Source organism: Achroia grisella, unplaced genomic scaffold, assembly GCF_030625045.1.
Source record: "Achroia grisella isolate CSIRO2021 unplaced genomic scaffold, CSIRO_AGI_Agris_v1 utg1186, whole genome shotgun sequence".
Classification (NCBI taxonomy): Eukaryota; Metazoa; Arthropoda; class Insecta; order Lepidoptera; family Pyralidae; genus Achroia; species Achroia grisella.
Genome location: NW_026712592.1, coordinates 1312711 through 1384799, shown reverse-complemented (window position 1 = coordinate 1384799; position 72089 = coordinate 1312711). Strand labels below are relative to the sequence as shown.

Sequence of the window (72089 nt, the reverse complement as noted above, 5' to 3'; positions counted from 1 at the left end):
CATATTTTTAATTATTTATTAAATTAGGCATAAACAGATTATGCATGTTTCGTAAAAAGCAAGTGTAAGAAATAAGATAAAATAAAAATAAAGCGATAACAAAGCTGTATTCAACACCTGGCTGTGTTCCAAATATGAATTGGGCGTTTTAGCCTACAGTAAGGAAATAAGGTGTGCAATATAATTTAAGCCCAAGTGTCATTACGGGTAGAATCGATTTATCGTATATTCGATTAGGTTGTACTCGAGACAAGGAAATATCTTCACGTAAATTGGCTTTTAAATTTATCAACTCCTATCTTACACCATATAAGAAGAAAATTTATATTCATTCCAACCCAAATCTAATTCAGAAGCCTATTATAAAACTCGTAGACACAACCTCACGTAATGCAATTCCTACTTATTTTACAGTAAATAGGTACTGCATGCATGAAGGTGCTAAGTCAGTTTAGCGGATTATAATGGAATGGTTGGCTCGTATTGTGGACTCAGACTGTGCACTAGTGTATTCTAAAAAAAATAAGAGTATAATGAGATCACTTAACCCAGTATCTAATTCATCTGGAGTTAACATGCGTGATGATTTCTAGAGGCACAGGATAAAGGTCTGATATTCCCTCTATTCATTGCTTGACCAATAGTCTCTATTTCTAATAATTTACGCTTAACTTTCATATATCATCTCCAATCGATTTTTGGATAGTGGAGTCATTATAATTTAAAGTTAAATGTAACTGTTTAACTTAGAATTTTGATTGCAAATAAAATTAGAGTATTATTATAAGTAGTATAAAATATTTCATAAATTATTATGAGTAAATCTATTTATAATATAAATGTAATAATAAAACAACACTTTGCAGGATCAAGGAAAAGCCAGATGGTCCGAATAAAATGCGGACATTAACGGTTATAAATAGAAGATTTTCTGGCTCACATTTGAATGTCCCGGGAGAGGCAAGCAGTGATATTTCCGATCCGAATTTCAATAGCTTCATGGACGTGATGTCCTAGAACTTGTATTGTCATCACTTTGCAATGTATATTGGAAATATTTATGTGCATACAACAAATTAAATTCTTTTTAAAATGTGTTCAATATTAATTAAAAAGGCATGACGTCAACATTTTATTTCAGAGAATATATTAAGTAAGTACAATGTTATTACATCAGGCTAATATATATTAAATAATATATAATAAAGTAACAATTGGTTGCAAGTGAAATATATAGTCATATTACACTTGCAACCAATTGTTACTTTATTCCCTCATATATTTGCGGACATTTCATTCTGATGAGTATTTTCAACAGATAAGAAACTGCAGAATTAAGAAGATATTTTTATATACATATACATATTTCAATGAACACATATACTTTATTAATTCCATAAAATTGGAATGATAGATGATAATATATGGGAAATTGGTTTGGATTCGTTTTAAGAATAGGTATTCATTGCCTCATAAAAAACAACAAAAGTTTTTAATACAATATCACTCTAACATAAATGATGACAATATCAAGTTGGGAACCCCATCCTCTTCTAAAATTATTTAAGACTAAACTACAGTATACATATTAAATTGTAATCTATGACCATTACTGACACAGTCCCATAGTGCTTGTAGAAAAATTGTATAAGTTTTTATCAAGAAAAATGACAATATTCCCACAGGAGTGCAGAAAGAGAACAATTTATTTTCGTTACAGCAACGAACCGTTGGTTGAAACAAGTTGAGTACATACTCAACACCTTTCTAAGTTTATAATAATTAAACTAACGACATTGCAATCTTCTACGATACGCTTTTAATGTCAGGCAGGACGAGAATCTAGTCTGTACTGAGATAAGGAAATATTTATTATAAACTTGTAGTTCATTTAGATACTTACTTTACTTAGATTTGCGTGGTATCAGTGGAGGATAATAAGATGAGCATGAGGTTAGGTAGCCTGTCATAGCAAATCACCAGGAATTTACCTCGATTGTTTTCAGGGGAACCATCCTGAAATGACACATTGCTACCAATGGGATCATTAATCCCTGTTACTAGCAATCGCCTTTCCCCATAGATACAGTTGTCAGTATATTCTACGGAACAATGTTGTACCTAAAACTGGCAAGGATAGAAGCCATTAGGTAAACTAATAAACTTTACTGGCTTGAGGTAAGGTGCAAATGTTGTGTACCATAGACCATATTGCTGACAATACATATATGCTCATATAAATTTGTCGTGGAATCACAAGTCATAAACCCGAGGGAGTTTATGGGTTTCCACAAATTATGGCATCAACCTGTATCTATTACAACGGTAATTTGTGAAGAAGCGTTGTACAATGGATTATATTCCTCAGGTTGTTGTGATCTTATGAAGATATTAATTACCAAATATTTAGGTAAATATTATATTTGATATATTGCATTAAAACATAGATACATTTACAATTCCATAGACTAACCAAGGCTATCATAGAATAAGGAATGCTGTGTAAATATACACATGTAATAATTCAAAATTGATCACTCTTAAAGATTTTCATTTCAATTGTGATGTATTTTTCTTAGTAATGTGATTTTTAAATTACTATGAAGCCAATGCAGGATGTATCAATACGGCTTTAAACAGCCATATTGTCATCCTCTTAGCCAATCCTATTTTTTTAATCTTATATTATATATAGGATTGCGGCATCTACTGTATATAAGATTAAAAAAATTGCTTTAAATAGGATTCATAACTTAATTTTCGAGTTTACTCGAAAATATCTATTTGCTCTCCAAAGTTGAGGGAAAAATATGTAAATAGGCTAATTTGGGTCGCCTGCTGTGGCAACACTCCGGCCCGGATGTACCCACAGGGACCCGAGTCTTGGACCTTGCGGTTGCAAGAGCCCGTCTGATCCCAGTGTCGGCTACGCCCTCTGCTACGGATACCGAATGAATTAACATACTTTCCAACTTTAATTTACACGCAAATGACTCTTTTCAAATGACCAAGCGTGAAGTCGGCTTTAATTTTGCGACTACTTATCATGACATTCGTGGAGATAGCGTAGCGAGTAATTCAGAAAGTTACAAATGCATTTTAAGTGTTTTGATATTATTATCATCCTCTATCTATTATCTGATATTACGGCCTCAGTAGGCCGTCATAATAATGTCAAGATAGAGGTCTAGTGGTTCAACACGCCGCGCTGCTTTACTTCCGACGGTCGTATCCTATCTGTGCGTTATCCATGTATATTATGTATACATTTAAAAAAAGAAAAATATCTATATATTTGTATCAGTAGTTGTATTTTTTTTTTCTAAATATATACATATTATACATAGAAAACCCGGACCGACACAAAAATCATACTGATGACTACAAATGTTTGTGCCGTACGAGGAATCGAACCCGCGACCATCGGAAGTAAGGCAGTGTATTAAACCACCGAGGCCGTTATTATTATTTTTAGTAGATATTATAATTTACTCATATGTTGCTTAAGATAAGTAATGTCCTACTGATATAGAAAAACTGAAATGAAATCCTTTCAGTACTTTTAGAAATTGCTCCGTCGCCGCTGTCTCTGTGATCTTTTAAATAAAGCAACGGATTTTAATGCGGTTTACTGGAATAATTAAAATTATTAAAAAAGAAAGTGTATATATAATTCATGAAATATAGGTACGTACATATATAATACAGAAATATGATAATCAAAGGTTTGTAATGTATCCGTGCGAAGTCGAGACAGGCAGCTATTTTATTATAAATGTGAAATAGTAATATTAGAATAATCTGAATTTTGTATAGTTATTGTAATATTTGTTACACAATAACGTTTCAACAATTTTTAATTTGATGTAAATTTGGTAAACAGATTACAATGTTTATCTGAACAAAAAACGATCCATGATGCAATGTTTTACTCTACTTACTTGACTGTATATTTAGGTACTATCTATGTTATGTAGGGATCTAGGATCTTTGTAACTCGTAGAAAATCTGAAGACCAAACTAAATTATAGTCTGTACTTCAGACACATAATATATCTTGTGTTTCCACTTCAGTTTAAGATCAAAATCTTGTCGAAATAACATTCCCGGTTTGCAGCGGGTCGTGTTATGGAATTGGAATAAAGGAAATTCCCAGCGATAGTTTCCAAACTTGTTTTGAAGGGATCGTCATGATGTTTCCCGAATTTCCATATTGTTTAGTTAACAGATATACAGAGCTATATATATATATATATATATATATATTATAAATATTCGCTTGTTTTTAAGACGGTCGGGTACACATAACAAATTGACGTTTGATTGCCAGCGGTAGAAAGCGACGTATGAAATGTAAATAAATAACCCCGAATAACTAGCAAATACTTAGATTTTAAATAAATACTTAGACATGCATAATAAATACCCAGATCGATGCAAAACAATCATATTCATGAATACAAATATTTACACCATGCGAATCAAACCAGCGACCACAGAAAGTAAAGCAATGTGCTAAATCGCTAGATCACCGAAGCGGTCAATATATGTACTATACCTAATTGTCACAATTATAATAACTTATTATAGTAATTTCAAAGCATATAATAGTGTCAGCTGATTAATAGGCCTACTAATCGAAAAATGTGTAAAATTAATTTGTTGGACAAAATTCTAATGAAACACATAACCTAATTGAAAAGTCTGTAAAATTAATTTGTTTGACAAAATTCAGTAGATGGGATTATGAGGTCACAGAAATATTAAATTTAGTTTATGTAACCAATGTAATGGAATCACACTTTCCACAATATTTATACTTGTACATATAACATCGACCCTAATAATGGACAATGTCACAGCTCGAGTTCCGGAGCGGACGGCTAATGGTATGGAGGGCGGCGTAAATAAAATAAATATCCTCATTAACCCGACTACGTAAATAACTAAAGATGTTATAAAAACTCTGTTCCCGACAGTATCTAGTAATTTATTAATGTTTTTTTCCCGGTCTTTTTAAATTAGTACCTACGGTTACTTATAGCGAACCCATTTTTTTCAATAGAAAGAAAATTTTAAAACTTAATTAAAAACCTACCTGAAGATCCTAAGCCGCTATGCCGTTGACAAATAAATATTTATAATTATTTTATAATGCTGATGTGGACCAAGGTGCTAACATCATAAATTCGAAATAGGAGCTGTCTGTCTATTTGTTACAATTTCATTACATACGCAGATTGTATCACAAGGATACAATCTGCGTATGTACCTAATGAAATCTATTTAGATTATATTTTATAATAAAAAGCAGAGGAAGTCACGAGTAATAGGTAGTATAATAGATATATGAAACTTTAACTTCAGTATCTTGTAATTTGTAGTTAATATTTTATTTGGACGAATAACTGTCTATGAGAAGAGACAAAAATAGTTAATTATCTCTGTCTATTCTTTTCTTCTTGTAAGATGCATATATTTATTTCTAATGTTATTAGGTTCATTATTCTAATAATTTAGTATAATTACAACAATTCATAATGAACCTCATATGGAAAGCACTACACAATCAATTATGGATTTTTTTATTTGTTATATTATGCACTAAGTTATTAACTCACATATTTTGATATATTTAAAGTTTATTTATTTAACACCTCAATTATGAAGCAAGCCTCTAAAAGTTTCGCATTAAAAATATCTACTGAATATAGGCAAAAACAATTGCACATATTCATAAATTATTATTTAATATATTTGCCCGCCCGATGTTTTCAATGTTGCCTCATTTCATTGAAATCTAGTAATGTAATATTCATTTCCAGCAATGCACGTCTCTTAAATTAATACAAATAAAACGAGTAGGTACAATGGAAGAGCCCAATTAATTTGGGAAGGAAAAAAATAAATAATCAATACCATGCCCCTGTTCTTAATTAAGAAATTGTATACATCTGAGTTGAATAAATTTCAAGGGAGAGATTTATGAATTAGTAGTTTATTGATTTTAAAGGTCGTGGCTTCAAATCTGACAGACATCTAAAATAAACTTTGTATATCAAATTATATTCCTAATTTAAGAATATTTTGCATTCGAATCCTATGTTCTGCAAAATTTGGGCATATCAAGTGACAATCTGATAACAATGCCTGGCTGGCTACATCATCCTTTTAATATTATTCGTAATATTTAAACAATCCAAGGGTAGTTTTAAATGACAACTAGCCATGGCAGTTCTCGATACAAAACTCTCCGAAAAAATAGCGGAGGAACATATTGTTCAGAAATAGTTACCATGTACACCTAAAAAAATATGCTCGGAAAATATGGGTATTCAGTTTGAATGTAAAAAATATATTGAAAGATGAATTTTGTTGATATCTACATATTTATGGAAAACCATTCTATTTGAAATATTCGTACGATATGCTAACGATATGGTAATTACAATGATAATACATATATAAAAGTCTAAATTATTTCGTTACATAAAATATTTTTGTTATTTATATACCTACTTGTACGTTATCTCAGTAAGATTGAAAAGTTTAGTAATGCTTAGTAATTGAATTTAAAATATAGTATAACAATAAAATCATATAAATTTCTAAAAAATAATATTTAAATGTTAGTTCATATTTATAACAATAGAATATAATTACGATTTTAGAAATGTCTACATTGATTACGTGCAATTACATTCACGATGTAATCTGAATCAAGTCAGTAGGCGTCTAACTCATTTGAAAACGAAATTACTTTAATATAGGTTTAATGTCGAATTTTTATGAGTTTTGGTACTTTGTACTTACATTTTATTGCGGGTGGCATTTTTAATTTGCAAGAGTACGACGTGCCCGCGGAAATTTTCTTTAAAAATCTTCATCGTCACTTGGGGTACACCCCAAAGGCGAAATCGCGATGAAAATTATAATTTCATTAGGGACTTGTTGAGATGAGATTATTATGTAAGTTTATTTTTATGAAACTTGAATGGCAAGTAAGTTGGCGACCGACCTGATGCTGACCGTCCCCTATATACACAAAATCTGGACGTTACTTGACGTACCTACGTGGTAACCGTACCCCTCAAGCGTTACGATTCTAAGCCTCCGTAACCTGTAATTTCAAGGACTTATCTCAGCCATGAATCAAAACGCATCTTACAAAGCAAGTTGCTTTCTAACAAAACGTAGGCTGGTAAAATAGTTAATCACTTCATGAAATAACTGTGTTATATATTAAAAAGCTAAGGTAGAGGTACCTACGTAAACATGACTTCGACTTTGTACAAAGTAAACCTTGGTAAGAGTTGTGAAATAAAAATTATAACACGTGAGCTAGGTATTCCAGAATCAGGCATGACAGTATGCAATGTGACTTAACTACTTTAGCAGGTATTTCGGGGAGTTATAAATTCTGTTATGCGCAGCTGTGAGCTTCTAACTAGCTTACTTACTTCTTCATTGACTTTACGATCCTGTTGTTAGTTTGGTTTATTACATTTGCTTGGTTTAGTTATTGCTAGTTCAAGTAAGATGTGGTTTAACTATTCGCCGGTCACTGGTCAAGGAATTTGACATATTTAATTATGTACAGTAAGTTTTGGGTTGAAGTTTCGGATTACTCTGTGTTATTCGACATTCATTAGATAATTCATATCAATTGTAAGAAAGTCCATCTCGACTTGTATATGAGTGTTAGGTAACATGAGAGATAGGTAGTTTTAGAAGTTTTTTTGCCACTCATATCATTTTAATTTGAATAAATTTTTTACGTCTTTAAACATCTCCTATTATCAGGTTTTAAAACATCAATTCGTTATTCAATTAAAACCTGTTTATAAAATAAATATATAATATAAATTAAATAAATAAATATTTTTATTTTACATGTAGGCTATAAGATTGTTTTTAACTTTCGCTTCCGAAATTACAACGGATATCAATAAATCTATTTGATAATACCTACTAGTGAAAAGTAATGTCGAAATCGAATACCTACATTAATGTTCAAAGGTAGGCTATTAAATTAGGCAAGCGAAGGGACAACCAAATTCTTAGAGTAGCTTCCTTCACCTCTGGTCATATATTTTACTATTCGTACCTGGCTGCTGTCGTAAAGAGAATTAATGAAATCCTGTCCCTCGTTCAATAGGGCAGTCGAGGTAATGGGGCAGACCCTGTCTACATTCAGTTAAGGGGATCCAAAAAGTAATCGAATGTAATGAAAAGTGTTTTATTAGCACAAAATTATTGTTTCTGTAAATGGCTTTATAGTGTAAAGATATTTGATATACGAGTATACGAACTATCGAGCTATTTTCATAACTCGTACGAACAATAGATATAAATCGAAAAAAGTGACAATACAATATCAAACAAACAATGTAAAATTATCTTTATTCATGTAGGTCTATTACAAACATTGTAAGTGAAATATGTTTCAGTCCGGAATGTTGATTGAGAGAAAAAGAAAACACAAGAAGATCTGCAGTCAGTTCAAATTATATTTTAGTTATATAATTAAAAAATACGGTTTACTGTCATAGTAAAAATTAATTTGTAATAAAATTAGTAAAGTTAAAGTATTGAATAAAATTCTTAAAACATATAAGACAATTAGATATATTTACAACAACTTCATAGCTATTAAAGTGCCTACGAATTCTTCATTTTCATACAAACTCAGAAACTTACGATTACCAATATGGGTATATATATACCAATATGGTACCAGTATTACCAATATATACCAATAGGGTGCCGTAGGAAAATTTTATACGCCAAAAACAAATGTTCATAATCAATTAAATCTAATGATATTGATACCATGCAATAGTCGATGTGAGTCTAATAAGATCTAGTGATTGATGTGATAAACTAATCCTTATAATATACAAACTTTTTCACTGTTATAATTTTATTATAGATTTATGGATGATAAACTTCACGAATATTAAAAACATCAAAAGAAAAGATCAAATTTGTATCTCCGTACCTTCAGTTCAATACTGGTTCAATAAGGCTAGATCCATGCCATAAATAAACTGTAATTGGCTACAGTTACTAATAGAAAATCTTCGACAAGTACCTACTATACCAACTTCAGTAAGAATCTTTGGCAAGTTATAATCATAAAGGTAAGCAATCGGGCACATGTAATCCTAAGGTATGTTTCAACGCAAACTTTGTCTTCCCATTCGTTAGAAAGTTCCAACAAACTTCAATATAAATAAGAGGCAGAGACTTGCCTTATTCTCTTTTGATACCTACTTGTTTATTATTCCCGTCACAATTTTCGACAGTTGCCTCTCTCTGACATAATTAACGCAGTGTATAGTAGAATATATGCAGACGGTATTTAAAATACAGTAAGTAGTTACTAAACACCTTATGAGCATCTTCGTGTAATAATGATATTTAAAATGAAATTAGATTCTAATTGAAGAAAATTTTGAACTCCTTTTCTTGCTTATCTAGCCGTTTAAAATACTATTATACACTACATTACTTCTTCGATCCCTGCACTTCGCACAATATAAACGTTTATATGCATCACGCATATCGACTATTCGTCTTTGATGTTGCAAATATATTTAAAATTTCATCATTTCGTTCATTGGACTACCTATAGTAGAAACACTAATTAGTTTGGGTCTAGATGTCGCCATATAAGTTATACAGAAAATAGTAATTAAAATAAAATAAACATACATAAAAACTAGTTATAATAATAACATGCAACTAAATATACTACAATAAATAAAAAATTGATACCAATTTTAAAAGTAGTAGGTACTCAGTTTTACATCTACCGAGTATAAAAATAAAAGGGACTGTTTTGTAGATAAAGGTTCTATCTGTGACAAAAATGGTATGGGTCGGTATTACTAGGAGCGTGGAGGATATCTCCCACCGGCGGATTTCCAAAGATCGTATCTCTAATCCCAGCTAATACACTTTAAGGTGGTCTGATAGAGGGCGAACGCTGAATCTTATTCAGGATTACTCGAGCAAAGAAAATGAATCAACCCCGTAGTCTTAATAGGTAAATAGGTTTTGTAATTTGTTAACAAACTACATAGAAGTACTAATAATTTTCACTATGTTTGAAGTGAGATAAATATATTCTATAATATATTAAATGTATAAAAATAATTATAATATTTCAGGACAATTCACATGTTATGGTTACTAGACAATTGATATAAATACATATATACTTTTTTTTGTAATACATATACCTAATTTATATAGAAAGCACCCAGACAATACAAATACAAACAATGATACTCATGAATATATATGTTTGTACCGTATTAGTAATCGAACACGTGGCCATTGGACGTAAAGCGGTGGGCTAAACCGCTAGACCACCGATGTCGTCAAAATATACCTACGTAATTATAAAAACAAACAATAATGACTCCTGGATAGCTACATTGAATTCACCTACATGGCAAGTGCTGCATTCACCACGACTGTAATCTTAAACTGTGGATACTGTCGAATACAAGTCGTGTTAAAACTCGTGAATACAAACCATTCCTAAAGTTAATACTTGATATGTTTATATTTTACTAGAAATCAGTCTCTTTGAATATAATGTAAAAATAATATTAGCAAAGAAAAATGTATGAGTAACCACTATATCTTCATTATTGATTGTGATGTGATTTTAGTTTGTTTCGGCATTTCCATCATTGTAAAGATATATTACAGTGTGCGTTGCCAGTATCGAGTAGTGTTGGAACTGATACATAGGCAATTTATATTAACTCTTTGAATATAATGTAGCCTGTTTGTATGATAGTGGTCCATCATTGTAAAGATATATTACAGTGTGCGTTGCCAGTAAGTTTATGCTAATAATTGTAAATAAACTTAATATATTTATTTACAATACTCAGCAAGTTAGTTAACTTTATAACTTTTTTTTTTATTCTACTGTACAGACTGGTTGTGAGACGGCCAAGAAGAACTAGCAATATATTTACCCGCTGCTGTTTTAATAACAAATGTTGTTTAACTAATGTATACGTAATATTTATCACGTATTTATAGAGTATAATCTATGGACCGAACTATCCTCAGGGATATATTACACCTTAATAGAATTGGAAACGAGGATAGCCGCAAAGAACTGACGGGACCGACATGGCCTGCTTAAAATACCTAAAAAACATAACTAAAATAGAACACATATATATATCTCTAGTGATAGCAGGTGTCTTCATCAGAGATGAGGATATTGATGTTAATAATATTTAATTATTTAAATTTAAATGTGATGAATTTAGTTTTTTTAGCTTCCTATTCTTATACGCATAATAATTATAATTTCGTGCCATTGCCAAATCTTTCATATAAAAAGTATATATGAAATTTCATTGGAAATTTACTAATTTTCCCCAACATTAAGGATGTGATTACAATCACCATACCTACTGTATATGTTATATCGATTGACCTACTTATTATATCCCGACACGTTTTATGTCCCCAAACGTCTAATCGGCTCTCCGCTGATGACGATTCGATAGATAAGATACTAGCGTACTTTCCAGATTATTTTTTTATTCTTTTACATTAAAATCTTATTTCTTTCATAAGCAGTTCGTAAGATTATCAATTTAGTTAAAGAAATACCTAAATCGTGGTTTTAATTTCTGTAATGTATATTCAACTATAAATAATTAATATGTAATAATTTGTCACATCATGTCTTTTGTAGGCCACGTCACGTAACTACTTTTTTTATGTAATTGGAATTGCTAACGTTTGTTGCCAATTTCTACAGCCCCTTGACAGCTGAGGTGAGACTGAGCTATCTACGCAGTAGACTTTTACAGTCTACCTGTGTCACGAGTATAACACATGAAACAATATTCACCTCTAATTGATTATTGAGAGCTGTTCTGTCAGCTGTAGCTTAATTATTATTTCATCTAAAATAATCATGTGGTGAATGTAATAGATTAAATAAATACAATTAGATACCTACTGTACCTTCTACATACCCAGATAATAAACATTGTTTTTAAGTGCATATAAAATGAAGCAATCCTAAACTTCCGTTCTTTACAACAAAGTACACAGATATAACTTGACGTGACTCTATTGTGTAACAAGCCTTAAATTTTGTATTTCATTTGTCGTAAAAGTCCGACAGTTTTCTCGTTTTCAACCGACATAAAATGGAGGAAGTTGTCAATTCGATTGTATTTACTTTTGTTTATTTTAAGTTACATTATCATTGATTTGTATATTTAATAAATAGTTAAGTACTACTTGCGCAACAATACAAAATGAAAACTCTGACTTTTTCGCTCGTTCGAACTGAAATCATATCGAATAAAATTAAAAATGACCATTCGAAAGTAGTGGTAACAACAGAAACATTGTTAAAAACGTCTCTAACTTAAATAAACTGTATCAAATAAATATTGATAATGTCATATAATTCCAAAGGCTGAATATAGTGTTTATCAACTATTGGATGCGATTTTAATTTGATCCATATTCAATACAAGCAAATCACTATAAAGAAAGAAACATGTCCAATATAACCTGCAACGCTATTATTTTGACTAGTTTGTGAGCCGCGACTTACAATCAAGGTCACTTTGTTTGAAGATAGATATCAGTAAAATAATAGAGCCTAATTCCCGATAAACTTGAATAATCCACATTGAACAGACATTGAAACTTACAATAAGTGCTCTCGAAACAGCTAAATTGAAGCAATAAAACAACAAAGGGTTGTGTTAATAGATATTGAAATTTGTGTAATGGATGTCTGATATAAAATCATCGATACCCGAGTTCACATAGAGTTAAAACATTTTTGTTAATCATTTCTAAATATGGAAGTATAATAAGGTTTATACACCATTAAATTAAACAGTTAGGTACATCAAAGGAATATAACTTGTATAACAAATTGACATTTAATTTCCATTATTAATTGCCGATTACCGGTCTATTATATTCCAGATATAGTAAGCATCATTATCAACCTAATGCTGTCTACTCCAGGATATAGGTCTCTCTCAAGGGACGCTACTGGACAGGATCACTTCTCTTTTAGTTATGTCATATTAATATACAAATTTATTAATTTGGTTACAGAAGCTGCTTGCAAAGATGACAATACATTTTTATTTCCTTAAAAAATACCAATAAAAGAAGGAAAGGCTGTGAACAAATGTTTAAAAACAGACAGCACACAACAGACGAAAAATCTAAATTACAGAAGATAATTAAACTTGTAACAAATGATCCGTGGATCCCAATCTCATCGCTAATACTTATTTATGGAGAAAAAATCCCAAAACACGTTTGAAAACATTTTTTTCTTAAACATTTTGGTAAAAGTCGCAGCGGGGGATTAAACCCAAACTCATAATGGGTTCTTAATGAGGCCAGACAAAAGGCTCTACGTAGAAACAATATTTACGCACATTTATAATGAGGAACAAGAACTCTCACCCTCTAACCTCTTACGATTCAACTTCGCATATTTCATTTTAATGTCCGACCGTTAGGGGGCGCCTCAGCTCTACAAATCACGTGCCTTATAGCGCAAGCTCAAAGGTGAGGAGAGTATTCAAATAGATTTAAAACAAGGTCAGTCTATCTCCACCTAATTACCTCTGATATCTAAAAGGGGATGAATTACCAAGGTGACCGTCTCATAAAAATATTATAATGTCTAAAAACAAAAATAAATTTATGAATGGTCTTCGTTAAGGATATATAGATAACATTATCACACAAATATAGAAAAAAAAAATCGCCGCTCATGCTGAGGTAACAAGGCAAAGGTTCAACAAATACTTACTGAACGCAATTTTCGGAATCATTAAATTAGATGTACACAACCCTGTTTTCCACAGAGATGTCATATTAAATCAAACCTTAAAAAAATATTAGAATACAAAGAATTAGAACTATTAAATTAGGTTCTATGGCCGTCCCTAGTAAAAAACAAAGAACTTGATTGCAAAGATTACTTTTATACCTGTTAAATAATTATTTCCAGGTCTTCTGGAGATTGACGAGCACGTACGAAGATATATAGTTAATAAACCTGTACCTGTAACTGAGTTCTAATCTTGATGAATTGGTTGACGTGATTCAAACCTTTATTTTATTGCAATTACATTACTTATCATTCATAGACATACAATAGTTATATTAATATAGGAATACTAGACTAACACTAATATTAGACTTAACATGCGTTTTAGCTTGGAATAGGCTTCATGACGAGTTCTGCTTCCTGGTTTGTTAACAAAGATGCGCACATTTTAATTATCGATTATTATTATATGTTACATAGAAATAATGTGTGGGTATTTATTTAGAACGCATTAACACTATATTAATAAGATAGATATCTATAGGTACAGAGTTGTTATATGAAAATACACTCTTTTTAATTATAAATTAAATGACGTTATGTTATGTTATATTTCATAAAATATAGATCTATTGAAAAAAAATTGCTATTTGAATAAATAAAATAGTTAATTTGTAGTATTAAACTTCTATATGCACGAAAACCATATATCCTGATGTAGTTTAATTCAAATATCTATAGTAATGCAAACACTAATGGAAGCTATGTAAAAATTATAAACCTTGTTTTGTTTAAACCTAAAAGTTTGTTATTTCAAGAAATCGATATCGTGGGTACAGCAATACATCACTAGAGTTGGAAAAATGATTTGTATTTAACTACACCGACCAAATTGGAGGCATTTCAAAACAGTAACAACTAATTGACATTTACACGGTCAAATTAGTCTCAAAGATAAAAAAATATATAGATATCTATAGGAACCTATTACGAGGTCTGTTAGGTACCTACATATTTTTTATCTCTAACATATTTCATTTCATTATTAATGAAGGACTAAAAAATACAGATTTCTAATTAATTAATGCATCAATTACCTACATGAAAAGGATATAGAAACAGTCAAGAAGCAATACTAAGTCGTGATGTATGTCTTATGCTGCCAGGCCGATTTTAATGATTAGGCAGCACTATTTTGTCCTAATAAGCATTGCTAAAATAAAATATAGGATTTATTTTTAAAACTGAAAATCTTACTCATTTTAATATTTTAAGAACATTTAAAAGGTTTATCCAGCGACGGAGTGCTTTATGCACTATACGAAGCTCGCCGTTTGCGCTCGTTACAGAACAATGCATGTTAAACATTTCAACACTGTTTGTAATGTTATAAAATGTCGCGTCTGACAATATCTACAGTGGCAAGTGCTTTGTCTCAAGAGCTATCGTAGAACGTTCTTATTTATTCTAGTAAAACTGTTTATGCTACGTTTAGTACTGTTAACGTAACAAATAAGGATTGGTAAGTGTTGCATTGGTTATTATGCAATTTATCCAAAGATTTTATTTACCATCACGACTGTTATTCCAAATGGAGTAATAGACGCAACTTACAAGTTGACAATTTCGCTGGGTATATTTGAATCTAACGTAGCATTCCAGTTTCTAAGAAAACCATGTCATGGGGACTGGGCTCTAATTACTATAATTTATTAAAAGATAACTATTCTAATAAAGCACACCGTTTCGTATACCTCGTATGATATAAAATTTATATTTATGTGTATTGGTCTGAGTTTTTTATATTCCTATAAATGTATTTATTTCTACCAGTTGTTTAGTACCCATAACACAAGCTCTGCTGAGCTTGGGACTACATAGCGCTGTGGGATGTAACGTCTAATTTTATTATGATTAATTTAAAAATAAAACACAAAAGTATTTAATTAACATTTATTTGTACATATCTAACTACAAAGAAACTAACTATAAATAATACGACTTTATATTTATATAAATACACTTATATTGGTTAAGCGAAACTTAAACATCAGGCCGGGCACGCATTTTCTGTCTAAATTCTAAATCCAAGTCGAAAATTGATTATTTAAACCAAGCGAGCCTCATAAAACTAAACTGTTACGCATATATTCTGGTATTCAAGTATCAGAATAGCACAGACCTAAACTAATTAAAAAAATATAATGAACTCTTGTTGGCTGTGCTTACAAATACTAGTAGATTTTTTATTACAATATCACAAAGATATAATTAAGAAATATTAATAATTTGAAGATGTAAATTTTACAAAAAGTGTTCAAGTAAGGTAATATACATATATAAATTATATTAAAAATACGTTACTCAAATGCTGTTTTAGACCTTTCATTACTACTAAATGTCATTGTGTCATTTGTTTGGTTGACATAAATTTACATTTTAATGAAAAATCACGACAACCTTAGTTCAAATAGTGATTTTCACTTACACACAACCTAAACATTAACATCATGGAATGTTTACCCGCAAAATATAAGATTGAAAGCATATCAACATATTGCGTGCCTGGCCTAAGATATCGGACGTGATTTTAACAATACAGACTAATATATAACATTAATCTATACAATTTTAAAAATAGATACCTATAAATGAAACAAGACTGTATTATAACTGCATTAAGTTTAAATAACCTTACATAAAAGTAAACCACATTTCGTCGTATATGACCTGAACAACTTTTGCTAAATTGGTGTTTTGTTCCGTTGATACGTCGACGATGCAAATATCTATATATATTTATATTCTATATAGACACTGTACGAGTACATACATCTAGTAATTAACACGACTATAATTATGCATTATACCGTTTATACAAAACAAAAAATATATGGAAATGACATTACATTCTATTGGTACAAAAAAATGTGGGAACACGTTAAACTATATAGATTTAGCATTTGAAATCATATTCATACTAATGATGTAGATACATATTAATTTTAAATATTTTATTAATATTACATCTAGTAATCTATTAATACTATTATTTCAAAGGAACAGATATGAGGAGTATTAGTACAAAAATCTTTTTATACAGGATATAATATTCGTATCATATTTGTGACTATTGTTTTTTTTCTATTCTATGTATCGCACATGTCTACCCGCTATTAAATGAAGTAATTGTATTAATTATACAAAATGTTATATATACCATACTATGTTATAGTCATCATATACTATATGATATTAGAGTCTCGTAATTCATTAGTAAAAAGATAATTAAATACATCACAAAATAATTGGTATCCATATAAGCCAAATAGCCAAGAGCAAACTGTGTGCTCAAGTTTAAGAAATCTTACATATTAATCATACAAATATCATAAATATTTATTATAATATATATAAAGTCAATATGAAAAAACCTCTTCTAATACGTAACTAGTTCAAAGATCGAATACATAGGCGTACTTATAGTAACAACAATGTGGTTTCAATTTTCAAAATATCTAGAAAACATTTAGCACATTCAAAATAATTTAACATCAATTACCATATATACTCTTATCAAAGATATTTCAAGTTATAGTGAAATAAGAAACCTAATTGATAAATTGATGCTTAATCGCTGTATAGATAGAATCTTCTTTAACCGTCATCATGCAAAATTACATTTTAATAAAAAAATAATATCACATTACTCATAACAAAATTAAAAGCATAATAAAAAATATGCAATTCATTAATAAAAAATGTAACAAATACAATGAAAATATACCTTAAGTAATGAAATTAGAAAATAAAGTATGCTCCACTTAACTCTCTATATAAAAAAATCTGTATAAGTAAAATCCCCCGGGGGTTTGTGGACAACCCAAATTCAATGTCAAAAAATTCAATACTGAATGTATTTAAACGAATTGACCTTACAAATATAGTTAGATCAGTATATCTTTAAAAAAAATCAATGCCAAATCATATTAGAGTAATCTTGAAGATGCGAACGAATTTTAGCTAAAATACTAACCTCATTATGTAAATGATGAAAATGATGTAAATGCATAGATATATAATGTATAATACATATAAAAATTATAAAAATAGCATAATATTCTAATAATAAAGTCCTTATTACAATGCTACGATATTTTTATACTTGCGGTTTACTTTATTTTGATGACGCCAGCTAGAAGATCGTCAAAACTAAACAAAATCGTATCCAAATATCAGACTTTTATAATTCGACTTAATCAATAAATGTTTGGAATACATTCACTATTAATTAACTTAAATCTATCACGATGATTACACACAATATTATATTTAAAATTAAATTAAACACCTATCTAAACACGAGAAGACTGATATACAAAAAAATAACTTTTGTTCTTTTTTCTAATTTATTACAGAAAAAACAATTAATATGTGTGTACGACTTAATTAGCAACAACTTAAAAGCACCTTTTAAATAATATTATACCTATTTAATAACACAAGCCATCTTGATATAATATAAATATAAATGCACAATTAAAAAGGCAAAACACTCCTCACACAATGAGGTATCATAACAAATATGTGAAAATGTGAACAAAACAACTCATTCTAACAGGAAGACCTGGCAAAATAAAATTTATAAAGCGAAGCTCAAGGGAAACTATGTTATTCATGCAGGAGCTAATAAAACATCTCTTCGCATATCTGTAGAGGGCGTAAAACTTTTTTAAGGAATAAAGATTTAGTAACATATTTATACGCCTACTAACAAGTAGAGATCATAAGGGCAGGTAAAATAATTAAAACAATGGTAACGCCGCGTTATGGAAGCTCCGGTTTCGATTTACTAGTAATTATAAAACATAAATATAGTAATGAAATCGCGAGAGATCTGTGACACGTCACAGCGTAAACACATCGAAGCAACAAGCGGCCTCGCGTGGTAACAATCTACACTAGGTGCTCGGGACAGGGTAAAAAAAGGCGGACTTACTAAAACGAAGCGATTAACACAACAAACCAAACGTAAAAAGTGCATCACGTCAAAATAGTAAAACATATCTACGTTTTTAGTTTTTTTATACTTTTTATCTTTTTTGTCGTCTAAAAAATGCATTCTATTTTACATGTTATAAAGATGTTCGATCTAGTTCTGGAACGCTCTCACGCCCGCGAGCCGCGGCCGTTGGAGTATTCCAGCGCTGTGGACGCATGCAGCTCGGCTGCATTACGCCCAAATATTCAAATACCAAGTACCAGCTGACATGAATTACGCACTTTCAGCAAAGAAAAATATGTCAAAACACTACTAACATTTTTTTCGACTTGCGACTAGTGAAATCAACTCTACTTGACCATTAATCGATTAGTTGTTTTTTATTCGTTATAAAAACCTCGATTAGTTCGTCCACGAATGCACTATGTTTTAGTATTATACCCCTATCTATCTTCAGACACCTTGGTATCGGTTACTCACAATCCACAACTTTCACGTATTCATATAGCCTGTATATGAGAAGGAAAGTTCGAAGCACTTCCATTGTACGATAGCCAAATTGCATAATAGTCACAATGCACCTATGATATAGCACATAGACAATAGAATTACATGTAACTGACTATGAATTACTTGTACGCAATATTTGTCACAACAAGTGTCGATGTTACTCAATGATCGATCACTTACGTGTAATTTGACTATTGCTTTCTATTATTACGCGTTCTGTCAGCTAAGTTTAGCTCGCGATGTGCTATTGTGACTATCAATGTAATTGTAATGATTATCGCACTGAACAGCGTTAAAATCGATATCAAAGTGTAGCGTAACACATTGTTTTCAATAATCCCTACAAAATTTACCTTAATTTTAGCCAATTCTATAAATTAAATTATTAAATTTGAGTTTCATTATTCGATGACAGGTATCTCCCAAAGAATGCTAATTGTTTTTGCAATTTGATAAGTTTCAATTAACAATGAGACGTGATTATTAATATGACATTCATATTACTAATATTTGTTGCTTATAAAACTTGTGATTAAATAAGAAATTCGTTTACTCTCTTCATATGTAATTATTACAATGCTATGTTTATAGTATTCCGTTACTCGAGTAATTTTATTGTAAAATTTTCCTAATTAATCACAAATAACACCGTAAAACTTAGACGGTGGCAACAAAGATAGTATTGTAAAACCACGTCTCTCATTAAATGTTGTTATGTAATAGTTGTGTTCGCCTGTCTGTTTGGACAATGGTATCTAGAGTTGACATACTGTGAACTGTCATCGCTTGGTGTCAGGGCTTCTATTCCTCTGCGCCAGCGTCCTCACTTATTGTGTCGCCCGTTCTCTCTTGGGATATGTTTTGACCTGCAAATTATTTGTAAGTTAGGTTTTACATTGAAATTTAACATCTACTGAATCGTAATTGATGCATAAATAAGCACCATGCACCATAGGTATAAATACATTACATTGTCAAATCGAATGAAAATACATATTATTAAAACATTTACTTGTAACTTGTTACTTGTGAATTTGTGGACATACCCTTTTTCGCTGATGAAAGTATGCACTTCTTGCAGCTTATGAAGAAAAAGGAGACACGTTAGAATTTGGCGTAGAAGGCATGAGGTCCATAGTTTTACACACCCAGCCTGCTATGTCCACTTTCTCGGCGTCCGCCTTGCGGATCCATTCGTGGTTCTGAAATGATACAACAATTTATTTTGCTAATGTTACTTAAGTTATATATGGTAAAAATTTGTAAGGATTGCATATATGTAAAATTATTTTATTTTATTTTTTGTTTTTAAACTTTATTTTATAGATAAATTAAGATTTCTTAACATCCTACCAGTTATGCTGGCTGAATAAAATGGACTGTTTTGTTTTCATCCATACATAATTTATATGTAAATTAGGTTGTCTTTTTGTAATATTGAGATAACAGTTTTTTACTACATGCATATGAATATAAATAGGGTACATACACCAAAATAACACTTCTTTTGTATACCCAATTACCCATACAACATGTTGTTTTCTTAACCCTTGTTAGTAATAAAAGCACACATTTTATTGTATGTCTGTAGTTATTTGAGGGATTATAAATAATACATTAAACTAGTTATAAAATGTATAATGTAACAGGAAATATTGAAGTGACGATGAATATGTTGGCACCAATCGAAAGATTTTCATTATTTATTACTCACCATTAACGTTTTCAGGTCCGCCCTCTCGTCCGGATTCTTCTTTAGACAACGGTCGACGAAGTCTTTGAACTCGTCCGAAAATATTCCGGATGGCAATTTCGGCGGAGGCTCGTTGACTATGTAGTCCAGGAGCTCGAATATAGCCATAGGGCGTGGGGAGTTTGGAGCCTACACACAAAATTTAATTTCAGTTATTATTATTATGCATAATATCCTCTTTCATTGGGCATGTAACAAATTTGTCATTCCTTAAAACTAACAGTGAAGTAATGGCACCTGTCTAAATAGTTTCTAATTTTCAATGTTTTGGTTCAATTTTTGGTATCCCCATGCAGCCCTCAAGATATAGGACTGACCTAGTTTGGGGACTACAGATAATAGAAATATATAAAAAATTGTATTGTAGTAAATATGTAAATGTAAATCTATATATATCTGTAAATGTTAATATATAAATAAATAAATAAATGTATATCATATACAATAAAAATACATTGTCATCATTGATATTGGGGACTGATTAATACAATTAAATACCTTTTTAATAGTCATGCAATAATAATAAATAAAATATAGTAAGATTCCATAATTTTCTTTACTGTACATAAAATTCTTAGTTGCTACAAAATACAAAGACTGGCAATAGTAACTAGTATAGTAATCTTTATGAATTTTTGATCGAGTATTGTTGGCTTGGCTCTATTTATCAAATTCTGAAGTAAAACATTACACATGTGAAAACACTCTCTGCTTTTTAGTTTTTACTGTCAAATCACTGATATCAATTTTGATTACATTTAAATAATTCAAATTAAATTTGCAAACTCATAACATACTTTTAACATTTTACTAGTTATTAATATTTAAAAAGGAATTATAATACACATACACCTAACATATAGAATTATAACTAACCTGCCCTGGTGAATGATCTTCATTTTGCCCACCAAATATCGCCGCCAACGTCTTAGCGTCCGGCGGAGGGATGGGGTACATACCAATCGCCATCTCAACCAATGATAGACCCAATGACCAGATGTCAGACTGAACCGAATAATGGGTGCCTTGCAGGCGTTCGGGCTGTAAAATAATGTTACAGTGTGTTTAGTAATGTTGTCTTTAGTAGTGATTACTACTTTCAATGTTCACCACATAGAAAGTAGTAATCACCACTTGTTTCATAGGATTATTATAAAAAAGACTATAAGACAGCTGTTAATGCGTTCAATCACATCTTACAAGACTCCAATGACTTGGCTCAGCACGCCACCGTTAATCATGGCTTGTAAGTATATACAAATCACTCACTCACTGAATTATAATGGTACAAATATAGGAATACTATAAATAATAACTAGACATATATAACAGTTGTATGTTAAATATTACTTTGATATATTAATAAATAATATACACATATTTATTAGTTATTATTTTTACTATCTATGTCTATATTGCTTAATGGAGAAACAGTATCTTTTCTGATTTAATTATTCTCCATATTCTGAACTTTTACTGGTCATCCTAATGGTTAAGTTTTACTATATAGAACTACGGGTTGCGTTACATCATTGCATACTACTTCTAAACTTTAATTTTTACAATAGCACTACTTTATATTTCGAATAAATATAGTAGAAATAAATCAATAGTTCCTTCTCCCTTTGCCAATTCTTCAATATTAAAAGAGCAATAAAACTGTTCATTTAACAAATACTTACAGACATGTAACTCCTAGTGCCGACAAATGAGTTGGCCATTGAGTCTATGAGTTGGCCTGATACACCAAAGTCACAGATTTTGATCTCGCCGTTACTGTTGACGAGAATGTTGGACGGCTTCACGTCTCGGTGCATAATTGCGTGCTTGTCACGAAGGTAACTTAGCCCTTTTAGGACCGCCGATGTTATTGTTCCTGAAGCAAGTGAAATAAACGTTTCAGTGGGAGCAATAATTATTTTTCTACTGAAGCAAAATTTCAATATCAATCTAGAATTGTTTTTTATCAAACTTTGTAAACACAAATTCCGACCAATTTCAATATATAAAAAACTCGTTTGAACCTAAACCGAAGCCATCGGTATAATCACAATTAAAGACCTGACTGATATAGTCAGTCCAATTCGAAGTAGTAATTATAAATATTGTAAATAAAAGTAGTATATCCTTTTTTAATTACATACGAAAAAAAGTAATATTCACCTAGAATTGATTCAGGAATCCTGCCTGCCTTCTTCAATATAAGGTCCAGGGAGCCACCATCCATGTACTCCATACAAATCGAAATCTCTCCATCACTATAAAAAGCGCCGTAGAAGCCTACTATGTGAGCAAAATTGCACTCATGAAGCACTTTGAGTTCTCTGATGATTTGTTTCTTTATGGCTGGCTTCACTTCTAGATGGATCAGTTTTCTAGCCATTATTAATCCTGTAGACTTATGCCGGACCTTCATTACGACACCGCCATTACCCTGACCTATATAAATACAATATTATATAATAGATATATCTATCTATACAATCAATTAAAATTGAAGTGTTTCTAATTTCAAATAAACTAGCCTCATTTCTAACAATGTACCATGTCAGGTTAACCTGCTCGTTGTCCCCCCTTGAAACCATCGTAATATGAGTATGAATGAATTCACCAGGACTTTCCTGGTGAATTTACCATGATGACTAACTGAATTGACTTCATGTTCATCCTATCATCCTTCGCTGGTGCCCCGCCAACGTAAACCGTTAGCGCTGGCATATGATCCATACCATTAATTGATAAAAAACATACATTTTTACTAAATGCATATGTAAGAAAATTGATATTGTAGTTTACATCTAAAAAATATATATTAAATTTTTTGACTGTCTGTCTGTTTGTTCTTAAGTATTAATCTCTGAACCGCTCTCTATTTTGACAGGACCTACACCCGTAGGTAGCTAATGTTATAAGGAGTAACTTACTACCATTCTTTGCAGAACTTGCATTTATTTTAAGTCAAATTTCACACAAAATAATTAGGATTTACTACCAAGCGGTATTTCATATAAGATCCTTTTCGGAGCAAATGGCCACTCTACTAGATCTAAATTTTCAATTTATATGTAATTGTGATGTCAAAAATGCTGATGACCATCTTATGGTAAGTGCTATATATGCTATACACATGAACAGCACTACGCACATCACATATCATGGAATGCATAAGATACCACCTATGCATTGCCTTTCCAGAAGACTAAAATGCCATGCCTCTTGTCCTGTAATATCAGGTATATAGCATGATATAAAATTCAAAAAAATTCGTAACTGGAATCTAAATAAAAGGTGCTAAATTATCTCACAAAGGCTCTAACATTCAATATTTTCTGCAATATAAGTTATAATCACTAGGTATTATTAGTTTATTTGTAGAAAGTAATATTATGGAAATTTATAGTAAAATTAGAAAAATCATTTACCTAATTCACCAAGCTTCTCAAAATCATCATCACTGAGTTCCCCAATCTTTTCTTTCTGGCAGAGGAAAACCTCAATTCTGCGTCTCTGGGTGTCATCCATCTCAATTTGCTCTAACCTCTCTGTCAGTGCTTCAATGCTGGTCTTAGATTTGCCAGCCAAGCCCTGCCGCCTAAAAACAAAAAATAATGCTAGACATCCATAAATATTTTTTACTCTTAGGCAATTTGTTTTCACAAACTATGACATTCTAATATAATTTATATTGTCATTCCATATTTAAAGTATTTAAAACTACACCAAGGGTCTCCTATAGTCTAAAAAGATCCTGCATTCATATAAGGGCCTATTTATTATAAAAGTGATTCAATTAAGTTTAGTTGAAGAAAAATAGGTATTATTGTATTTCTAAAATCCTAATACAGAAAACCATCTCTTTGATTTAACAATCTACAATTCCTAATTTACACTTAATAACAAAGCTAGTAGCTAACAACTACCACCATTTTTTCAAACAAAATAACATGTTTGTGCAATCAAGACACCTGTTGTGACTGTGTGAGGGTTTAAATTGACACACTCTACTTTGATTGCATTTTTCATTTAGATTATGCTTCCAGTTCTTGAAGCATAATGTTATATCATTTGTGCCTTCTTCAATAAATGGACTTCCTACTAAAAGAATATTTCAATACCAACCAGACTAACCTGAGATTAGAGCATATGACAACACAGGAGAAAAACAATTTAATATACATAATTATCTAATTTCAGTACATCAAAAATATTAGGATGGTATAATTTCTTTTTATGTAGCATCAAAGTTTACTTTTTACTAGCATATATATATTATTGATGAGTCAGATTAGTAAATACAATCGAATGATTCACATGTAGTTAAAATGTATGAAAAATTATACTAAGTAGCAAGAACAGAAACAAAAAAAGTGAGTCTCTTAAATCACTAATCTACAAATATTCAAACAAATTAACTGATATGAATTGCTGTATCTTGCGACTATATAAATATAATATAACCTATGATTCTGATGACAATACAGCATTTCATAAGTAAATAAATTTTTTTTTGTTTGTCTATTTGTTTATTTGTTCCAAGAAGCAGAAAAGACTATGACATTATATGCCGAGTTGATCGAACAAAGTGTATGTGATGAGCCTGACCCTGTCCACTCCATCTCCGACACACAGAAGCCTTTTGTACAACAGAAGCGAGTAAAGCATTAAAATGAGCATTGATCAAGGTATTTTTCCAGATCTAATGAAAGTGAGTAAAATAATACCGCTATTTAAATCTGGTGACAAAGACAATATATCAAATTTTAGACCTATCTCAATTTTACCAGTATTTAGTAAGATTTTTGAAAAGATACTACTTACACAAATGTTAGCTCATTTTAATACACATGATTTATTTCATAAACAGCAATATTTATGAGTGGACGGTCTACTACTGATGCAGGCATTAACTTAATACAAAGTATTTTCGGTGCCTGGGAAGATTCACAGGATGCCATTGGTGTCTTCTGTGATCTCTCTAAAGCGTTTGATTGCGTTGACCATAGGATATTATTACGCAAACTAGAGCATTATGGAATTAGAGAAAACACAGAACTCATTGGATCATATTTGCGCGATAGAATTCAAGTGGTAGACATTAAAGGAAGCAAGTCCAAGGGGTCATTTATAAAAATGGGTGTACCCCAGGGTTCTATACTTGGCCCATTTCTTTTTCTTGTTTATATAAATGACTTACCATACCAGTTTCAAAACATACTTGACATAGTTTTGTTTGCTGATGACACATCACTTATTTTCAAAGTGAAAAGAAATACAAAGGATTTTAATAATATAAATATTGCTCTTGAGGATGTTCTAAACTGGTTTACATCAAATAATCTAGCGCTTAATTCAATGAAAACAAAATGTGTTAAATTCTCTTTACCAAATGTAAAACAAGTAACGACAACTGTTAGTTTGAATCATTTGGACTTTGTTGATGAGATTTCTTTTTTTGGTATTGTAATAGATAATAAATTGCAGTAGGGACCACATATATTCACACTAGCCTAAAGACTAAAATTATTTTGTTTTTGTATCAGAAAAATTAGACAATTGACTGATACTGCAACAGCGAAACTAGTGTATTTTAGTTACTTCCATAGTATAATGTCGTATGGTATTATATTGTGGGGAAGAAGCTCTAGGCTGATGTAGAATCAATTTTTATATTACAAAAAAGAGCAATTCGTTCAATATATAATTTACATATGTCGCGAATCTCTTAGAGAACGCTTTAAAGAAACAGGTATTCTTACTGTTCCCTCTCAATATATATATGAAAATATTATGTATGTACTCAAAAACTTAAATTTATTTCCAAAAAATAGTCACTTACACGCTTTTAATACAAGGAATAAAAATAAATTAAATATGCCTAGTTATCGTTCAAAAAAAATAAGTACATCTTTATGGGACATTGTATACGTTTTTATAATAAATTGCCAGATAGTGTTTTATATATATAGTGAATATATAAATTTAAGATACATGTAAAAAAAAACTTTGCTCTAAATTATTATAAAATAACTTAAAAACTACTTAAATGACTACAATGTGTGGACTTAATTACAATTTTAACTTTTGTTATGTTTTATAATTTTTCCCATTGACATGGATAATGTAATAACAATAAAGAAACTTATTATAAATTTTGTAATGACATATTGTAAATTAAATAATGTAAATTTTGTAATGGGTGAAAACTGTGATCGGTACAGCCTATGCTGTAAATAATATAATTGACGTAGTGGAGTAACCTGAAACAGTCATGCTCGCTATAAAGTTCAAACTTGTGGCGGCGTGGTGAGCTTCATTTCTGACTCGATGTGCTCCCTCAAATATGGTTGAGTACAATGATGGCTGGCTCATACGTCATACTCGTGAACGGGTGCTGCTTGTGGGGACTGGTCTGTATATATTGTGAACACTGATGAAATTTTTTGTTCTTTGCGATAGCATATGCTGGTGGTCACTCTATTCTCCCAAATTTGAATTTTAATAACTGTATATATCATAAACATGTTCCACTATTATTTGAAAAAATTAAGTCAAAGTTTCTTGTCAGTTCTTCTCATCTCGATATCATTCCGAACTGACGGTAGATTTGACATATCATAAGAGTCTGTAATAGACCTACATGAATAAAGATATTTTGAATTTGAATTTGAAAATTTGAATTTGTCTCCATTTGACACAAAAAAAAACAAATCTTAGCAAATAGGAAATTTTAAATAATAATACATTTGTCATTATTTAAAATTAAGTGGGAATATGAAATTAAACTATTAATAACATATACAATTTAATAAATCAGTGGGTTACTGAGAACTCAAATAATTTCTTCCAATTATCCCTTTAATTTTTTCAAAGAACATATTCTGATTACAATAGATTTTAATAACTGCAGCATTTTATTCCTTGCAACCTTGAGATAAGATGAACAAACAAAAGCTACAAAATTTAAAAATATTTCTACTTTCCCACTTGTGTTGAGAAAAAAAATAGGATATTCCTTATTTTAGAAGTACATCCATTTTGATTATTTATAGACGTAACTCATAATAGTATTAACTACCATACTGTTACACAATATATTATTGTTTGAAAAGAATATCTACTTACTCAGAAGCTGTTGCAGATTTCAGCTGTGGAGTCATATTCGATGGTGTGACTGTCGGGGCCGTGTCGATGGACCCTGGTGGGAGGGTCAGATTCAATTTATTCTTCGACATCTTACTCATCTTGATCTTTTTTTCGTCACGGCATTTATAAAAATCGGATGAGTAAACGACTACATTCACGTGAATACACACAGATTTAGTGAATATATGTACTGAAATCTAATAAAATTCAATGCGATTTAGAGAAAAACACGACAAAAAAGCAATAAACACAGACGAGAAAAGTATAGCAGAAACTTGATAAAATTAAAGCCATAGAATAGATTTTCTTGACAATTTGACATTGACATTTCATCACAGATTATTAAAAATATTCTATCTGTTTTCTGAAATCATACGTCAAAATATGACAGTTAATTGATATTTTAATCAGCATCTCTGTTCCTTTCTTATTGCTCAGTACCTTCTCCCTCTAAAAATGATTTAAGTCATATTGAAATAATTTTTCCTAATTATATTTGTTTACAATTCTGCACTTATCAATATTATTTATTATACTTATTATATAAGCGAATGTTCTATATGGGTTTTATTTATGAAGTCCGCAGGTGTATATAAAATCGAGCCACAAATATACTATTCTTAAATTAGTAAAAAAAAAAAAGAACAATTATAAAATATTCTATTTAATGAATAATTATTATTTATCATACTAACTAATTCAGCTTATGAAAAGAAACATCTGATATTTACACCAATATTATAGATCTATTAAAATAACATGACAAATTATTTTGTTTTTGTGGAACTTTAATATTTTAATTAAAACAGTAATAAGCATACATACATATCCCACAGAAATAAGATTTGTGCCGTGAAATAGAAAGAATAGAATAGTTGACCTTCTTAGATGAAACTAAGCTCTAGGCATACAATATCTAGAAATAACAATCAATTTTTTGTTATTTGATGTTACAAAGTGTCCATTCTGTTCATAGTAAAGTTATACATATGTACCTACATTCAGCGTCAGACAGAATAATATTACTGTCACATTGCCATGCGTACTTTGCATTTGCATTGCATTGCATACTTATCTCTATATCCAAATATATTTTATTGAACTGCTAGAACTCAATCCAACATACATGTTCTTTTTATTGTTCTGTATATAGAAATAAATGCATTATACAAGCGGATAAATATACTTCTTAATCAGAGTTATAATTAAGAGGCTATTAAAAATATACGTATTATATATGTAGGTACCAAAGGAATTTTTGAAATGGTAATGTAATATGTATAAATAAATATATTACTACTTTTATATATCATAGTAGTAATATATAACATTGTCAGTAGAAACTTATGAGACAATAAACTCGCACCATATTTTATAAAATAACTTATAAAAATCTGATAAAATTATTAGGTAGATTTTATTTTTGTTAAAAATGAATTTATACCAGGTTGATTTTTCTTAATTTCTGGTGTGTTTTTCTTTATATCGCCTTTAGGTTTCGTTTCTTTTTCTTTTTTTTCCTTCTTCTTTTTATCACTTTTTGGACTTTGATTTTCTTGCTCCTGTACTTTCTTCTTTTTTACTTTTTTCTTCTCAGATTCGTCTGGTTCATTTGAGGGTTTCAAAAGCGGTGTTGGGTCATTCATAATCATAGATAATTTCCCAAAGTAATTCCACAAAGCATCCACACAGTGTTCGGGTTTTCCACAATCACTTGTTTCCCATAATAAGCCATATAATCTTGGCTTTAATTTTTCTGTTGGTTTCTTCATTTCTGACTCAAATTCATCCTCTAAATGTTTCAGTCTAGCTTGTTGCGCTTCCGGAGACAATGACAATACATCATCTTCATCCATTGTGGCTTCCTGAAAAAGATAACAATTATAATATATATTGCTCTAGATTACATATTAAAAACTAATTAGCTTTCAAGAGTTCATTTGTTATTAGTCATTGCTAAGAACATTGCACTCCTCTTGGTACTTTAAAGCTTTTCTGTTTCATTTTTTAGAACAAATGGAACATATTGTTCATAACTCTGTTTTCTCTGTGTGATATAAGTCAAATCTTCACATTTCAAACTTCTCTATTTTTTAAATCATAAATATGGTAAGAAATGTGAAGACATTGAACTCTAGAGAGAAAAATATCTGCCAATACATAAGAGGTTATAAACTCGTTGATACCAGTCAATGTGTTCACATGGAATTGAACCTTAATTAAAGTAATATAAAAAATTTGTAAATACTATATAACACTTTTATGATAAAAAGTTATAAATGTGAGTGAGGAAAAGGACTATGAAAAGAAATCTAGACAAATACAATTAGTGTCATGCAACAAATTTACATATAGACTAGCGGGATCAACAAATGTCACCCTCATCGAAGCATTTTAGAAGAGTTATGTAACAAGACATATATTTGTAAAACCCTAATAAATGTATAATAATGGGTCTGTATTTTATTTTGTAATTTATGCTAAGTTTTTAAATTGTATAGTTTTTATTCTATGTTGTTTGTATTATATTTACAAAATGACAGCATTTTGTTTTTATCATTGATATTATTATATTTATTATTATGATTAATATTTTCTGTGGTGCTGACTCTCTCTTTTTTATAATGATGTTACTAATAATGAGCAGCATGATTCACATAGAATCATTTCTTTCTTTACATTTACAGAAGTATTACATACATTAAGATAGACAGAACATGAGTGTATACCATACCTCATCACTAAGATATCCATGTGGCACAAAAACTTCATTGTCCACCTCATACTCATCGGCATCTTGTTCATCATCGCTGCCGGCAGCGCTACCATCGATGCTTTCGCCTTCTTGTTCTTCTTCCCATTCCTCGTCACTGTCCACATCATAGTCCAATTGTTTCTGCAATAATTATTTTATATATACTTTAGCACTTACACATAGCTACAATGTTTCTTTAAAGTAATGGATTTTATATTGAGCATTGTGAAAAACATAGAATAGAATAGAATAGAAAATCATTTATTCAAATAAGGGGAATTACGTTCAAGTATTACGTAAGCACTATAGGGGGGCGGGGGGGTTTTTCTTTGCTTATTTTGGATGACATGGGGGTGGGGGAGTCTGTATGATGATTACGTCATCGGTCGTAATTTACTTTTTTACACGAATGGCAACCCTCACATTGTCTTTGCTAAAAAAAAAATACATTAATTGAGAGATGTTTACGTAAGCATGGGTGGAGGGGGTAAGAGCTTTGCTTACTTTTGCTGACAACGGGGGATGGGGGGTAAATAATTGTGATAAATCTGCTTACGTAATACTTGAACAGCCCCTAAACTTAATTTAAGCACTTTCGAATAGTCAACATTTTTTTAAATCTACCGCTTATTCGGAAAGCTGTCTCATCACAAGAAGAATAAGCAAGAAACTTGTGTGTTGCTGTTTTAAACAATCCTTGTAAGTTCACATTTTACAAGTCGAAACGTGTGAATACAAACTACCAACCAGCACTAATTTATTTAGGCTCAAATATAAAAATACAATAAGATTAAATCAGTCTAGTGATAAGAGCAGACCAGTCCCTACAAGCAGCACTCGTTCACGAGTATGACGGATGAGCCAGCCATCACAGCGCTCGACCATATTTTAGGGAGCCCAATGACCCGGCCCACCACGCCGCCACATGTCTGGACATTTTAGTGAGCATGACTACTCCTTCCACTCGACCACATCACAGCTACAAAAATTACTATATGGTAGTTACAGTATTCGCACTTTACATGAGGATACATGCGGCGATCAATACAAAAGCCGCTACGCTATCATATATCAAGAAAGCAGTAAGAAAAATAAATTATAACATTGTCCGCAAATAAACTTATACTTGCTATATATTGCTATCATCTATAAATTCATCTATCCTATAATAGGCTTTTATACATAACATTTGTTTAATATAAAGTTTGAATTGCCTCTCTGTCAGATTTAGCGTAGATTCTGGCAGTTTATTATATAATCTTACGCAATTACCATAAAATGAATTACTAACTTTGTGTAGACGGCATTTAGGTAAAATTAGCTTATTTTTATTGCGTAAGTTTCTACTTGTACAGTCTTTAAGTTTCTTGAAACTATCTAAGTTTTTCCTGGTATACATAATACTTTCATAAATGTACTGTGAGGCAACAATGAGGATATTTGATTCTTTAAAGCATGGACGTAATGACTCTCTAGAACCAATACCATAAATAGAACAACATATACTAATAGATTTAGTATTAAAAGAGACTTATTGCATTTACTATAAACTTTACTAAGCATGCATTATATATTAAAATTTCTTGTTCTTATGATCAACAAACGGTAGATGCAGTTGATGTTCAGCATGTTATTGAAAATAAGTTCACTGTAAGAGATTATATTTAGACAAACCAATTTGAATTGCAATAGCTATTACCTGATCTTGCCCAAAAGGTCTTCTAGGTTTAACAGATGTGCTCTTCTTCCTCCATGTGCCCCAGTATGGTGGGCGTCTGTTCTCATGGAAGCTTAGCAGTTTAGGACGAAGTTTCTCCCGTACAGCATTGTCACATGTAATAACTTCTCCAGTACCACCAAGAGATGGCAACTCATCTTCTACAAAATAAAGTGAAATGGTTAAAATAGCTATTATGAACATCTTGATAAGAACCATAAAGGAAGAGAATATATCCCACATTCGTTATGATAAGTAATAATAAAGTAAGGTAATAAAATTTTCTTAAGAATTTTAAAATAGGTGAATATTTTTGTTATGTAAAAAGTAGGCAATTTAATGCAGGAAAAGACATAAATTGTACTTATATTTTCACATGTATGTTGATTATAAAAGTCCACTAGAAAGAAGCTGAAAAACCGTTACTTACCAATTATCATGACATCATCATCTTTATCATCAAGAGGCCAAGTTTTACCAGTTGAAAGTGGTTTTAAAATGCCATTTTTAATTTCTTTAAGATACAGTGCAATCTGTGCCGTACTTTGTGTTTCCATAATATTGTCTAACTCTTGGCGTTTATCATCATCTAAATAAGTTCTAACAATAGGAGCTAGTCGCATGTCAGCCTTTTTAGTAAAACTCGAAAGCATGCTACTTTTACTTATGGGATCAACAGTTTGATCTTTCTCTACTTTCTGTTTAGGAACAAAGAAATTAACAAAGGCCTCTGCTGTCTTTCTTTTTTTTAACTCTTGTTCTTGTTTCTCTAATTCCAAGGCTTCCTGTTTCTTTCGTTTCTCTTCCTCCTTGGCTTCTTTTTCCTTTCTTCTTCGTTCTTCCTTTTCTTCTTTTTCTTTACGTTTTTGGTCATCTTTTTCTTCCTTCAACTCTAAAATAATATGGATGAATTCAATTATTTGTATGGAAATCACTACATACTAATACGCTATCGCTTCCTGTCCATCCCTATGTATGCTTAAATCTTTAAAACTACGCAACGCTAAACAAAACATGTTTGCATTGGATAATGACAAAAAAGCTGTAAACATTGTTTATAAGGACATTCTGTAGTAGGTAGGTATATTTAGTATCAGCATTGCACCCGTGCGAAGCCGGGGCGGGTCGCTAGCATATATAAACTACTACTACTACTTATGTAGTTTCTATATTTAAAAAGGAAAACTCATTAATTTTACTTACTTCGTTCCAATTCTTTTTGTTTTTCCTTTTCTTCTTTTTCTTTTTTTTTTTGCTCTTCTTTCTCTTCCTTCTCCTTTTTCTTTGCCTCTTCTTTCTCTTCCCTTTCCTTTTTCTTCTGTTCTTCCTTTTCCTGTCTTAATTTAGCTTTCTCATCTTTTTCCTGCTGTCTTTTTTTCTCCCTATCCAGTCTTTCTTTTTCCTTCTCTTCTTTCTTTTTTGCTGATTCCAACCTTTTCTGCAGCTGTAATATAAGATACATACAGATTGGTATACATATTTAATAAGGGACATCATCAGTTAAGAGATATATAACAAATTAGCATTCTTGACATTATCTTTTAATAAAAAATTAATTAATTAATAAAATTTACAACAATAATCGCATTAATATTTGTATTCTTATCTTTATGTTATAATGAGCTCTTTTAAACTTTTTATCATCCTTTATGTTGTATCTTTAGTCACATAAATCGCTATAAGAAGTGACCTCCATCTATATAAGTCAATTATTTCTAAAGTCATCTGCCCATTAAGTACCTGCTTAAGTGTGGCTGAATGACATATATGTCTTAACATCTTTATAATTTTCTTTATTTAACAATTAAATGTGGCAGAAAAGAGGGACTTAATACTATAGTATTTACAACCGTACAACCTATGGCAAGTGCATTAAATTTCGTAACATATCTATAATAATATATATGAAACAATTACAATAATAAAGAAGAAATATACATAAACCTATTCACAATTTACTTTTAAAAACCTATCATAACAATACATATAAATAAACTATGAATTTAAATTTATTATATTTAATTTCCCTTTTGAAATAAAAATTATGTACTTGAAATATCTAATTTCATTTTTTAAAGACAAAAGTTAAAAATATAAATATAAGTATTGAATTATGTTTATTCTGACAATAATAACCGAGACTTTGTAAATGTCATGTCCCACACATGTCATGTACCTATATCTCTACTATTAAATGAAAGGATAAGAGATATGACATCTTACTTCTGCAGATCTATGAGTAATATGTCATATGATAATATGATATACATTGTAATATTGTATATAGGTGTTTATCACTTAACATCAGTTGGACTGCTCGTAAATTATTTACCATTCATATATAATTACATAAAACAACTAATCATTGAAAGAAAGATATTCTAAATAGCTTTGAAAATAAATTTATATATACTATTTTTCAATAAAGATTTTGTTTCTCAGAAACAATATGAATTTATATGCACTATTCTACTTATACAATAAAAATAATTATTTTAAATGTATGTATTAGGGTTCATTCCCGGGAATTCTCGGGTCGAGAATTCCCGGGAAATTCTTGGGTTCTGTTCCCGGGAAATCAAGCTCGAGAAAAGTCGAGAATTCGAGAAATCAAGTACCTATATAGAAATTAAATTGACGTTTGTTGTATTGCGTGGCGGCGCAATAATACAAGATATTAAGGTTTTCTTTCATGTATTTTTTTTTTGTTTTACAGAAACTATTTTTGTTTACAAGTTTAAGGTAGATTTTTTCTAAATAACCAGCCAAAAATGGTGCTGTCATTATAAATATAAGTCTGAATAATATTAGGTCCTAACATATGAAAGTGGTGTTTTTTAAGGGAGTAACCTGAAGTATTTTTTTTTCAAAATATAACATGTTTATTTAATCAAACTATGTACCATTGCTATTTATGCACTTTTGCCATCTCATAGGTACTTCATTGATCCCTTTACTGAAAAAAACATTTGAACGGGAACATTTGGACTTTGGACTGCCTCATCGGATTTGAATTTTTTCCCAATCAGTTATCCAAATTTCGAAAAAAATGGTATTCTGTTGGAGCAAGATCCGGGGAGCAATTGTAAAGTCTTAGACATTACAATTGAATCTCTTCTAATTTGGTAAATGTCAGTTGTGCAGTGTGTGATCTAGCGTTGTCCTGAAGCAGCAGTAGCCTACGGCGATTGACCAGCCTCCGTTGTTTAGCAGCTAGCTTTTCCATTATGGTTTCTCAATTGCTGACAACACACATCTGCCGTAATCATCTGGCCAGATTTAAGAAAGCTGAAGTGAACAACACCGGAACTAGTCCACTAAACGCTCGCAAGTAACTTTTTTTGGGTCAATTTTCGCTTGGGGCAGGATTTGGTTGGTTTGCCAGGGTTCAGCCATTGCGATGAGCGTTTCCAATTATAATACAAGATCCACATCATCACAGGTTCGATTTAAAATCCCTTTATTATTATGCCGGTTGACTAATGTAACGCAGCAGTCTACGCGAGTTTGTCGATCGAAACGCGAATTGTCTACTCAATTCATGAGGGACCCACCTTTTAAGCTTTTTCACCCTCCCAATTTGCTACAAGTGGATTAATACAGTTATTGTCACTAACACCGCAAACTGAAACTAACTCTGACGTGGTTTGCGATGGATCTGCTATCATAATTACCAACCTTGGACTCCAGCCGCCCACGGGGAGTGTTTTGCAGGTGGAAATTTCAAGAACGTAAACGTTGCAACCAACAATGCATTGTGTTTTCTTTTGCGACACCACAACCATACATATCATTAATCCTTCGAGCCATTTCTGCAGCATTAGTGCCATGGCGGAATTAACTACTCGTACTTGTAAATGACGCGATATTTTAAGTTTTCCATTTTGTAAGCTGAGTGACCCAAAGAAAAAACCAAGCATATGTATTACGGTTTTCGTAAAACAAATGCATGAGTGAATAGCTGTATAACTTTGACATTGAAATTTCTAACCAAAGAGGAGATATTTAAGATCAAAGTGGCCAGTACGACAAAACGCTAATTTCATATGTAAGAACCTAATATATTTCAGTATTTAAAAAAAAATGGCTTATTCATAATATTTATAATGTTTTTAAATATACCTACTCAATAAAAGTTTTATAATTAATTTTATAGTTAAATTTTATAATTAATATTTAACAAAAAATGCAGTGGTTTTCGTCTCAAATGAAACCACTGAGTTCTTTGACGTTATTAGAACCAAATAATATGAGAAAACGTACGTAAATGTAAATTTCTCGAAAACCCGAGAAGAACCCGAAAACCCGACATGAACCCTAGTATGTATATATTTCATAGCTTACAGTATGAATTACTTTATTATTTACATTAATATAATATTTATGACAGCCTATTATTTGTAAATATTACATTGAATTATACTAATATAAATTGTTAATAATGATACTTGAATATTAAGGAAATAAAAAATCTATTATAATATATAGTAAGTGTATATACATATAAAAATAATATTTGGATGATAACACAAATTATATTTTATAAAAATGTATTTGTCATCATCATCATCAGTGAGTATGTTTTCTTTTCTCATTTTAATAAAAAACTACAACTTACCTGTTTAGGAGTTAAATTTGTAGTTGATTCGTTCAGAGAGTCATTTTCCTGGGTATTGGTATTTCTATTATGTTTTGGAGTAGTAGGATTTGATGTAACAGACTCATTAAGTTTATTACTTGTCATACTCTGGTTATGTTCATCTGTTTGACCTTTATTTCTAGTACTCCTCTTTGGTGTTAGTTTGTTGACAGTAACTTCCTCTTTTGGAGATTTCTTAGACTGATTTATCTCATCACTGCTATCAACATTTATAACATCTTTTATATAATTTTCATTTTTGTTGACATTGACATTAGAGGTATGTTCATTTTCTAAATCTAAAGATTTCTTTTCTTCTTGTTTCTGGTCTTGTGGAAATTTTGAGTTAATAACATTGATTGTGGAACTTGGTTTAGAATTAGATGTACAGTCAACTTCATTGCCATTTTCTTTCACAGTGTCGGTTTCATTGTCTTCTTGTATATCCACTTCCATAACCTCATCACTATCAGGCTTGTCGCAAGTAATACTATCATCATGTTCTGTGGAGTTATTCACCTCTTTTGACAATCTTTTTTTCCCAGCTTTCTTCTTTTTTGTTTTCTGAAGTTTTTTCTTTTTTAAAACTGTATCAACCAACTTAATATAGGGATTCAAGGACTTCACTTCGGACACTTGTTCATCTTTACATTCGTCGTCGCTAATGACGACCAAGTTATCAGTCGAGTCATTTTCTTTGCTTATTTTACCGATCTTTGTGACAGATTCAGGGTTCGGTGTTGAAAGCTTTCTTTTCCGTGTCAGGGGAGGGACCGGCGACGGTGGACTATCACTTATTAATTTAAAAGGAAGACGAGCTTGCTTCAATTTTTTCTTCGAAGGAGTCACTTCGTTATTTTCTGGAGATTTGCTGGTTTTCATGGTTATATTATGAAATAGTTATTAGATGCAATACTTAAACTAAAAGACTTATTTAAATTTAGTAAAATAACACTAAAACATTAATAAATTAATAATAAAGACATATTTCAACACAGGACATTCAACTTTTGATGTGACAGATACAAAAAACGCGGGAGTTTTGGCACGCGTTCGAAAACTCAAATAAAAATAATCTACGTTGCGTTCAGAATGTTGAGTAATTTATGTTAACAATATTAAACAGTGATTATTATAAATACCTGTTGATAACATAGCTAAACTAAAAAATAAATAGGTACGTAAATTAAATATCTTTGTATTTTTGAATGACTGTAATTGAATTATCTAGAATCGTAGTGATTACTTGCTCAGTGTCTTGCATCATGGAAATGTTTTGATGCTTTAAACACACGCCAGCGACATTTCATTTCAGGCAGATGTTTTTTCTAATTCAATATTGTAAACAAGTAAATAGATCTTAGTCTAGATGGCGCCATCACACTATGATTTTGCCTTTCGCTTTAAATTATAATTTTTCGCATTAAGTAATACCCATGATATATTAGTATCAGCTCAAACAAATTATTTATTTACCTAGTCAAATTGACAACTTCGATTGAAGTCGCCTGACAAATTTGTCAACAATTTGTCTATTTAAGCAAAAAATATAGAGGTTACCGACATTTCAACAAATCATCTTAGTAATATTCATAATTAGCATATTCTAAACTCAATATAAAAGTTGATTACTGGTTGAAAATACCATCATATTAATATGGGAAAACCGAAGTGGAATTTTAGAGACATATCATTAGGCTTACAAATATTGCGGGAATTTTTATTAGGACGAAAACACAATTTGCACGGACGCTTTCCGCCAAAAATGGCACCTAGGACCATACCATCGCCGGACATACCACGTGGACCGGACGACAAATATTCAAATCAGTATTATTTCAAAAGAAATGCATTTAATTCTGTGAAGCCTCCTGTCGTAGCACCAATAGCGGAGGGCCCTTCAATGAATAGAGATCCTACAAAGAAGGCCATGCCTGGTGGCGTGAGACCAGATGCGGTAAGTATAGAAATTTCTGAAGCTCATATTTTAAACTTTTGATTTACATATAAGGTATGTTATTCTATAATCTGCCTAATTATTGTATAATCTAGAAACTATATCTAGTTTCACTGTTATATATTATAGATATAATGTCGTAATGAAAGCTGTGCTTTCATGTTCATAAACAATGATAAAAACAATTACACAGTACACTCGATTGAATTTACTCTCATCTTGTACCTACATTTGTGTGAACGTTCATTTTTAGTTATAGTAATATTTTCATAGGAATAGTATTGTTTACAATATCCCATGTATTGTTTTCTGTTGATCTAATTTTCTGACTATAATATAATTTACTATACCTAACTGCGTCCAGGAAATAAAAATAAAAATTAAGCTAATTGCGTGATGAGAGATTAGAGAAAAAATAATCTTATTTTCCGTTGCTGGGAAGAAGGCATCCCTAATATATTTCTTATGCCTTTACGAAAGCGAATATTTTATAGTCTCATTAGCAACAATTTTTTTTATACAACATTATTACTACATATGTGCATATGTACACGTCGTAGTATATTGTTTTATAGAAATGTAGATATTATCTATTATTATTAAAGTCCTTTGCCTAGCATAGATACACCTACTTTCTAAATAAATAGTAATAATAACAAATTCCACAGGTGTGTTTCAGCTATTTGCCGAGCCCTGGCCCTGCGTGGTGGTGGGACGGGCATTGTTACTACGAGTGTGTTCCAGATCCACCTCCTAGCCCTCCGCCGCCGTGTCCGCCTTGTTCACCCCCTCCTGAACCCAAAGATTGCGCTCCTCCACCGCCACCACCGCCACAACCTCCCTGCTCACCCTGACCCCTGCCAGCCGTCTAATGAACCCCGTTATAAGATACCAAAGCATTAAAGTTGCAATTTTTTGCAAATTCGAGATATTGTGTATTGTATAATACGTTTTCTATTTTATTTACCTACCGTTTTAATACGATGTATCAATTAGTGCTTTATTTTTTTTGTATTATTTTTTATAAATTAATATTGGTGTCTTTAAAAATGCATGTTACTTATCTCCACGGTAAATAAACACTGCAACAATTTCGCTCTCAACCAATTTAAATGCAAATTAAAGGTAATAAATTAGTTTCCCAGACATAGTTTACTGTGAGACTGGAATTTACTATCGTAAAAATAATAATTTTAATTATTTTTAGTTAGCTGTCTAATATCAAATTATTTTAAACTATGCATGTCGACGTCGACGTCTCGTCGTGGAGATAAGTAACCGCTTAGTTCATGAAACTTATGGCGTGATGTATTTAATATATAGTTAGTAGAATTAAATTATTGAAATTAAATAATAATTCTATATTCTGATAATAAAAATTTGGAAAAGAGACAGAAATTCAATTGTTCATTTTGTGCGATACATTTCTTTATGACCGAATAGATATGTAGCCACCACTGTAATAATGTCGATAGTTTAGGTACAGCTGTGATACATTTGTGGTACCTATTAGTTAATTGAAAAATTATATTATACTCTTTCACACAGTATTGACGGTGTGGTGCGTTACGGCCGGTTAGCTCTTTGTTCTCCGGTACCTATATACATACCAAAGAGTAAAGTAAGTATATCAGAGGAATATTAACTCTGGTAGGTATAAACTGATAACAAATGTCTCGTTACCTTCTGCATAGAATAAATATTAAATGTAATGTTAAAATTTATATGTAACCCCCGAATACACTAAAAATCGAATTAACTATAACTAATATTAGCTTTCAAACAAAGAAATCCGTATCATAATCAGTCCCTACGTTTAGAAGAGCCATAGACATGTCACCCTTATAACACCCCTCTTTTTGTGGCGGGGATTGAAAAGTATTATGTATTACCACAGATACCATTACATTTACTTCTTCTGTGGGCTATAGTTATTTTATGTCTATATATATAGGTATATATATATATATATATAGGTATGTTCTTTGTTCTTTCAACTTTACGAAGGCGCCTTTTTAACTGAATCGGCGCAGTTTAGTTTCGTTTTCATTTTTGTACCGAATCTAAAATGAATGAAATCATAACATATGTATGTAATGAAGTCAGATCTGATTGACTTTTATTTTGGATATTTACCAAAATAAAAGCCTTTTACATTATTTGTTCATGTCTACATGACTTCATAAATCGATACATTTTATAAATATTCAAGTAAGCATATACATATAATCATAATTAAAATCGAGAAAATATTTACATAGTAGTAAATTGTAGTGTACTTAGGTTACTTTAAGTACATAAACATTGTGTTTCTGTCACGTATTTCCTGAGAAGTGGCACTTGATTGTTTACTTTCCTACTTAGTAAACTTGGACTGCTGAATCAGTTGTTAAAGATCACCTATAGAATTGCAACTACGTAGGAAGGTAGACAGGCCACCTTCCTAGTTATATTTTGTTTGTAAATATTCCGTTCTAATTAAATAGTAGTAGTAGTACTAATATGATACCATATTATAGGTATCAAGTTTGTACCTATAGTTACTACACTTATCTACGATCTACTATTTTGTATTTAGTTCTTTAACTAAAGGAGACGTGTAAATGCAATAATATTGTTGATAAACTGTTTGATGAGTAACACTCTAACGTCATCAATAATTAGAGAGCGCTGGGTTTTAGTAGTTTACTATCCCGACTGGACCGAATGGCAGTTAATTCGAATATATTCGAAATCAAAAAACTTTGTGTTAATTTAAATTTTTAGCGGCTATTATGGGACTTCTATTACTGATGTATTGTATGTTCGTCTGGTATAGGCAGCAGCAGGAAAAGGGTGGTGATAGCATGAGTCCAGTCGTGGCTTTGTACAAATTTATAGACTCTCTGTAGATTCGCCACAAATTGCCTAAGAACCTTTCATTAATGTAAACACCGTTATTGGTGTTTACATTAATGAATATACGCCATGGTTTAATATTGACGCCACTAGGCTCCTCACCTGCCACGTTGGATTAAAATATATCCAGAAAAATGTGGTGATTCTAAGTAAGTAGATATAGCTGTGGTATAGCAGTAACAAAGACCTCGATAGTTGATTATATCTGGCTAACCAATCTTAAGGCACAGTTGCAAATATCTGAATATTATACATTATTAAATATATTTCTGTAAGATTAGCTTCACAGGCAGTCAGAGATCCGCCAATCCATAGTAAAGTTGATTGTTTAAATATTATATAGTGCAGAATTATTTATTGGAGGTAGGTACGTTTATTCAGGTACTAACAATTTCAGTTGAATCTTTGATTTTCCTAAATTATCTATTTTGAGATAACATGTTATCTGTGGCTTAAGTCGGGATTTTCAGAGTTATTTCATTAGCGCATATCATTATTTAATGAAATTGGAAAATAAAATAGGAAAGGTTTGAAAGAATGTAATCTGTTCTGCGTGCTAATAAATAAGTAAAAAATAAAAAATAAGTAAAAAAATAGTCATTAAGTACCAAGTAGAAACATTACAATTTATGAGATTCTATTACTAGCATAGCAAACAAGCTGATAACTTAGATACCTTATGGAAAGTGACATCCGCTCGTCTCTATGTTCATTTATATCCATACATATATGAATACAAGTACATAAATGAATATAGGTCTTCATGTGACGTTTTTGGTATCACTCGTGAGTTGCCATAGAAATAGTACTGTATATATAATTTATTAAACCCCAAGAACTTAGGTAATTTCTCTAGACCTTGTAACTTCAGTACTATATCTCAAACTTCACTTCGCAACTCAGCTGACAGAGCTAGACACTTGGCGGCAGAAATAACCTACCTACTTTATATAAAATGTATCTTAAATCAACAACGAATATCTACTATACTTATATTTGTAATATAGCGATGTAAGTAATCAGACAATAACGCAAAATAAATGGTCACGTTCATATCCCCCGGAGCGAGAGCCCCATTGTGTCTAGACGACAATCTAATGCGTTTAACTGCGACCTGCTAATTAAATGTGCGTCGTTATAGGGTTGACAAATATGACCTTAGTACCATATATCCAAACAGATGTAATCTATTTGTAAATCAATTTATTTGCCGGTAGGTATTGTGATATAAATATGACGTATACAAGAAGCTGAAAGTCCCATGTTAATAAATCATTTTGACTTCGATTTTATGTTAGTTAACAAAAGTAGAATTACTATTTAAGTTCATTTTGTGTAAGTTTCTAATAAATAGTTGAAAATATAACTATCTCATACTCTTGCTTTTAATTCATTATTAGAAATTGGTTATAGTATGATATAGGCAACCCTGTAAATTTAAATAGGCCCCATGTGGATATTCAGTTTATTGAAATTAAAATTCGTAGCTAAGTGTTGTACTAATTTAGGTACTTACTTCGTAACTCAGGTGTTCTTTCTGTGTGATGATTATTTCATTACTGTTAGATACTATTTTTACTTACCAAAAAATCCCGCTAATTCAACCTTTAAAAAATATGTGTGCATAGGGAACATGATAGGATGAGAATGAAGTTAAATCAGTTAGCTCACATTAGTGAATTCACCAGGGTTTAACCACGATAGTTCACATTATACATTCCTAGAATACGTCCAGTAGTCCTAATTTATTAACCCCACGATAGTTCACATTATACATTCCTAGAATACGTCCAGTAGTCCTAATTTATTAACCCCCTCTTTAACATTACAGTATTATTCTTGAGCACTATAAGTAGAAAATATCTTTAAACAATACTTATAGCAAGCTTCATAATACATAATACATCACTGAAGGTAGGTATTAATTGATTTCCCAAAGGCTTTTAGTCAATGGACGAGGTTGTGTTTAATGAACTGTAAGCCTCGCGGTCCGTACCGAGAGTTAGGAATTAACAAGCTTTTGACCGCGGCTATATTTGCCCTATTATTTAGTTTCATAAATTAAAAAATGTATCTATTATTTGTTTAGAGTACCCATATAAACTTTGAAACACTTTTTAAACTTTGCTTAGTACATTAGTAGATAGTGCTATATTAATTGTCCTGGGTAGTTATTAAACAATTTTGTAATCTAATTTGCTAAAAGTTTTCAAAAGATGCCGGCAACTAATTGAGCTGAGATTTTTTCTTATTTATTCGTAATATTTTCAGCTTAACGTAAACTATAAAGAATATATTTGAACTGAAGTTTTCAGATATTAATGATATAGAACCAGAAAATATTACCGTTCTTTTTGATTTTGACTACCTCCAAGCACATGAAGCTTATATGTACATACATGACAATCGTTTATAAAAAATATGTCTTACGGGAACCTAGGAAATGGGATAACATATGTTTGCATCATTGAGTATATTAATACTTAGAAGTATACAAATAATCTCAACAAGAAAGCAAAACTACAGCGTTGGGTAGGATGAAAGTGAGGCTGATAAGAACTGGAGACTTATTTTCTATGAAAGAGATTTCTGCGTATGTAGCTACGAGTAGGTAGGTAGGTATATCTGTGTATGTTTTTATGAAGTTATAAAGGATTTCTCTGAAGAATAAATATCATTTAATAGCACCAAATAACTTTAATTTGTATTTAATATAACTCAGCAGTATTTTATATAAGTAGTATTCGCTTTTTCTATTTTAATTTGCTGGAAAAAGAAAGCAGTATTAAGCTACTTTTCAATATTTTTCTATCATATATTTATTTAGTACAAATTATACTAATAGTATATAGTATACGTACATGGGTACATAAGCCTGATATTTATTTAAATTAGGTATGGAATCCTTAGGTAAGATGCATGCACACGCAGACCCTGAAATACCTATTAACTGGTAATGGCATTTATACCTTTAGTGGAGACAACGAATTCCAGCGCATATATTATGGTGAATGATACGCCATGAATACTCACACTGTTCAATCACTCCCAACAGTAATATTTCCGAGCTGATATGATATTGATACCTTCAAGAAATGAGGATAGTTTTCTTAAAGGTTTTTCTTTTCGTATTTCTCCTAATGTTGTATTTTCTAATCCAAAGGTTCGTTTATCAGTAATTAAAAGATATTATATATAATTAATTTTGTTCTAATCCATATTAGTCGCCAATTTATGCGTTGTAAATAGAGTTTATCGTAAGATAAATCCTATTTATATCGCGTATAACGTTTAAACCTAGTTATTTGGGCATCGTTACACATTTATGCTAAAATATTAACGTTAATTATAAGGCTTCCGAAAGTCAATAAACTGTAGTGATTTAGTGAGCAGCATATAATTATTGCTCATAATAAAAAAGTAACTTGTCATCTCTATGCAAATGCTTTGTCGATTAAATTTTATGATCTCAAGGCGCAAGCAGTAGAAAAAAAACTCACTTTCGCAGTCATACCTCGTAGGAAAGTATTACTATTAACTAGCTGATGCTAAGATTTCGTATCCATACAACTTTTTTATATGAATGGAATAAAACAAACACAAAATTTTAAATGAAATTTACCATAATACTTTTTAAAACTACTACCACACATCTAAACTCCTAAGTTGTTTCTGAAATTTGCCCGCATAAACAAACAGATAAAAATTCTAACAAACAATCGGTAAAATTCCCTATGTATCTTACATTTATAAACAACGAATACTTACATTTTTATTATATAGATCACAGAACAGTTCTGTGGTATTGATATATACCTAGTATTCGTCGATGAATATTTTTTAAGGCAAGTATTCGAGTATGTATTGAATGAAATTTAAATTTAAACTCCATACTGAATGGAGTCTAAATTTCATATACTTTTATCAATTTCCCCACGTGGTTCCGTAAGAACAAAATGTGACTACTGTTTTTCGTTATACTCTACTAGGAAAACGAAACACAATATTTATAAGCAAGAGAAGGAAAACATGAAGTCAAGCTCTATATCAAGCCTGATGTCCAGTAGTACCAATTATCATTGTTTCATTCACTATACACATTTCTATAGACAATTGTTACGATGGAAAACTACTGAACCTTTTTTTATAAATTGATATAAATTTCAACTCGTTCTAGTAAATACAATATTATTTTATTCAATTACGTTAATTAAGTAGATATTTATTTCACCGTCTCTATGTAAATGTCAGTTAGTAAGTTGAGAAACGTAGTAAATCGACATGTATTTATATCATACCTCACACGTTTTGTCTACACTATTTAAGAAATACGAATACAACTCATCAATTGCTTATTCTTCAAAGGATCATTCAAATATATAATCAGTAATGTATCGATTGTAAATAAGTAGCAGAATTCGAAAATGTCTCGAGGTTCTTCATAGATTATGATTGAATTTAATCTTCGGAGTAAAAACGTACCGTACCTATATGAAGTACCGACGCCGTCATCAGTCGGCGCATGATCGAGCGTCGAGCGTCGAGCGTCGCCCTGCCTTGGCCAGTACCTCCGCCGACTCTACTGCCGACACGCGCATCTCGTTCCATACACTTTCACACAGGGTGTAAAACAATAATGACTGACGTCGCCCCCGAGGCCCATCGAGCACCCCTCGATGTTAAGTGAAGGGAAACGAACTCCCTCTCAGAGTTATGGCCCATGGAAAAATATTAACTTACACACATTTATAGTGATTTTATTATTTTAGTTTTGTGACACAAACGATTTTATAAAACTGTGACATTTTTACACCTATAGTTTTCGATACGGATATTAAATAAAACAAAATGATACAAGACAGTGATGCCTCAGCCTTGGCTGAAAGAATAGCCGCTTTCAAGAGTGATCCAGATAAACTGCGAGAGGCCACTGAGTTTGTTGACCAACTGATTCAGCAAGCAAAAAAAGAGGCAGAACTTAAACAAAAAGAGAAAGACAGAAGTAAATTTGTAAGTATCAATGTATATTTTTCCAAGTAAGGAACAAATGGAATTGATAGGGCGGTAAGTGTTAAAAGTGCTGTACCTAGTACCGCTGTAGAATGCAAATATCGGCTTCTTCAACATAGTTTATGCTGTTCCATCATTGAATATAATAATATCTTCGATACACGACTACATACTAGAAATCAATCTGAATTGCATGCTCTTCATCATTATTCGAATTTCAAATTTATAAGTTACTTTTTATCATTCATGCTCATTTACAGTAGATAAACAGAATCAATACATTCATATGTTTCTTTGTGATTTAGGGAAGATTTTATTATCTGTATAAAACCAGAGACAACAAACTTTTAATGGCTTCTAAATTTGTTTGAGCAATAAATTAGTAGTCAACAAGACTTAATTCGCCTGGTTTTAATTTATTCTCCACTGAGCAAACTTTTATATCTAGATTACTTACATTATCTCCCTATAAATCTATCTATTTGACGCTTTAGTGATGTTAATGATATTGTACATATACATTGTCCAATCAGGTTACATTTATCTGATAAAACATATTTGTTTAATCGATAGGCCTTTATTTGACTCTCTAGACTTCGCTACTTTGGCAAAGTACCAAACACATCTAAATTAATCTATTGATTAGAGGTCATTATTGTGGAAGATTAAATTACTAAACAATAAAATAAATAGTTAACCATAAATATTGTGTGGGTTTAATGGGGATATCCAAGAACCCTTGAGTTCGAGAAATTACTCGATAATCGCAGGAAATTGCTTTGGTATCAATCCAATTTTATCTCAAATGATATTTATATAACACTAGTGTTTATTGTTTGCATCGGATTTGGTTTTAGTGTATACCACTGATTATTGTCCTTGATATACAATCAATGTTTGAAAACTATTTTCTCATGATATCGTAATGACACCAGTCACTGGTGCATTGTAAACATTATCAGCACGATTTCCTATTAAAGACAATTTATCATTTCAAGTAGGTATTGCAGATTTAGAAAAATCATGTTATCACTTTATAGATATATAATTATTATACGACATTTCCTGTCATAGACAATATTTGGAACGCGGCATAATTTATTTTCGTGATTATGAATTGCCTGCTTAAGCCAATACTATGAAAAATGTTTGCATACGTAAAAAAATTTAAAGTGTTGTTAAATTGTTTATTTTCTGTTGTTTCAGGAACAAGACCCAGCTGCGGGTAAGTAGACAGCGATATAAAGTTATAATGAGCTCACAACTTTAGTTAAGCAATTCTCTTCGCTTCTATGTTATCCCTTTGAACAAGTATAATTTATTTAGTACACCTAACGACTCCGCTATATTTACTTACATTTGTTCAACTTTTTTTATTTTAATTCACAGGTAGAACTCCAATTTTTAGAATCATATAGCAATAATTATTGAGGAATAATAAATTAAATAACGCTATTTATTTTATACCTACTATGGTTTATATAGGTACTTCTTATTCCTAGAAATTACTTTGGTACACAAACTAATTGTACAGTAATATTATATGTATTATACAAAAGTAAGCCGGGACATGAATCGATAATACAAATAGAAACCGTTTTTTAGTAATCATGGGTGTTTAACATAAATTACGATACGACCTAAAATTGATAAGCATGATCAACTATCGACTATAGAGCTCTCTCTCTCTATTTATTATTCTTAAGAGCGTATTTATCTATATTGTATATTGCATAATAATTACCTAGAACTCACAAGTACAGATATCATAACAATTACCAGGTTTATCATGAGACCTAATAGTTTCTCTAAGGACATAAAAAATCTATTCTGTGGAATATTTATATTTGATAGGATATTAGAAATTTTGTCATGTGCGTAGGTAAGTACTGGTTCTACTAAGATTCACAGATTTTTCTACATTTTCAAATCGTAATAAATAAAATTTCATACACACAAGTACTTACTATGCAAAAGTGCATCCGTCTGTTTGTTTTTCATTTTTACGGCAACATACAATATCTGAACGAATCTTACTGAAATTGATGTAAGCATGTATTGTATCAAGAAGTCCGATATATCCTAAAAAAATCCAAACGAATTCGCAGGTAACAGGTATTACATCCTTAGTTTATAGGTACAAGGTATTTTTCATATTCAATTATTCAATTAGCGTTTTGTACACACCGGCCTTTAATCAAGGTTCTAATGACTCTATTAAGGAAAGTGCGTCGGGCCGACATTTTGCAAATAATGTCAGACGATTTTATCTTTAACAGAACTTTGTAGCACAAGTTTTTCGATTATCAAAGTTTTAACAGCTACCAAAAAACATGATAGACGAAATAAACTTATGAAAGTATAAACTTCGGGAGTAGAATATGCCGATCATTATTGGGATTATACGACAAATATTGGTACACAAATGATATTATAGTATGATACATGACATTTACATAGTTTGGGTATAGGACAGTTTTAATACGCATTGTTTACTACTAGTAGGTAATTATATAGTTTTAAATAGAAATAATATGTATTCAAATAAATTAATATTTAAGTATTTCTTATTTTCTTAATCTATCGAAAACAATCACAAGAAGAACGAGCAATAAACTGCGTGTTGCTCTTCTACACAAATGTTCTAATTTTACATTTTGTAGCTAAAATTTGAGAAAACAAACTCCCAAATAGCACAAATTCATTATAGTAAAAATATTTTTTACACAACAAACAGGTAGTAACTAAATAAGTAATAGTGATTTGATTTATACACGAAATCTGAATTGTAGCTTTAATTGTTCTTCTTTGAAATATATTGAAGTTTTATGTACATGTATGCATACTCTTATCCAATAAGTATAGCAATATATCACTAAATATATAAAACATACATAGTGTAACCTTCATTTGTTATCTTTTCACATACTCAAGACGCCATACAAGTAGCATAAACCAAAAAATATAAGACTAATTAAGCAATATTCAATAAATCACGTTTAGTAATTGTTTATAAACTGTAGCTATTAATAAAGGCTTTATGTACGTAGTTAAATAAATTAGGATGTACTGACTTCAGTAAATTAAGTTAACGGAACTCCACGGGGATTTGCTACTAATGTTAGTTGTCATTCTTACTTCTTTCTAAGAAAGACGACACCTCTACGCTCTGTTCTAATTTGAAAGATGAGATATGTCAATATAATTATGATTTTTTTTATTGGATGATAATAGTATGGTACCAGTACGGCCAGTTGTGACTGTATATATATACTTTGCTGGCAAAGCATCAGTGGTGGAGCATGGAATAAGAATGAGGTCAGGTCGAGACATCGTGATGAAATCCCAGAAATTAATGACGGATTCCATGATGAAGCGCGTGGAGGTTAACCTGATAGTTAGGAATGAGATTTCTAGACCATCTCCTTCCCCTTTATATAATTACTAAGTACTAAGACACAGTAGAGAGTTAAGACTTTTGTACAGGAACTGTAATAATTATTACATTAGGTTCGAGTCAATACGTTTACCATTTTTTCTCAGATGCCAATTATTCGTCATTTTTACTTACTCACCATTAATGACAAGACAACGATGGCATGATATAGTTTGAACAAATCTTACCCCACTATTGGTAAAAAGTGGAAGTCTTGCTTAAGTACCAACCTACTTATTACTTACACTAATGTTGTCGAACTGATAATGTCAAGTATTTTTATATTGAGTATACTGATTTGAACAAGTAAGTTTTTATCCATACAAATATTATAAAGCCAAAGTGTATCTGCGTGTTTGTTTTTTACCATTTCACCTAAACGCCTGAACGGATCCTAATGTAATTTGACTTAAATATAGATTTTGTCACGGAGAAGGTATATAGGTAGGAGAAGGTATATTTTATTTCAAAAGCTAGAAAAATCGTAGGTTAGATCTTGTATGTCATAAAGATTATCTAAAGTACGAGGAGTACCTATGTACTACTCATGGATTGCAAACCTACGCGAATTGCGGCGGAAACTCCTCATCTATGCCACAATTGTTTCCTCTATGCATCGTAACCTACGAGTACTTGCCCGTTCTGGGCTTTTATTTATATTCATGCTAAATTATTTAATAAAAACTTATTGTTATTTAAATAAATAAAAGAAATGATAATTATTTAATAATAAATTCTATATACATCTTAATAATAAACTAAACTAACTTAAAACAAAACTAGCGTACAAAGTATCCTATGTGAAAACCTAGGATTTAATACTCTCTGCCTACCCCATAAGGAGAAACAGGCGGGAAGATAATATTATTTACTATTAAATTATTAGGTAATTATGTTGAAAACATTGCAGCATTTGTCAGTGAACGTGAAATTAATGCTTGGCTAAAGGCAATGACAGGTTAAAAATAGCATGTCATTATTGTCAACGACAGGACGTTTTGTGACGTGCGATTATTACCTACTCTCGGCTTATTTGAATAAGTAATTATGTGATTATTTTGTTGTGTTTCAAGTAAAAAAGACTACCATTATGAACTTGTAATTATGTCATTTAGGACATAACGTAGCTTAATATTTTGACTAATTGTTGAATTATGTTAATTGTTTATTATGAAGTTAAATTTATTTGAATAAATATTATTTCTATTGTAATTTATGGAAAGTTTAAAACATTATTCATACTATCAGAGACTGCGACTTCATTCCAGTATAACTTATTTGCATGTAAATTGATTGGAATTAAACGAACACAAAATTATAGTTGAAAACCGGTTAATCTATTTCTGAGTTAAGCGTGATAAAATGCACATAGAGATTCTAATAATCATCTTTTTGAGGTCTAATATTTTAATAAAGCCTGTAAATAAATTTTTTTCTATACAACTTTCAAGTACTGACAACAGGTATTTTTAATTAGCTATATTTATATTATAGGTGGTCAGTGGTCTAGCGGTTTTTACATCGCTCAAATTCCGATAGTTAGTTTGGTTTCCTCGCACAATGTACATACTAGTTCGAAACCAAAATATTTGTATTCACGAATATAAGTCTGGGCATTTTGTATGTATGTATATTATTAGGCATTAAAAAAATGTATTTAAGCATTTGTATTAGTTGTCTAGTATACATAACACATGCACTGCTTGATAGGGTATAGATGGCGTTGTATGAATTACCCCGTAGGTATTATTATTATTTACAATTTGTTACGTGGTGAAAGATATAGTTTCATTAGTATTCTACTTACCTGGATATTGGTTTAATATTCCCTTTACGACTAATGTACGCAGCAATTGCAGTGTCCAAAATTAGGTTTCTCTTTTGTTATAAAATATACCTATACTAAGTTTATATGACATGCTGCTGTTAAGGTAGGTTGTTATGATATTCAAAAACACCCTATACTTTACTCTACACTCTTGTCTATGGTAACCCAAGAGCTAGAGTTCAATTATTGATTCTCCGACGTCCAATGTGATACCGTAGCTGATACTCTAGGTATCTTCAACAAATTGCAAATTTTATTCTGTATAATCGAGATAAATATTAGAAGATTATTCAAATATTTACATCGATAACAGAAGCTTTTACGAATAAATTACTGAACTTATAGCCTTTAATCGATATTCAGCAGATATAGAAATAGTACAAGTAGATAACAATATACTTATTCAATTAGAAAGGTAGAGTCACTAGATGTTTTGTTTATTACCAACGTCGATTCGTCTTTCGAATATAAATGTTTTTTTATGCATTTCAATTTACTAAGTAATAACATCTACTCGTAATAATAATATAGTACTAATTGTTTAACAATATATTTCTGAAGCAAAAAAGAGGAATTGTTATAATGCGGTTTAAAAAGAGACCTTGTATACAAGAAATAGAAAAGAAGATCTATTATTATTTTCAAATTATACAGGGTCACTTTTCATAATACTTTTACTGTTTTATTATAACAATAAATGATGGACATCAGTACTAACTTATAGAGAAATAAGAATGTTGAAACCATCTCATAATTATATGCAGACTATATAGTATTTTCTTATCTGTGTTACAAACATACGTATTTCATACGTTCTTTGCAAAATGCTGTTCGGTATCCAAATAGAAGAGGTTCGTTTTATATTTTCAGTACCCCTAAAACGTGTTGTTATTTAATGCACAAAAATACCTTTGATAGGTACAGATATATATAATATATACTATGCACTTACATCATACGACCATAAATGGGATGCTATGAGGAGTAACTACCCTGGAGATGACTATACTAGATCTGTGTTCATAATTTTATGCACATAGGTTTACAGACTTAGGCTTCATGTAACAGACGATTATGTAATTACAGAATAAGAGGCATGACATTTTAGTCCTCTGGAAAGGCAACGCATGAATGGTTATTCGTGTGTCACATGATAACGTGATGTCCATAATTCTGATCATGTAGGTTAGGTAGTCGATGGTTATCAGTTACCATTACGTGAGCTGCAAGAATGTCTGGCATTCCAATTACATAAAAAATATACGTACAAATGATTGTGTTCTATTCAAAATCCTAAAAGAGCAAAATGTGTTACAATTCTATACAAAAAAAATAACAAAAAATGGATGCTAAATTTTACCCAAACCAGATTCAATTGTATTCAGTGAGAATGAATGCCGAGTGTGGGGAGACCTTCAGTTGCTCGTAAAAGTCTCACTATATATTCAAGGACCTCATATGTTCGAGATTTACTGAATTTGTCGTGAATAAAATGGTGCGTGTTCACGGTCTCTTTTATGTGTTGACATCTTCGTTGTTTCTCTTAGAACCAAGTAAAAGAATATACTCCTTATTAACTAATTAGATTTAGGTAGATTTTATGTTGATATATAATATGGATGATATGTACTATTTTACTAATACAAATTATTGCCTATATTCGTCCTAATGACACAAACTATTTATACATTAAATTTCTTTAATATCCCGTTCAGCCGTTTAACTGTGAAAAGTTAACAAATATAGGGACACACTTTCAACTTTTTGATAATATTAGCATATATGCAGATAATAAAAGAAATTAGTATCTATTATATGCCGGCATTCACAGATACCTACCTACCATCAATTGGAAGAATAAAATGAATATTAAATATAATAATACCCTTTAATTACATTTAAAACAGCAAGCATTTTATTGCGCGTTAGATTTATTTATGGATAATGGAGTAGTGTGGACGTCTATAGTAACAATATACCTTCGCTGGCCAGGTACCAATGGAGGATGGTAAGACGAGCATGAGGTCAGGACAATTAGTATAAATAACGATACTTCTTCTAGATTGATCTACATACTATCCTTATCTCTATTGTGACATTCAATATACATATACCTAAACGATTTTGTTGTCTGCCCCGTTATCACATTTGCATACTGCTCTCACTGATAACAATCTTCAATCTTCATCCATGATAAGATGCAAGATGGTCTGACTTCTGAACAGTAGATAATGTAAACAAAACTCTTAATGTATTTTTCTTACATGATATATTTTTGTAGATACTGTTTGCATTAAAAGATTAGGTACATTCTAATGCAAGAAATTAATTATTAGGTATATAAAATTAATGTTATATTATTTTTATTCAAATAACTAGATGTGAGTTTGATAATTTCAAACAGTAAAATCACGCTTTTAAGCAAATAAGACATTCACTTATGGAGAGGTAGTCAGATCAATATGTTAACTTCCCCACCCTATACCAAGGGTATTACAATAAAGGGCTCAACTTAGGGTGATATTCCTACTATTATCAACAAAGTTGCAGCCAAGCATGCTAACCTACATTTAGCCTCGTGGTACTATCATAATGCCTCTGCCGAACTAGATTATGAGCATAACTTATAGAATGTAGGTCACCAGAGTAATATGCATTTATACGAAAATACCTACGTTACCGTTTTATAGCATGAGCTGTTTTATGAATTTTCGTTACTGAATTTAAACCCTGTTTTAAATTCAGTATTCGTCCTATATAACTATAAATTCTTTGGTCAGAAGATATGTTGTTATATATTATGTTATAGCATTCCATTACGTTCTACTGGATGAATTAGGACGAAAGATGCCCCTATAATTTTTACTACCTATTGTAAACTTGCTTCATAATCAACTGGCTACGTCTTTTCAGAACTGGCAGGAACTTCAACGGTTTTTTAATTAGTTTCTAAACTGACTGATTGATTATAAATTCCGGAAACGTGACAACTTAATCCTCTGTCATAGCAAGGCATAAGAGTATCAAAGGCGTCAAATAAAGACGTTATGTTCATGGCAGTACATTCATATAGGCGATGGTTGTCAATAACTAATAGGTTGGCAGTCAGCTTGTGTACCATTGCAGTTTTAATACATGAAAAAAAATTTAAACCTTAATATCTGTACAGCTGGCTGTTTAGAACTGGCTGAAATTTCAACTGGTTTATTAATCAGTTTGTGGACTGCTATAGTAAAACACACTGATATATATATATTTTTTTGCAGGTAACATGAAGCGGCGATTGGGAAGAGCGAGGGGATTCGTTCTTCGCATGTTCGACGCGTTGTGCAACTGTACGCAGACAGCGGCCGCTGCCGCGCGGACCACCGCCCGCAACAACCCCTTCACTAAGCGCTAACCCGGTCACAAGTAGATGATACTGGTCGAGACTATGGTGAATCACTTGGACGCATTTTCATTGACCGATATAGATCGCACTCAGGTTGCGGAAAAATTTTAAAACAAATTACACCTCATTCCTCAATTTTTTCATTGGTATGCGACTAATCTTTTAAGCATTTGGAAAAAAGAATATCTACCCATGTGCCGACTGTAGACTTTATTACCGATGGACGCTTAATTACACTATTCGTCCCTGTCGGTTGGGAGTAGTACTGCTAGACGATTAATTATGGGTACTATTCGTTCCTGCCGGTCCGAGTCCCTGCACGTAGATTTGATCAATAAAAATGCGCCCTAAGTTTCTTGAATCCAACATTATTGTGAATAACCGGAATGTACAGGGTTAGTTGGAAAGGGTATACCAATCCGAAACCCTGTACTAAAATTGAATAGTTTGTAAATGTTCCAAAATATTGTCATATTGTACGTATTGGGACAGTTGTCCCAATACGTACAATAACAACTCATGTATGAATTTCCGCGTTTGTACTCTGTAGGTACCCTTTCCAATTAAGATGACGCCTATTAATTACGTGTATTTCATCTATCTTCCTTCTAGTTGAGATATGGTGTAAATAATGTTATTATAACAAGAGTAAGAAAAAATGTTCAGAATCTCTTTGTACATTTCAAAGATGTAACAGTAATATTTAACTTTATCTTGTATCTTGTACCTAATCTTGTTTATTTGAAATGCTAACCCGTCAACACATGTAAGTCGGTTCATTTTGTATTTATGTTTAATATAGAAGAATTATATAATCCAGATGAATCTTATTTTCATTATGTAATCACTAACTATAAGTTTTATAGATTCTAACGTTTCAAATGTAATTAACAAGTCTTGTAAGTTTTTAAGCAGAATATTGCTAGACTTCACCACCATAACAGAATATAACGCATTTAAATAAGTTCATAAAATTATAAGACTTTTTCCTGAAAACTTGTATTTTGGGTTGTTTTTTATAATTTTGATACAGCCTGTATATTACTACAATAGGTACAATTCTGATAACGTTGTTTAATAAAAGTAAAGTATATAGGTATCACATAAAGATTTGTAGGTAAAATTATCATATAACCAAAGACTATATAATTATAATAAACTAAAATGTGAAACAAATTAATTATCCTAAGGTGAGAAATAAAACTCGAATATATATATGTCATAAGTATATGTTATATAAATCATAATTACTTACTTACATAATAATTATAAGTGAAAAAAATGTAATGTTTGATGCACAGTAGTGCACTGTTATGTTCCAAAAATTAATGTTGTATTCCGACTTGCCCCTTAAGTACCTTGGTGTCTTCCTAACTTTAGTCTCCTTAAAACGGTGTAACACGGTGTTATGTGATCGGTGTGATGACGCTTATAGTAAGTAAGACGATGTATTTAGCAATATTTCGTAGAAGACTATTTGGATACTCCCATCGTTTGTATACCTACTGTCCAATTTTATGCCTTTTCGACTAAAATTTACTCAAATATAGAAAAGTACCTAGCCTAGCGTGGTACTTGGCATTTTTCTACGTTTACGTTTTTTCTACAATCTTCTATAACATTGTATGTATAATTTATTTTCTATCAACTTGTAGATACGCTTTAATAATTACGTGTTTAATATATGTAGGTATATAATATTACGATGTGATTAAAATACCTTTAACGTAAGTATTATATCTTTTATATTTTATCTCTTTTATATTTTTTATTTTTTTCTTGAATACAAATAAAACTGCTACATGCACAAATTGTCATACAAACGGTTAAAGCTCAAATATTCGAATATTTTGTAATATATAACTGCGATATTTTTGTCTAATTTCAGTTTTTCTTATAAATGGTGAAACTTGTTATAAATGTATTAGATATATAAGTAGTTCGTATATTTACTTACTTTGACAAAATGTAAATGTTAAGACAAGTGTATCGATTCGAATAAGTAAAGAGAGAAAAATGCGTAAATAAATTATAAAAGAGCTTCGATAGTTGAGAAAAAAATGTGTGTATGAATACGTATATAACGTAAAAGATTGATGAAATACTTGCTGAATATTTTATATTTAGTTTGAATATTTTAATAAAATTAAAATACGAAGTCTATCTCTGCATTGTATTAATGAGCATGGAACAATAACTTTATTGTATTTGTACGTATCTAAACTATATATTGATTTTTAACTAACCGGCTCTTGAGGTGATGTTTTTTATTGTGTGCATATCGTTGTCAAAATCGAAATGATTGAAGGTGTTTCTGGAGGAATGATTTACTAATATCATAATTATAAAAAAAATAAATGGTAGTCCATTTGTAGTGAAAGAAGGTACATTTGAGTTGATATTTTATTTAAAATATGTGCCCCTCATCTATTTGGACAGTTTATTCCAAAGTGTGTGTGACATCTTTGAATGCGTTTGGAAGTTTACCACCTTGTTGTTTCCAAAATCACGATTGTAATGGATATTTGTGAAACAATAACAATATACTTTTTTCTTTATTATATAAACATATTTTGAAGGAATAAATGCTTGAACCTCGAATAAGTAGGTTGGTCACAAATATAATCTTTAACGAACCTAATGCTGCAGTCTTTTGGGAAAATTGTTAGGAATGAATTAGAATAGTATGCAATGTTTAAGGTTTAAAGTTATGGGTAAAATTTGTGTTCCACCTTAATACTGGTTATATCAATTAGATTAAAAAGAATACACGTGTACCACAAATAAACTGCGGCATCCGATGACGTCGCATTATATAAAATCCACTTTTCTTAATTTAAAATTCTATATAACAAATGCTTTTCTAGACAAAGGGAAATCTTCGGTGTATTTATTCCTCTTAAAATCAACATAATAATATTGCTTATACACTGACGTCTTCAAATACAAAACAAAGAATAAATGTGTTCTTCGTACATTCGCGATTATCATCGCCCCTCGGGTGTGAAGGCTTAAGCAGCTTCACAGTGTAATTAAACGGATACACGAGTCATACATCTATCTTTCCAAGCTCATTATACGCATATGATTAAAATAAACGATTTAAATAAATGTTATATGTGATATCCTGCCTGTAAACTCCACTTCCGGTGCGATTTTAATCTCATCTTCTCCTATGTGAATAAAATCATTTTGTATGTATAGACTTGTATTATTTACGAGTACCTTATGATTTAGAAGTTACTTAATGGAATTAAGTAACTTCTAAAGAAATGCGAAAATATGATCGCTGCTAACTGGAAGTATTACCATCACCTCTATTGGTGACTGAATTAAACCAAACAAACAAATCGCCGAATGGTCAATACTAGCCTTCCAAGCTTCGTTTAGAGGCGAAACACTTATCGCAATAGGCGTGTAGACTCAATAACGGTCGGAATTTAATCATCAAAGGCGATAGTGGTAACGGTTCCAGTACTTGTCATTAGGTTTCCGCACTGAATATTTGAGATCTCATACATGCAAATAGTAGCGAAATGAAACGAAATAATATGATCAAGTAATGGAATGGACTTCCGCAAAATAACCTTTAATTCGATATAAGATTGGAGTTATTGGTTTGCCGTCAGCAGATAGAGCCATATGTTGATGTTTACAAATGCCATTTGTTGAAAACGTAAATTATAAAATAATATATATATATATAGATATCATTATCAAAACAAGCATATTCAAACATTTTTTATGGTGATAACATTAGACTATATTCATGAACATCATAGTCGGTTCAAAATGCTATGATGAAGTCTAAATTGTTATTCCACCGTAGTGTAAAATTTCACTACCATTAACAACCATACCTCACTCTAGAAACTGAAAAAATGGCAAAGTCATCGGCTGACGACAGTTACTTTGTAATGGTGGACACGCTTACATTAACGAGGGACTAGTAAAAGATCATAAGATAAATATGAAGTCAGTTCAGGTAGCGCATCGAGCCCAATTCACTAGGAATGTTGATTACATGGAGGAATCACGTTGAGGTCGACCTAATATGTTACATTATTAGCAGCTAAGAATATTAGTTCCTTTTGGTAACAATCCCCTCCTCAGATAATGTAGAGGTAACCTTGATGACTGCACAAAATATCCGTCTCTTGTTGTATTCTATTTACAAATTTGTATTATACATTATTATAGGGGAATCGAACCCGTAACTATTGCATCAAGATTTCATTGTTGCTACAAATAATGGTTACGTAAAGAGCATCTAGCAGTGAAATTCCTGAGCTGATGGTAAGTGGTATACACATCTATTAAAGACCAAGACATCGAGAGTTTCAGTCTCGTCTTATTTAACGCAGACATTAGCGATCTAGTTTTTAAACAGAGATTTAGAGAGCAAAGTATATGGTGACTATAAAATATTACATAGGAATAAACTGTATGAACGTAATACGTAAACTGGTGATATCGTGAGCTAAATTGTACCTACTTGATGATTAAATTAAAATGAAGTTTTCTCAGATGAATAGTACTGAAGCACAGCAAATGTGGAAATCTAGTTATTTACTTGTACAGAGATATTTTTTTTCCATATTCGTCCATCTCCTTTTCAGTGATGGAACAGGCAAAGATCCTTAGACCGTACAGCCTAGTCTACGTTTATACTTCTTCATATTTGAACAAGTGATGAGGCCAAAGGCCAATTCTTATGTATGTTTATTCATTATGTTTTAATTCGTGTTCAAAATTTAAGTCTTACCCATAGTCCATATCCTTGTATCAATTATTTAAAGTTTTGTCGATATAGAGGTAACGTATAAATACATAGGTATATACATATGTTTCAAAATTAGTTAGCATTAGATTTTTTCCGGTTTCTTGTAAATGTGCAGTAAATTATCAATAAAGACCAAGCGTTGAATATTATAAGCGGAACATTCGAAAAATATGTGATTTAGGGTTTGACTGCTGTTATTGACATCTTATTGTGAACTGACAAATAAGTCCATAGACAAAAGTGAAGTCAAATATTGCACAGTTGGCGTTAATTTATTCCACAAAATATGTGGGTATTTTAGTATTATTATAGCAGTAAAAAAATATTGTATTACTGTATAAGTTTATTCGCTTTTTTAATGTTAAAATTTTCATTAAACTAAAGTATAGAAACTATATAACAGATGGCGCTTTTTACGAAAGTAGACGTAACTATGGTTCAATTTTCACTTTGTTTTGGTATAGTGTATTTTTATAGCAGCCAACATTACCAATTGGCTGAGCTCAAAAGAACTTGTACTTGAACAAAGCCGTAAAACGAAATAAATAAATAAAATATTTATTTTACAGCAGAAGTCGCGATCGTGGTAGTCTAGTTTAGTGTTGCATTGAATTAATTTATTATTAGAGTAAAGTATCGTCTGATTTTATATCTGGTAATTTAATAAAAATAAGTGAATATTATTGATATGCAAAATGAAAAGGACACAAAAATAAGTATTAATATATAAAGTAAATAAAATTACTTAATTCAGATTTAAAATATTGATTTATTTTACCTGTACTTATTTCCTATACTTTTTATAGTTTGGTGAGCGATCTCTATCTCTCTTCTTTTTTTTACCCTTACGTTTCTTATCAATATCTCTTTTTCCCTCATGTTTCTTTTTTCTTTTGTCCTTTTTGTGAGAGGAGTCTGAATCAGAGCTACAGCGTCTTCTATTGTTTTTGTCTTTTCGCCGCATATCAGTATCGGACAAAGAACTTAAAGAATCTGTATCAGTACTACTATACTTTTTATCCTTCTTTTTACGATGTTTATATTTATCTTCACTAGCCGACGAATCTCTTCTATACCTATCTCTACTTTGAACATTCGAAGATTTCTCATAATCCCTATATTTCTTGTAATCTTTATTTTTACTCTCTCTTTTATTATATTCTTTATTTAAATCATTAGATTTTTTACTTGAAGATGCTTCTCTTTCGTTGACTCTTGATGAATCATGTTTGGAAGACTTATCAAACACTTTCTCATTTTTCTTGTATTCCTCAAATGAATCAGCATCTGAAAATATAATTGAACATAACATTGATGTTACACAAAGTGATCATATATTTTGAATTTGTGTCCAAGTGTTGTACCTTGTGTTACAACCCTCTGCATGAGGAGCACATATATAAACATGTCTGGAGGTCATTTGACAGATTCTCGATTGTATCTGTGGAGAAAAACCAACTAACTTTTACTTTTAAAATATTTAAAAAATGCAAGTTGCAATACTTGGACAGTATTCAAATCATTTATGCTGATTGACAAAAAAAAAATACAAATCATATAGATTTCGTTATTGTAGCTTTGTAAAATGTTTTCATGAATAACAATCACTTAACTAATATATGGAAAAGAGTTAAAAAATGTATAACTTACTTATCACTTTAGATTCCTTATCAAATTCTGATTTATTGACAGGATGAAGCATGAATTCACTTAAATTGATGGTTTCTTTTTTTATTGGAATGTCCACCATTACACGACCATTATCCTCGTCTAAACTTACCACCTGAAATTTAAAATGTATATAATGATAATATCTTTAATTTTATAATAATAATATAATATCTCAGGGCAATTCACACAATGCCATCTAGTCCAAAGTAAAGCAAAGCATGTGTTGTAGTCTGGACAAGTGATAAAAATTATATATATTTTTGTAAATACATACAAAGAAAACACCCAAAACAATATTATACTCATAAATGCAAATACACCCACAATCACCTGAAGTAAGGCTACTAAACTGCTGACCATCACGGTTCTCAATAAGTAAATATGACAATGTACTTAAAACTAAAATAGTTAATAGACCAATTTACAAGTCACAAATACAATTGTTAAGTTCTACCTTATCCTATTCATTATATCAAATAGTATACAGGTATTACAAATTCTACATAAAAAAATATTTAAACCCATACAGTGATGTGCTCAATAGAAGTCTCAACAATTAAATGTTTACAAATTCTCTCAAAAATCTAATTTTACTATTGAGGTAGAGGTGATTAATTTATAAGAAATCATTTGAATTTGTATCTTTTTAGTCTCACCTATTTCAGCAGTGAAGCATCTTGCTTTCTAAGGTTGCTTTCAATGAAAGCAGCAAAATTATAGGATATGGAGGCATGACATCCAGTTCTCCAGAATGACCATGAATATGCAGTATTTATAATGTGACATTTGTAGTGGTGTTCATGTGTATAGGTGACAGTTACCACTTACCATCAGCAATTCTAACAAAAACTAGCTTGTAGTATCAAATCATTAATAAAAAGTTTAGATACCTTTCCATAATAACCACTATATTTTCCAGTGGTTATTTTCACATAAGAATTCTTGACTATAGATAATTCTTCTTCCTTGTCTTTGGATGATTTCTTCTTTTGTTTATCGGCAATTACTTTATCAGCTCCCAAACCTAGTCCTTTTGGTCGCAGTGCAGGTTGTTTGTATTTAGATCTGAGAAATATATTTTTTATAAAGATTTATATAATAAAATATAAAGGAATCCAGTTTACAGAAAACAATTAAGGGATATAGTATTAATTTAATAATGATCACTTTTAAAGGCCTGTTAATAAAAATCTTTTTTATTTTATCTTTTGTAAAAAGTTTATTTAGTTCATTTATAAATATGTTAATTTCTACAATAATTATATAGTAAAAATATATATATTTTTATTAAATTAATTTTCATATTAATTGCCTAGTTTAAATTAATGTAAGAACTAACTCACTGATCTTTGTTGGGCTTCCATCCCATTCCACGAAGCATTGCCATTCCAAATTGTTCAATTGGCACACTCTCATAGTCATCTAATGTTGACTGTAATACATTTAATACAATTTTAATTAATTTCCATGTATGGAAGTGAATATTTATGTAGTTGCATTTCTACTCTTACCACATTATAACAATGTATGTGACAATAGAATAACATATGTGATGCTATAATAGCATTCTTTTTATTCACTGAAATTTAAATTAATTGAAATTAAAATGTATTAAGAATTTATGTGTATGATATACATACTATTTAATCTTAATAATCATTCATCTTGTCATACAAAACAATATGAACAATTGTAATTTATAAAGACACATTATACACATTGAAATTACACAAATTTTTTTCTAATCTAAGGACTTTCTGAGGACTATTTATTCTTCTAAGTAATAAGAAAATAAAACTGCAATATTTATTCCTCTCACCTCTTTCTCACCATCAATAACAGGCTTAGCAGGTAATGGCAATGTTAATGTTGGCCCTTCAACATTAGTTTCTTTTTTAGCATCTTCTAGAAGTTCTCTAACAGCCATCTGGTCCAATGTTTCATTTTCTGGTTTATCATTTACAGGATTTTTCTGTTCATCTTCTTGTACTGGCTCGTCGAGTGCACTTTCCACCTCTTCTGCTATTTTCTTTAACTTTTCAGCTGTTATTAGAGTGTTTGGCTTCATGGGTATCACTAATTGGACATTTTCTGGAATGACTTCACCTCTGAAAAATAAAGAAGTAGAATGATTATAAATTGTAATACCCACTAAATAAATGTGTAAATAACTATCACATAGTCATCATTAATACTGATGTTATAAATGAGATACTGTGGCTATCATCTTTTCACTACCTATATAAAGCCATAATAGTCATAATAACGAAGCCTCTCAACCTTGGAAAGGTTGCAATACTTTCTATGTCATAATATGTGTATGCCAAAAGGTACATGTACATGTAAACTACAGAATGTATCACAACTCCTCCAAAATCTACTGTGTAACCTCTTCAGTAATAAATTGTTGAAGTTTTAATTAAATTTGATATGTAGATAGATTGTAACACCAAGACAGATATAGCATATGTTTTATATAAAAAAAGATGTTGCAGGAAACAGGTTTTTAAAAAAAGCTAGATGATGCATACCTAAATAAGCTGTAATCTCATCGTCTTTACTATCGTAATAAATTAATGTAATATATTACGATAGTTACGTTAGTAAAATAAGAAATCGTATTGACATATGTATATATACATATTAGTACAGAATATTGTATAATAATTATTAATAATAATCGCCACTAATATTATAAATGCAAATGTTATACTTAGTATACAAAAGTATCATAAATGCTGATTTCGTTTACGAATAAAGTGAAAAATAAAAGTTAACGAAAACTACTATACCCGACAACTTTTATAGATTTCTCTTCTACACATTCTATAAAATCTTTCTTCTCTTCAACAATGACTTTTTCTGCTTTTTTGGTTTTCATAAAACCAAATGATATTTTTTTAGTTTCCATTGTAATGTATTGTAGGGAATTACCAGTGAACACTCAATATTCACTGAAGATACTAAAGAAATTATTTTATATTAAGTCTTGTAAAAAAATAAACACATTTTAATAAGTTAACAGAAGCAATTGATTTAATAATATTAAAAATACATTGAACGAATCAGAAATATAAACAATACAGATATTGTGGGAAATCATAGAGTAACACATCGATTGACATCGAACCTTGGTGATATAGAGGCAATAGCAGTTTCTATGTTTGTTCTGTCGTACACTGAAATTGATAGACCGGCAAGTACACTTTTATTTATTACATAAAAAATCTTTTGCCGTATTTATATTATTTAATTGGATAATGTACACTATAATCAAAGTGATTTTTTTGTTGAACCGTATATTCTAAACGTTAAGTTAATAATAACACAGTTGATAAAAAAAAAATGAATTCTTCAATGATATAGGTATAAATAAATTGTAGAAACTAGTGAAATCGTTTTTATTTCCAATATTCAGTTTAGCAAGTTAAATAAGGCGTCATGAAATTTCAATGACTAATTTACATTTGGCCTTTTGTACTTCAAAAAAGAAAAATAGGATTTCTGAGCAAGTAATCACTATGCTGCAAGTTGACAGTTAGGTACTAGCAGCCTACATTAATTTGTTGTAAAAAAAAAATTCAAAAAAATATTACAATCAAAGTAAGTATGTAGTATCGTTATCGTTTTATTAATTTATCTCGCCGTCAAAACATATGTATATTATATATATAATTGAAATTCGATTTTCAACAACTACGTTCCGAAGTAATATGGGATGATAGGACGAAAGTGAGAAAAAGCAATGATCACATTATTTATTTATTTATTTATTTAACTTTAATGCACATTGCACATAAACAATGTGTACATATGGCGGACTTAATACCATGCGGCGTTATCTACTAGTCAACCATGAGTGGCGCAGAGAAAGATTGTAGACGGTGCACTAATATACCTAAATGAGATATGTCAAAAAAAGATATAAATATAAAGCAAAATATTTTTAATTATCTGAAACACACACAGTAGTCTTTAGTAGTTCATTTCAGGCAAGCGTTTTTTGTGGTTGGGCATTTAAATTCAATAAAAAGCAAGCAAAAGCAAACAGAACTCAAGCTACTGCATAGGCAGTAGGTAGACAGATGGCAGTCGAGGCTGCCATCTGTATGCCCTGAGCTAAAACAAATTTGTAATTAAGATGTTCCATAAGTGCTTGTGGATTGAATAGATGGCGTTACTTTGGATACGGCCAAAACCCGCCAAGAATTGTTTCAAATGTAACTCGTATTATTTTTGTCAATTTCTGTATTATTTAATAGATTTTTTTTTACTTTTTCTGTTATACCATACATCTAATTACGAACAAAGATATATTCTTTGTTCGTAATTGTTGCCATCAGCAGCCGCCTCGTGATTGGGATTAAGCTTTGTAGTTGCAACTATTTGTTATATGTGATATCTACATGTTAAAAATTACACGATCAAGTTCTAATTTGTACCTAATTCATTTAGGATGTCTAAATTAAAGCGTATACCAATGACGGCACTGAACATTGTCCCTATAATTGCAGACACTGGAAACCGCGATGATGATGCCATGTCATGACTTTTGTTGTGCGTCGTACAAAAGCCAATTAGAACCATTGTTGCACTGCATCTACTGGGCTTGCCTTAATGCTACCTGCCAACACTACGCCACCAAGGAACAGAACATTGTCGACTACGTCAGAACTAAAAGCAACCTGACATTAAGGGTACAGTTGGAGTCAAGTCACAATGAAAGGTTTAAGTGTATAAATTTACAGTGTTATATCACAGAAATTATTGATATATATTTTTATGTCATTACATATATTCTACATATTTGTATGTATATGTTAGTTTTTAAGGTATATATAATATGGGTCAATATTGATATAATATTAAGTTGCCTGAAATAAAACTACATATATAATTATTATTATGAATCTACTCGTACTTACGGTACACAGACAATTCGTTTAACAAAAAAAATGTAATCGATGTACCTAAGTATAAAGCTCTGCAGAATTAAGGGCGCTTTCTGTTAGTGGACGGGGCGGTGCGCGGAGATGTCGCGGGCCGAACAAACAAAATGAAATATTTTCGCGACAATATCGACATGATATTGGGCCCGGAATGTTTTGTGAGCCAGCTGCGATTTATTTGCTATAGAAATGAGACAATAAATTGTTATATTGCTTAAGTATCAACTTTTTCATGTTTTCTTTTATTTCAGGCGCTTAAACTTGCTTTTATTGATATTTAGATATAAAAGGGAACATTTTTATGCTCACATTTATTTATTATATCGTTGTTCGTTATACCTTCGTGATGTATAATATGTACATACCGACTTAGGTATGCCAGCAGCGTGTGCTGGACCATTTTTAGATAGAGTACCTAAGTCGTATACTTAGGTCTTTCCATATACATATATTATTAGTATCTTTATCTCTCAACTAACTCCTTATGGGCACCCATAAATCTGCAAATTTTGCCAAGCTGAAGTGGAAACGCCAATACTTATCCTATGTAGTTGTAGCCCACTCATGCATAAACGAAATATCTCCTTTGGAATGTTTACACTATCCTGAGGAGATAAAAGTTTTTATTTTAGATTGTACAAATTGGGTATAAGTATAATTTGTCCAATCTACAATAAAGACTTGACCATTTTCAATAGGGGCTTTTGCATTAGAAGTCGTAGCATACGACTGCTTTAGTGTACAACGTGGGAAGAATTGAGAATAAGAAAAACCTTAACTTTCATATAGCAATATGGCGATGATAGTGTTATAATTTTATTGTGTAACCCACACACAACAGTTTATTACTTAATAAATCCGGGATGTTCAAAATTATTTATCCATTAAAAACGTTAAAGCCTTACCCGGTACTGTATCTTCATTTCGCATTATATATATAGCAGTTACCTCATAATTTCATCCGATATTCTTTCCACATGCCCGATTCACCGTGGATACATTGTTTGGTGATTTGCCTAATTGTTTTCCAATAATTTAATTATAAATACGTTACATCATACAATAAACTAAATACGAATTAAGAGAATGGGCTCCTTTCATAAAATAAATTAATTAAATTGAAATCGTTATTCCGTTGGGAAGAGCTGTCTCCCGTTTATAATTATAATTTTAATGAGGTTATGTAGGTAAAATGCTTCTCGTCATATCTGGATTGCTATTCATTCTAATAAATCGCTTAGAATTTGGTTAGTTTATGGTAAGTTCGTGGTTTTGGTATAAAGCTAAGAATCGGTAAAATTTCTTAGTAGTATGCAAACAAAATTAAGAAGTTGAATAATATTGGGCGGCTGAATTGTGAAATATTATTATTATTATTATTATCACTATTATGTACACACTATAGTTATTTGTGTATCTAAGAATAAGCTATGATACAGTTAACCTTGCAATAAAAATTTTGTGTACCATGAAAAGGATAGATAGGTGCGTATATCATATTACAATATTGTTTTGTAAATGTTGCACCGCTAATGCAATTGTATTGGTTGCGATTACATCATTAAATTATAAACTCCGCACGTATTGCTTCGCGGCAATAAAGTAAATGCATGTCACATAGTCTCGCATAAAAATCTTTTTGTAAAAAAATTAACACGTTGTCACACAAATTTGATTTTACGTATGAGTGAAATTACATGATATGGACTCACTTTTATCATAATGTAAGGTCAGCATTTTATGTAGAGTGTCCTTGCGTATATGTTGGGTTAATACTAAATAAAATTTCAATAAGCTACTTATATGTTGTTTAACATAATAACCGCTATTTTAGGATCCCCGTAATATGGAAAAGGAGGAATATTTTTATAGTGTATCTGTTATTGTTTTTCTAAATTTTGCATAACGCAAATTACTTTACAAAAAATAAATGTAATTGTTCAAAATTACCTATCACATTTCCAGAAATATTAAAATAGCGAAGTTCAGGTCAAAAATAGACATCGAGGTAACTGCGATTTGCTTTCTGCTTTTCTTGATATGTGATAATTAATGGAATATAATTAAAAGAATATAATTATGAAATGATGATACGAAAACGATACACGAAACAAAATACAGGCAAAGAACGAACCGGCTCGAAAAAATCAAAAACGATTTTTTCAATTGGGTCACCATTACCTTGGTGAATGTGTTTTGGGATAATCATGGATAATCAATTAAGCTAACTCTTAATGGATTATTTTTAAAAATGAAAAACCAGTACAGGACCATACTCGCATCATTACTTGACTAGTCATGAAAATTCCTGTTTCCCCAGGATAACGTGTCGTCTCACATCTCAGCGGTTGCCATGACAAAACTCCAGGAATTACGGTTGACCATCCGCCTTGCTTGTCGGATCTAGCCCCAGCAATTTCTTTTTGTTACCACATCTGAAATCTATGCTCAGAGAAGCGCACAGGACATGAGCGAGCGAACAGAGATTTCCGTAAAATGAGGAGGCCTTTGTGAACCATTATTTTGAAGAGAAAAACGTCGAGTACTATTTACACGTTTTATAAAGATGGGAGCATCGCTGAGACTAGTGTATTGAGACTATGTAGAGAATTGAATAAAAAAAAAATGTAACACATATTTTTAAGTCGGAAACTTCGCAGACCACCCTATGCAGTTACTATATATTAAGTAATGCATGTAATTCATGGGTATCGATACTGGAGGATTACGGTGTTACTGCTCTGTAAGTACTCTGTATTTTGTCTACTACTACTGTCATATCTCATCCTTTAATCGAAATAACTTACAAAACACATTGTTTAGTGATTAAAATAAACGTGATAACAGGTGAGACAGAGGTAAACGACTTGGTACGAAGTTTTGCCTCGATAAAAATAGTAATCACAATTTATTATTATGAATTTAAGACTGTCCCAAGTATACCTTTGTATTTACTTAGAGAAAATTACTCATGAAGACCTGCCGAGTATGTACCTACGGTCTGTAAATTTTAGGAACAAGGTGCAAAATGTTCTTTCCGACAGGGCGCACCCGAAGCAGAGTGCAGACTTAGGACCCGTTCTGGTCCATAGTTTCCCAGACACGAGCAAAACAAAGCGCTACGATGCGGATATGGTCTTTACAACGTTGATAATGCATGCTCGAATAACCTCTACGTACATGCCATTGATACCTTAGTACATTTATGCGTTGAGCTAGAATACTAGTATATGATATTTTCTATATATACATATATATGCTTTAGGTATATGCTGACCATTGTTAGGAGGCAAAATAACCATTAAGCTTCAAATTTCAAAATGTAGGCGAAAGTAATATTAATGCCTTCTAAATTACTATCTATACTATTATTGTAAAAAGGGAGCGGATTTCATTATGAAGAAAGTAAACTCCGGAGCCACTGCACCGATTTGAGAAATTCTTTTAGTTTTTAAAGAGTACATTTACTAGTGTAATATTTTAAACTTATTATACTCACAAAGCAATGAACATCCGGGTGTAGTCGCAACGGGTCCATATTTATATTATAAATTAGTATAATTTTATTCATTACCTACAATTTCAGTTTTATTATTAATTTATCTTGATTTAATTACAATTTTTTTTTCTAAATGTTCGTACGAGCGAAGCAGCAAGCAAAAATTGTAATATGTAATTAATACATATTTTGTATGTAATTACCCATCATTTTATTTTCTACTATAATTCTATAACTTTCAAACAGGCTTATTCTGGTGTCCCCTGGCTATTGTTGGACAGTACCTCAAGTATAATTATGGCTATTGAGTACTTTTATTTATTCTATACTCGTATATATTACAAACTTAGTTTAAATCATTCTGTAGGTACGTCATCGTAGATTAAATGTCATCGCAATAGTTCTCTAATTTCGCATAATTATAAATAGACGGAATCTGGAATTAAAAATACATACCTACTAGTAGATAGACAAATAAAAAAGTTAGAGATTATTACTCTCTGGTCGTACCTTATATTTTGCTTTCTTTAACCTTTTTTGTAGTATTTCTCTAGAGTCATTAAACATGTATAATAATGTTTAATTATATAGTTATAACAAGCATAATGGAATCAGTAGAATATTCGAATACATGGTCACAATTTCATTTCTAAAGATTCCATTATTCTCTCTTCGTCTCCAAATTTCATTTAATCCAGCCATAATTCTGCATTAATTCGAATTGTATATTGCTTTCTTTTGATATTCGCCAAAAGGTCCGAAAATTGCCTTAATTAAAACGGATTCGAAGTCAGTTTGAGAAGAGCTGAAATTTTATACAAAACAATGAAATTATTAATAGTTTATGATCAGTTAAACTCATGGAACGACATCATTTTGTCCAGTCGATATTATCGAGAAATCGAATAAACCTAAAGTACTTATAATATTATGCTAAGAACTGTAGATAGAGGTTAGTAGATCCATTATATACTTAAAAACAACTAGACGTGAAGTTAACATACTAGTGATTCGAAGGATATCTCGATAGAGTTTGAAGAAAAATCATGGATATCGAGTTACATCATTTTTATTATAATGAACATTGAGATTAATCAATAATATTAGAACATTTCTTTATAATTATTAGATATATAAAGTTATCATATTGAGATCACTGCAAATATTAGTGAATTGTAGTTTACTAGAAGGGCCATATGATGGAAAGTAGTAACCGCTGCCAATAGATCTTAATAGTACTAGTAACATTATAACAAAGGTATACTTAACAATGCCGGAAGA

General features: G+C 30.9%; 5 protein-coding genes across 5 annotated transcripts; 2 read left to right on the top strand and 3 right to left on the bottom strand.

The window, feature by feature from the left end:
- Positions 1-17889: 17889 nt before the first annotated feature.
- On the bottom strand, positions 17890-28548 carry LOC131854093 (dual specificity mitogen-activated protein kinase kinase dSOR1). The gene is made up of 8 exons (XM_059205220.1): positions 28255-28548; positions 24555-24724; positions 23296-23571; positions 22815-23008; positions 22009-22173; positions 21094-21261; positions 20426-20581; positions 17890-20245 (listed from the first exon to the last, which is right to left on the bottom strand). The coding sequence occupies exons 1-7, from the start codon at positions 28371-28373 to the stop codon at positions 20462-20464; spliced, it is 1212 nt and encodes a 403-aa protein (XP_059061203.1). The 5' UTR covers positions 28374-28548; the 3' UTR covers positions 17890-20245; positions 20426-20461.
- A 425-nt stretch (positions 28549-28973) lies between these two features.
- LOC131853910 (chromatin assembly factor 1 subunit A-like) lies at positions 28974-38428 on the bottom strand. Its single transcript, XM_059205002.1, has 6 exons — positions 37366-38428; positions 33951-34191; positions 33178-33639; positions 32730-32908; positions 31010-31171; positions 28974-30140 (listed from the first exon to the last, which is right to left on the bottom strand). Exons 1-6 carry the CDS (start codon positions 38266-38268, stop codon positions 29682-29684), a joined length of 2406 nt encoding a protein of 801 aa, XP_059060985.1. The 5' UTR covers positions 38269-38428; the 3' UTR covers positions 28974-29681.
- Positions 38429-38971: 543 nt separating this feature from the next.
- On the top strand, positions 38972-40220 carry LOC131854438 (uncharacterized). The gene is made up of 2 exons (XM_059205553.1): positions 38972-39343; positions 40012-40220. Exons 1-2 carry the CDS (start codon positions 39044-39046, stop codon positions 40195-40197), a joined length of 486 nt encoding a protein of 161 aa, XP_059061536.1. The 5' UTR covers positions 38972-39043; the 3' UTR covers positions 40198-40220.
- Positions 40221-46784: 6564 nt separating this feature from the next.
- LOC131854427 (uncharacterized) lies at positions 46785-56339 on the top strand. The gene is made up of 3 exons (XM_059205544.1): positions 46785-47251; positions 48458-48476; positions 55782-56339. Exons 1-3 carry the CDS (start codon positions 47090-47092, stop codon positions 55913-55915), a joined length of 315 nt encoding a protein of 104 aa, XP_059061527.1. The 5' UTR covers positions 46785-47089; the 3' UTR covers positions 55916-56339.
- A 5099-nt stretch (positions 56340-61438) lies between these two features.
- Positions 61439-65470, bottom strand: LOC131854355 (G-patch domain and KOW motifs-containing protein). The gene is made up of 6 exons (XM_059205465.1): positions 65153-65470; positions 64180-64468; positions 63704-63792; positions 63251-63425; positions 62340-62472; positions 61439-61976 (listed from the first exon to the last, which is right to left on the bottom strand). The coding sequence occupies exons 1-6, from the start codon at positions 65269-65271 to the stop codon at positions 61474-61476; spliced, it is 1308 nt and encodes a 435-aa protein (XP_059061448.1). The 5' UTR covers positions 65272-65470; the 3' UTR covers positions 61439-61473.
- Between the last annotated feature and the right edge of the window lie 6619 nt (positions 65471-72089).

Bases quoted from the DNA above. Each gene is read 5' to 3' on its own strand.
- LOC131854093 (XM_059205220.1), bottom strand. From the start codon at position 28,373: ATGAGTAAGATGTCGAAGAATAAATTGAATCTGACCCTCCCACCAGGG. The intron at 23,572-24,554 runs GTAAATGATTTT...GTATTTATATAG, and splicing joins TGAGAAGCTTGGTGAATTAG to GTCAGGGTAATGGCGGTGTC. The intron at 20,582-21,093 runs GTGAGTAATAAA...GTATCATTTCAG, and splicing joins CGGACCTGAAAACGTTAATG to AACCACGAATGGATCCGCAA.
- LOC131854355 (XM_059205465.1), bottom strand. From the start codon at position 65,271: ATGGAAACTAAAAAAATATCATTTGGTTTTATGAAAACCAAAAAAGCA. The intron at 63,793-64,179 runs GTGAGAGGAATA...AATGTATTACAG, and splicing joins TTATTGATGGTGAGAAAGAG to TCAACATTAGATGACTATGA. The intron at 61,977-62,339 runs GTAAGTTATACA...TTATATTTTCAG, and splicing joins TAAGGAATCTAAAGTGATAA to ATGCTGATTCATTTGAGGAA.
- LOC131854427 (XM_059205544.1), top strand. From the start codon at position 47,090: ATGATACAAGACAGTGATGCCTCAGCCTTGGCTGAAAGAATAGCCGCT.
- LOC131854438 (XM_059205553.1), top strand. From the start codon at position 39,044: ATGGGAAAACCGAAGTGGAATTTTAGAGACATATCATTAGGCTTACAA. The intron at 39,344-40,011 runs GTAAGTATAGAA...CAAATTCCACAG, and splicing joins GTGGCGTGAGACCAGATGCG to GTGTGTTTCAGCTATTTGCC.
- LOC131853910 (XM_059205002.1), bottom strand. From the start codon at position 38,268: ATGAAAACCAGCAAATCTCCAGAAAATAACGAAGTGACTCCTTCGAAG. The intron at 33,640-33,950 runs GTAAGTAAAATT...ATATTATTTTAG, and splicing joins ACAAAAAGAATTGGAACGAA to AGTTGAAGGAAGAAAAAGAT. The intron at 30,141-31,009 runs GTATGGTATACA...TATCTTTTTCAG, and splicing joins ATGGATATCTTAGTGATGAG to GAAGCCACAATGGATGAAGA.